The following is a 72089-nucleotide window of genomic DNA, read 5'->3' as shown; positions in this document are numbered from 1 at the left end:
TTAGGATTTTATGGGTATTGGACTTGGATCTATGGGCTAAAGGTAATTGGGCTTGGATTTAAGAAATTGGGTTGGACCACGTCTTTTGGGTTTGAATTTAGGCTAGGAAGACCAAATAGTACAATGTATCTATAAAATGTAAAAATCACTCTAAATTAAAAGAAACTAATATAAGACTAAATACTAAAAGGGAAACTAATTTTTATATTTTCAAATGTTATAGTACAATAAATATAAATATACTAATTAACTTTAACTTAAAGATGAAAATATTATTTTTATTTTTTGTGATAAAAATAAAGTAAAAGAGTAAAAACTATTTAGAATAGCGATACTAAACCTAAATTAAATATTTACGCTAAAATGTGTAAAATCTTGGGGAGGGTCAAAAATTACATGTCTACAACTGTCCCTCTTTGACTGGAAACACGAAGAGTTTTCAGACAAAGAACAACGAGACATGTTTTTTGACCCGACCCTTATTTAGAGAGACCAAAAACTAAGAGAAAGAAGGATGTGACCGAGCCCTGGTATCTGGCTACCTACATATCCTTGGCTATAAAGGAATCAGACCACGTGAAATTCAGAATTAGGAAAAGTGATGGAGTACCGAGATGGAGAGCCGATTGAGGTGTCGTTGAGGTTCCGGTCCACGGTTCCTGTTATTACATCAAAATCAAAATTTAAAAGACTAACTAAGCCTACCAGCTACGAGTTACAAGATTCCTATCTATGAATCTTCTGAAGCTCGATCTTGAGTCTTGGTTGGTTCTTCATGCGGACTCTGATCTGAATCTTGACCCTTGTTAGCTGCAGGTACTGGTTCATTCCTTTTTCAACTTCTCGGATCAAGGCAGGACATGCAAAGATTGTGACTTCAATCACGTCTTGATCATTCCACATTTTTTCTCTGCTTTTGCACTTCGAGTTCACTTCTTTCTCTTTTCTTCTTTTTTTTTTATTCTGGATTGAGACTTCTTTTTTTGATCGTCTCGAACCCTGTGCCTCGAGGTAAAACCTGCTTAGACACCAAAACAAACAAACAAACAAAAATTTTCTGCCCTAGTTTTTCCTAGGGAAATTTCGTGAGTTATTGTACCAAAAATTCTAAACTACTTCTTTATTAAAAACAATAAAAGTCAGGATTTTGTATCCTTGAGAAAAAAAGATTAAGGAGTGGAGATCCTATATCTAAAATAAAATCAACTGGGGATTGGAGACCCTAAGTTGGAAAGATTATCAGGTTATGCTGGCATCAACTAAGAAGTGAGACCCTATATTGGAAAAGATTTCCAGGTTATGCTGGCATCATCTAGGGAGTGAGGCCCTATATTGGAAAAGATACCAGGTTATGCTGGCATCAGCGAGGGAGTGGGACCCTATGTTGGAAAAGTGAGACTACTGAATTATGTACCTATGCTAAAATGAACCAAGAAGGATTTTTTTTTAATTTCCTAGGAGGAAATTCATTAGAATAGGCTTTTATATCTTAGGAGAAAAATTCATCAGACTACGACATTTATCCTAGGAGAAGGTTCATCAGACTAGGTTTTCTATCTTAGGAGAAAGATTCATCAGACTAAGATTTCTTGTCCTAAGAGAAAATTCATCAGAATAGGGCTCTTATCTTAGGAGAAAAATTTATCAGACTAAGATTTCTATCCTATGAGAAAATTTATCAGACTAGGTCTTCTATCTTAGGAGAAAGATTCATCAGACTAAGATTTTGATCCTAGGAGAAAATTCATCAGATTAGGTCTTTTTTTTTAATCTTAGGAGAAAGATTCATCAAACTAAGATTTCTATCATAGGAGAAAATTCATTAGACTAGGTTTCCTATCTTAGAAGAAAAATTCATTAGACTAAGATTTCGATCCTAAGAGAAAATTCATCAGACTAGGTCCTCTTTTTTTGTTATCTTAGGAGCAAGATTCATCAGACTAAGATTTCTATCCTAGGAGAAAATTCATCAGACTAGGTTTCCTATCTTAGGAGAAAAAATCATCAGACTAAGATTTTTATTGGGAGGAAAATCCATCAGACTAGGACTTTTTATCCTAGGAGGAAAAAATGTGAAGATCAATGGCAAGATTTTATACACAATAACAAGACAAATAAAGGCAAAGATTTGAGAAACTTCCCTTTGTCGGCTCTTCTCTTCTTTTCTTTTTCTTCTTTTTTTTTGTTTTTTTGAACCACTTTCCTTGCATTGCTTTGTTCCTGTTTCACACAAAAAAAAATTGTCAGTTTTGAAAATGGTGGTCGGTTTGTGGCATTGAATCTTGGGCAGCTTGGCTTTTGCTTAATCAGCTTGAGTCGGTTTCAAGAGACTTTTGCTCTGAATCAACCCTAATTGTTTCACACCCAGTACCATTTGTATTTGTGGCTCAATCAGCCTTATCCCAACTGGAGATCTTTGCTCAGGTGACCTTTTCTGATATCTTGAATGACTTCCTGTTTTTTAAGCAATTTGTCTGTCAGAGAGAATTACAAGTTATCTTTGCTTGTGCCAAGTAGGTTGACAAGAGCCTTTTGGGGGAGCCTTTGCATGAATCCTCAAGGTATATTGACAGTAACAACTGAGTGTGATGACCAAATTTACTTTATGAAACCGAAAAACTGGTAGCAGATTTTGAAATCTTTTCTTGCTTGTTTTGACAAGGACTGACTCAGAATGAAGGGCAAAATGATGCAAAGAAACAATATTAACAAGAAATTCCTCTGTCGAGAAGGACAGGGGAAGAGTTTTTTTTTCGTTTTTTTTCAATAACTAGCCTTAATGATCATGACATGCATTTTGGACTTAACAGCCGATCTACCAAACTAATCCAATCTTCCTTTTTACCATTCTTATGACCTTTGAAGTCGGGCTTGTTTATGCCAATTCTTCGTATCAGCTTTATGACTCACTTTCCACAAGTAGTGCCTGAGGAGTTTTCACCAACAATTCTCTCTCATTTATTCATTTCTGCTTACCGTTATCTTACAGTGCCAGTGAGAGTTTTCACTAATAAGACTCTCTCATTTTTATTCTTCTTTTTCTTTCCCTCTTTTTTGTGAGCAACTCGACGGTGTTCTACGTCGTGTGACAACTGTTGCTCATTGCATACGTCTCTTGGCATTCTTGAAGGCATATCAGGAGGTCTTTATTTGGAAGGTTTTTGGATAGGGTTGGAAAGAAATGTCTGCATGAAAGCTCAAACTAAACTCAAAATGAGGGGTCGTAGACTTACAACTCTTGGAATCGACTCTTTCAAAAATGAAATAAAATCGTTGCCCCAGTTTTAGCTACTGGGGATTTTTGGATTTTTCTATTTTTTTTCTTTTTCTTTTTCTTCTAAATTCTTATTTGGTTGGACCGAACCGTGAGGCTGCCTACGTATCCTTATTTTTAAGAAATCAGGTCGAACGTAGTTCAAACATCTGACCTAACTATTGTTTTATCTTTCTTTCTGTTTCTTTGTTTTTTTTCTTTTCAAGTTGCCCCAGCTTCTATTTTCAGGGGGCATGGACCTTTGACTGTTTTTTCTTTTTTTTCACTTGAACTTTCTAAGAGTTGCCCTAGTTTGTATTCTTGGGACATGGACTTTTTTTTCATTTTTTTGACTTTTAACTCTAAACTTGATTCCAAAAGAGGGTAGTCAAAGAAAATAACATAGGCTCAAAGGGGTGACAAAGGGTATAAAGTGTTTGGGTAGTAGAAAAAGGGCCTCCCAACCTCGAAAACACCAAACATAGTATCTTTTTGCGATCACAGCATTGACGAAAATGTCTGGTATGTCGTGGTCACAAGACACTTTCCATCTCTTAGTGTAAAACTTTCTAACAAACTTCAATTGATTAAACATCCTCAAGCTCGAATTTCACAATGATTTGAAGGTGAATTTTACTCGACCTTAATTCCAAAGTATTTCAACTCTTTATTCATCCTCAAAAGTATTTTTTTCAGTTATCCACTTCCAGATTAAATCAGTTTCTAAGATCTGGCCAAAATTCCACATGCATGTCATGTCATTAGATCTAGCGAGAAAAGAACTAGGAACAAAATGACACAAAAGGACAAACTGTATTTTATTGAGTAAATGATGAAAGGGTTCGACAACAAGACAAACAACCTAAAATCCGAGTTACAACCCTAAAATAACCCGAATAACGAAAATAGCAACAGAACAGACAGACAAGACTCACACAAACAGAATGGAGGAATAGAAGGGTTTGACTCAATAAAACAAATAAAATCTGGATGACAACCTTGAAATAACCCAGATAGTAGAAAAAAATATCAAAACAAGCTACCAAGATTCCTTCCTAGTAAGGAGGAAATGACTTTTCAATTGCTAGGCTTGACATTTAGCCCCAAATTTGCTTATCAGAATCACCTTGGCTTTCTCCAATTTCAGTCGGCAAGTTCCCGAGAGGATTCTCAAGCTCCATGTCACCATGCATCATCCCCACAAAGTGTGCATCATCATGTGCAGGTAAAGGATTCTGCGTGATATTCTGGGTGTCAGTGTCTTGGATCACAATCAGTTTTTCCTGTATCATCCTTTTTATTTCTCTTTTCAAATCCCGACAACTTTCAATATTGTGCCCCTGGGCATTAGAATGTACTCACACCTTTTAGAAGGGTCAAAGCTTCTTGCACGTGGGTCCACATGATTTGGAGGAATAGGTGCACTCATGTCATGATGCTTTAACTTCTCAAATAAGCTTGCATATAACTCTCCTATTGGCGTAAAATTATCTTTCAACCTTTGTTCCCCTCTATACCCCTGGCTTGGATGTGGGTAATAGGGTACTTGAATATTTTGTGGAGGCTGCTGGAGTTTTTGAGCTGCTGTTGCTCGCCTTCTGGGGTGTTTTAGTAGTTGGACAACATACTGAGGTGGAGCGACAGAGTATTGTGGGTTCTGAGGGGGATAGTAATGCTCAGGGGAGTTATCGGAAAATAGACGAGGCTGGTCATACCTTCGAGACGTTCTCCTAGGACCTCTTCTTGACCTTGATGTCATCATGATGTCTTCATCCATCTCATTCATGTCACCAGATTCAATTTGGATAGCCTGAGTTGCAGCTTTGAGAGCTGCTTGACTTATAATTCTGCTTGTCTTAAGGCAATTATCTACCATTTCTCCTATTTTGATTGCTTCTAAAAAGGATTCGTCAACTGCGAACATCATGTTTTGAAAGTAATTTGGCTCTTGCGCCTGAAAGAAGACATTGATTAGCTAGTGGTCATTCATGGGTGGCTTAACTCTAGCTGTTTGCTCTCTCACTTGGTTTCTTCTTCAGGTTTGAAAGGGAATTGCGGTCTGGGGCAATGTCAATGTTGTATTGGAACTATTTGACAAAGGCCCGAGCCATGTCATCCCAGACATGCCAATGAGAGGTATTTTGATCCATATACCATTCGGAGGTTGCTCCCGTAAGGCTTTCCCCAAAATAAGCTACTAGCAATTCTTCACTTCTTCCTGCACCTATTAGCTGATAGCAATACCTTTTCAGGTAGGCTATTGGGTCTCCATGTCCATTATACTTCTCAAATTTGGGGATCTTGAAACCAAGTGGCAAGTGGACATTGGGGAACATACATAGATCCTTGAAGGCAATACTCTTTTGACCTACTAACCCTTGCATATTTTTCAACTATTGTTCTAAGCTTTTCACTATTTGGGTCATTTCTTCCTATCCCATCTTTTGGGCATGCTTCTCAATCTTTGCAGGAAGATCAAATAGGTACGAGTGGTACTCAGGAGAGTGGTACTGTTCTTGCTGGGTAGCATATTGTGACTCATGAGTTTTCCTCTGCGCCGCCGTCGGTTGTGGGATGGTGAAGACGGGCATAACAGTAGTGGTTGTCTAATTGGTTGTCAATGGCATACCTTGGGAGCGCGCAACAGAATTTACAACTCTAGTCATACAGTTGGGATAAAGACTGAGCCCAGGTGGATAGGATTGATCAGATAATGAGACCGTAATGGTAGTAGTCGAGATGGGTGTGAACTCTGGGAAACCATGAATAGAAAAGGGCGGCCTTTGACCATTGGCCTATGCTTGACACATTTCAGTCATTTGCTGTTTTTGTATTCTATTTTCCTCAACCACAGTAGACTCTTGTTGAACCCTCTGACTTTGAGTCTCTTGAGCACTAGCGATGTCAGTTGTCAATGGCATTTTTCCTTTGGATCTTGTGTTGCCAGCTTACCGCAAACTGACCACCTCAATTTTCTTCACAATTCAAAACAAAAACATGTTAGAATGGACTCAGTCGGTCCTTATTATTATTATTATTATCATTTTTCTTCTCTTTTTTTCTTTCTTTTTTTTCAAAATCATTTGATCGAACCTGATGTGGGTTGCCTTCGTATCATGTGGGAATATGAATCAGATCTTGCGTAGTTCGAGAAAATTAGGAAATAAACTAGATCTCTTTTGATTTTGAATTATTTTTTTTCTTTTTTGAAAGAAAGACTTATAAAGAAGAACTAAAATATTTTTCGATTTCAATTTTTATTTTTTGTTGGGAATTTCGAAAGAAAAACTTCTAAATAAGAAAGAAAATATTTTTGAATTTTTGGGCTTTTATGTGAAAATTATGAAAGAAAAACTTCTAAAGAAAATGTTTCTGAATCTTGAATTTTCTTTTCAATTTTTCGAAAGAAAAACTGCTAAAGAAGAATGAAAATATTTTTGGATTTTTAGAAGAAATTAAAAGAAAATATTTTTGGATTTTTTTTTAAAAAAAAATTAGGGTCTCAAAGAAAGACTTTTCTAAAGAAGTAAAGGAAAATATTTTTGGATTTTTGAAAATTGGGGCCAAAACCGATGAGGTTTGCCTACGTATCTCACATCCGGTGAGAATCAGACCTGCGTAGTTCGGCCAGTTTTGACGCAACAGGAAAATATGACTTATTTTGAAATGACTTTTCCCTCTTTTTTTCAAAATTTCGACAGAGTTTCAGGATAATTCAAATACCTACCTCTCACTCTCTTTTCCTTTTTCTTCTTTCTTGTGTTTTTCTCTTTTTTTTCATTTTCTTTCCCTATTCTAGAAGCCAGTTAACATGCAAGCCGAAATAGACAGATACGCAAGTAGCACGTAAGATGCATCAAGATGGTCTTTTAATTTAGGTACACCTGTCCTATATGGACCCAACCCCTGTGTTGAGTCCCCAAAGTCAAATGCACGTGATGCAAACACAAGCGTTCCTACTAGGGATTCAGCATGAGGCTATGTTATTGTAGGTTTAAAACCTGGGTGTATTGTTCTAGACCTGACTTACCCGAGCGGACAACTCGAGCCGGGAGGGGGGGGGGAATGTACCGATTATCAAAAGGACATCAGGCTTTGTAACTGATCCGACCCTCATTCTAAATTAGGGTATGACACTAACCGAAAAGAAGTCACGCCAGCGTGCACTTCCCAGAAGATTTGAAGAGAGGGGTTTTGCATCAGTTTATATACAGTTTAAATAATATCAAAGCGGTAAAAAGAGGCATTTAGCACATTAGTCCCAAACACGTAGAAAATTAGATAATGAACAAAAGCCAACTATAACAGTTATTCTAAGCTCGAATTCTGAACCCTGAACCAGAAGTTCTGGGTTCTTTTCCCCAGCAGAGTCACCAGAGCTGTCACATCTCCTTTTTTTTTACCCGAAAAGGGGTATAAAGGAGTTTTTCCAATTAAAGTGACAATAATCGAAACGATATTATTTATTTAATTTCAGAGTCACCACTTGGAATAATTTATGGTGTCCCAAATCACCGGTTTAAAATTCCGAATCAAGGAAAGTTGACTCTTATTTATGGTCCGCAAAACGCAAAAATTCGGGTAAGGAATTTTGTTAATCCAGGAGAAGGTGTTAGGCATTCTCGGATTCTGTGGTTTTAGTACGATCGCTCAACTATTATTAAATGACCTAATTATCTGATTAACTACATATTTAAAACCTAATGTGCATTTTAACCTTTTAACCTCTTTTAATTATATATGGAATTATTCTTGAATAAGTCCCGATTGTCGTATACTTATCGTTTCGGTACACATTGCAAACCACATCGCATGAAATGCACCCGCGATCTACAACATCTTTATTTTATTATTATTACTCAAAGTTGTTATGATCAGGTCACATGAAATGCACACCCGAATTTGGGAATTATGTATTGTGACCATGCCACGGGAACCGTACCCACGGTCACGATGATTTATTATTAATCGCGCCTAAAGCAAGCTACACTATTCAAAAAGTCATTTCCTAAGTTCGAGATTGTTGTAAGGCCAAATTTATGAACAAAATATTATTGGGGGACAAATAGGCTAGCCAACATGATCTATTACCTGGCGAGATTCCTTATGGTCCAAAACCCACCTTATAGCCCATTCTTATTCCTTGCCAAGAAAGAAACAACTCCAATTTTTCCATCTACCCGATTAAAAGCATTTATTCAAGAACCAAGACTACATACATCACAATCGAAATAAAACTAATTAAAACAATTTAAATGAAAACTAAGACATACTACTCAAACAACGTAGAATCACAAATCAACCAACACATGCACCAAGCTATCATAACACAATAAAATGAGAATGAAAATTGAGAAATAGACCTTTTATTAATGAACAAAGTTGAGAATTTCAAATCAATCAGGCTAAACAAAGCAACATTCCTTAGATCGAAACACCGAAATTACAAATCGAAACCTCGAATTGACACCGAAAAGCTCGAAACCCAAGTCGACCTCAGTCAAGTGATAAACTAAAACCTCAAATATCTAACAAATGATTACAGAATGTGGACGAATGAATGAGGTGTCGTAATTATTGACGAAATAAAATGAAATCGCTCAAAAGAGTCACAGCTTTGCATTGGGAACTGCTTTTCTTTGTATTGTTTTCTGAGTCCAAAAAAAGAGGGTCGGCAACAAAGTCGCAGAGACATGGACATGGCCATTTCTAGACTACAGTTTTTCCAGGTTTAATTTGAAATGTGCTCTTCTCAATTCCCTTTATTTAAACCACGTAAGATTATTGAATGTATCGTTTTCCACGTCGCACAATTTTTCACCGCTCAGAACTGAAATTTAAGGAAGATTTGCAATAGCTTCTTTCGCAGGGTGCACCACACGAACGGAGATACAAAATTAGCTTTTGGCTACTCACTAACAGCTTGTTCAATTGTTTGGATGGGTGTTCCTATTTTCCATTTTTGGAATGCTACCGTGCTTTTGTTTTAGTCTATGTCTAGGTCTAGGTTGTGAAGAAGAAGAATGGTCCTTTTAAAGTGTTAAGGTTTTATGGGTATTGGGCTTGGATCTATGGGCTAAGTATAATTGGGCTTGGATTTAGGAAATTGGGTTGGACCATGTCTTTTGGGTTTGAATCTAGGCTAGGAAGACCAAATAGTACAATGTATCTATAAAATGTAAAAATCACTCTAAACTAAAATAAACTAATATAAAACTAAATACTAAAAGTAAAACTAATTTTTGTATTTTCAAATATTATAAAACTATAAATATAAATATACTAATTGACTTTAACCTAAAGATGAAAATATTTTTTTTATAATTTTTATTTTTTGTGATAAAAATAAAGTAAAAGAGTCAAAACTATTTAGAATAGCGATACTAAACCTAAATTAAATATTTACGCTAAAATGTATAAAATCTTGGGGAGGGTCAAAAATTACATGTCTACATAGGTAGTCCTGTCATCAAGTCCTTGGAGACTAGTTTGTTGAGTTGACTTAGACTGGCTGTAAGCACGTGATTTTTGCCCTATATGAGAATTACTCCCAAAAAATTCAAAAATAAAATAATTTTTCTTGGTGTGCAATTTTTGTGATATTTTGTATAACTATTTGTATGTTTGTCTATGCATGTTTATTTGTTAAATTAATAAAAAATACAAAAATAGGCATCTTTTGCATTTTTAGCATTTAATGTCCAAATGAACAATTTTATGCTTAATTATTACTTAATTGTGCGTTAATTGTTATTGGAAGTTAATTTGCGCTTTTATAACTTAATTTAGTTCTTAATAATAATTTAAGTACTTTTATAATTTAGTTTTAGAAAAATAAAAGAAGAAAAGAGAACAAAAATACAAAGAAAAATCGGATTGGGCCACTTCTTCAATTTCAAACCACAGGCCCAAATAATTGCCCAACTTTCCCCATGACCCGGTCCGTTTCAAACCGGGTCGATCCGGTCCGCTCCATTAACCCAACACCCCTTCTTCATTTTTGTCCAACACAAAACAAAACCGAAAAAATAAAAAATAAAAAGTGAATTATCACTATTAATAGTTTTATTTTTTGTTTTTTTATATATAAAAAAAATCCGAAAATATTTTATTTTATTTATTATTTTTATTTTAAAAAATAGATATATATAGTAATTTCGGAAATGATTTTAAAAAAATAAAAAATAAAAAAATAAAAAAGTAAAAGAATGTAGAAAATTTAAAAAAAAAAGTAAAAAGTTTTAAAAAATTTAAAAGTAAAATAATGTTGGAATTAAAAAATAAATATAAAGGTATCTGAAAATTTAAAAAATTTAAAGTAATTGAAGGTAGCATTTTTAAAAGAAAAAGAAAAGATAGTGGTTTGTTTTTTAAAGAAAAGTTAAATAAAGTGAGATTCTCTTTTAAAAAAATAAAAAATGGGATTTTAAATAAGATAAAGTAATTAAAGTTGGAATTTTAAAAATAAAAGTAAATAAAGGTGGTATTTCTTTTTCTAAAAAAATAAAAGCAATTTGTAAGTGGGATTTCTTTTAATTAAAAAATAATAAAATAATAAAATAATAAAAAAACAAATCTGAAAATTTCGAAAATTTTGCTATAAATAGAAGAGAAAATTTAGGAAGAGTGTGGAAAAAAAAGAGGAAAAACTAGATAGAGAGAAGAAAAAAAGAGGGGGCGGAGTGAGAAGTATACACCCAATATACATTCTGGATACACTGAATATACAGGGGCAGAATTCATTTTGGAGAGTTTTGAAGTTGAAAAAGAATAGTTACTGTTTCATTGCCTCGCTTAAGATCTGAAATAGTCAGAACCTTCCTGCCTTTTACTTCTTCTCTATACTTGGAGTCGTTTATAGTCTCCTGGGTTTTCTACTATTCCTACTGTTACTGGTCTATTCCTGTGTTGCTGGACTGTCGTTGTTGTGCTACATTGTTACTACTGTTGCTGCTTCTCAGCTTCATCTTCTCTTGTTTTCCAATACCAGGTACACGAATGTAATACTAGTTATTGCAAGCTAAAAATGTGGAAGCATGAATACATATGAAGAATCGAATTTTGAAGTTTTAATTTCGCTTTTTCTCTGTTCCTTTTATTGATTGTATTTAGGCTATTTTATGTATTATTGAATAATAATTGGAATAAGAGAAAATAACATAAGTTAGTATTTAATGAATCGGCTTGGCAAAACGGGTTAATTCACTAGCTATGAAGGTTCTAAGATTATCAACAGTAGGTTAATTGTGAACAAGTACTTAAATTTAGCTAAGACATGAATTTGAACTAAATTTTGTGAATTAGGTATTAAGGCATGATTTGAGTTCAAACAAAATTAGAAGAACGTTTAAGTCTAATAAACTTTCTATTAAGCTTTAGTAATTATGGTTAAATCCAGTTTCAAATGATTGTGAATAATTAATTCCAATAGTTTTTTTTATATATATAACAATGCGAGCTTCAATCTAACTATATTTGATTCTTTTGAATATTAGTTGTCAAATTTTTATTTAATTTATAATTTCGATTTTTTTTAGTAAAATCCTTGTTCATCAATATTTGTATTAATATAGCAATTAGTATGCCATGCTTTCTTAAATAAAAAAAGCTCGTAATTAATTAGGATTTTCTTTATTTATTTTAGAGACTAATTTTAATAGAAAAGATGTAGTCGCTTTAGGATTTGTCCATTTAAAATAAATGAGATGAGCCTCGCCTAGTAAAATATATAGATTGCGGGGCCCTCACAAATGTATGTGTTAATTACTTAGAACTCGGGATCGGCCGCTTAGCGAACTTCACGGCCTTTTCTCAAAATAACCCTGCGCTAGTCGCTTTAGGCGCGTATTTAATAATGTTATCTCCTTAAACTCGGGTGCACATTTATGTGACCCAAATCCAAATCTCAACGAAATCGAAATGTGTCTCTAATCACGGGTACATTGATTGTGACGTGGTCTGAGATGTATTTCCATGACATTGCAAATTCTTTTTAATAATGAATGAGACGAGCCTCGACAAACAAAAAATGCACAAGCTGCGGGGCCCTCTAAATGTATATATTAAAATACTTAGAATTCGAGGACAGGCCGTTTAGCGAATTTTACGGCCTTCCCCAAAATAACAAGACGCTAGTTGCTTTAGGCGCGCCTTTACTAATTTATTTTACTTAACTCGGGTGCACATTTATGTGACCCAAATCCAAATCTCAACCGAGTCGAGATATGCCAAACAACTACGGGTGCATTGATGTAACGTGGTTCGAGATATGTTTCCACGATGTTGTAATTCTCGTAAAATAATAACAATAAGTAAGAAAGCGGTAAAAAGATAAAATTTTGCACATAAGTTCATATTTGTACAAAATCAGATAATCAAGCCGAATATAACAGTTGAGCGACCGTGCTAGAACCACGGAACTCGGGAATGCCTAACACCTTCTCCCGGGTTAACAGAATTCCTTATCCGGATTTCTGGTGCGCAGACTGTAATATGGAGTCATTCTTTTCCTCGATTCGGGATTAAAATGGGTGACTTGGGACACCCTAAATCTCCCAAGTGGCGACTCTGAAATAAATAAACGAATCCCGTTTCGATTGTCCTTTAATTGGAAAAAACTCTCTTGTACCCTCGCGGGTATGTAAAAAGGAGGTGTGACAGCTCTGGCGACTCTGCTGGGGATTGGTTGACCCAGAACCTCTGGTTCAGGGTTAGAAATTTGAGCTTAGATAAATTGTTATATTTGGCTTTATCTGATTTTTACATGTTTTGAGCCTAATGTGCTAAATGTTGCCTTTACCGCTTTGATATTATCTGAACTGTATATAAACTGTGCCGAAACCTACTCTTCTTACCTCCGGGGATGTGCTTACTGGTTAAGACTCCCTATTATGTTAGTGTCATACCCTAAATAAAAGAGGCTCGGAAAGTTTCTAAGCCGGTTGGCCTTTTGGTTCCCGGACAGGAGCTCCTTCCTCAACTCGAGTGGTCCGCTCGGGTACACTGTCTAGAACACCGACCCAGGTTTTGAACATAGAATAACGTGACTTCCTGCCGGATCCCTAGTAGGAACGCTTATTTGCATCACGTTGCATTTGACTTAGGGGACTCAACACAGGGGTTGGGTCCGTCTAGGACTAGCAACCTGATATGAAAAGGTCATCCTGATGCATCCTATTTGTTTTCCGTGCATTTATTTGTCTCGTGCCCGCATGCTGACCGGTGTTTGAATATTATGAATATTGTGAAATTAAAAAAAAGGAAATAGCGGTTAGGGAATTGATTGTTTATTTTTGAAAAAACCCAATACCCAAAAACTGTCAAAACTCTGCCGAAATTTTGGAAAGAAAAAAAAACGTCTTATTAGTTTGTTTTATTAAAAGCAAAGGAAAAATAGAAAAAAAATCGTTATTCTGTTTTGTTTTTCAAAAAAAATATATATAGAAATATATAGTTTGTCTTGTCATAAAAATAAAAATTAAAAAGAGTCTTACTTTTTTAAAATGGGTTTTTTATGAAAATTCAAAAAATAATAATAATAATAATAATAAAAAAGAGTCTTTCATTATTTGTCACAAATATATACATGTATATATATATATATATATATATATATATATATATATATATCCAAAAGTTTTTATTTCCAAAAAATATATATATGTCTTTATTTGTTGCAAAAATATTTGTCTTGCCAAAAAGTCTAGAAAGGTTTTTAGACCCCCAATTTTCAAAAACAAAAAAAAATCCAAAAATATTTTCCATTATTAACTTCTTTAGAAAGTCTTTTAACTATTTTTTTTTAAAAAAAATGTATAATAAGATAGAAAAAAATCCGAAAATATTTTTCTTCTTTCAAAATTGAAAAGAAAATTCAAAATTCAAAAAAAAAATATTTTTTAGAAGCATTTCTTTTATTAAAGGTAAAATTCCGAAAAATATTTTCTTCTTCCTTTAGAATAAGAAAAAAAACAAATGGAAATTAAAAAATATATATATATATCTTAGAAGTATTTCTTTTAAAAAGAAAATCAATCAAAAATATTTCCTTTCTCCTTTTAAAGTAGTTCTTTCACAAATTCAAAAAAGGAAATTAGTTCATCTACTTATTCTTGATTGCCCGAACTACGCGGGTTTGATTCTCACTGGATGTGAGATACGTAGGCAACCCCCGCCGGGTCCAACCTCCCATTTTTTTTGAAAATTAATAAAGTAGCAAAAACGCTAAAAGTGTATTTTTCTTTCATAGGGTCGGGTGATGCCATTTATATCAAAACAGCCAAATGTTCCCAAAAGGAACCCGGAAGGCTGCCTTTGTACAAACAGCCACCTCTTGTTTTTTCACACAACCTTAAAAATCTTCATCCCTGAAGTGCTGAGAGGTCGTGTTCAGAAATCCTCTTGAGGAAAGTGAGCATATGTTTTTTTGTTTTGATCAAAATAAGTTTTGTTTGTTAAAATCTTATTAATAAATGTGCAGAATGAGCACGACTCCAAATGAACCCTTTGCAATCATGAATAAAATTCCCCTCCAATTGCGGCTTTGGTGGAATGATTTAGGCAAAGAAGGGCATGACGAAATCAAGAAATATCTGAAAGGCCTCACGAGTTTGTTGGATATCAGGCCACGGGGAGATATCATAAGGGCACTAGTCCCTCACTGGGATCCTGCGCACAATGTCTTCCACTTCTCGGACTTTGAACTTACCCCAACTTTAGAAGAAATAGCAGGGTATATCGGCAGTGCTGAGGCTCCATTGAGGCATAAATACCTGGTTGCTCCAAGAGCTGTGGCAGTACACCGGTTTCTGGACTCATTAAAGATAGTCAGAACAATTCGTAACCCTGACTTGGCAAAAGGTTTTTGCACTGTGAGTTTCATATAACAAAGATATGGTCACATAGGAGGATTCGACAAACCAGAAAACCAGTTGTGCAGCAAAAGTAACCGTCGAAAGTGGGATGAACATAGACGGGTTGCTTTTATGATAACTTTCTTAGGGCTCTTAGTGTTCCCAAGAAAAGACGGGAATATCGACATAAAGATAGCGGGGGTCGTCAGTACTTTGCTCACACAGAAAGATAGCACGCTGGCGCCCATGATTGTATCCGATATATTCCGGGCTCTCACGTCCTGCAAGGCCGGAGGAAACTTTTTCGAAGGTTGCAACTTGTTGTTGCAAATGTGGATGACTGAACACCTATGTCACCGAGCTCAGTTTCTGAGCCATGGATCCGCTGACAGGACCTGCATAGAGGAGTTCTATACCAGAGTTAATGAGGCCTACCTACCTAAAGGAGTTTTGGCATGGACCTCATATTTCCGTGCCCTCAACGCCAGTCAAATATAGTGGACGCTGGGTTGGTTACCGATCGATGAAGTTATATACATGCCAGCAGCCAGGCCCCATTTTCTCTTAATGGGACTTAAGAGCATTCAACCTTATGCGCCGCATCGGGTTTTAAGGCAACTTGGGAGATGTCAAATAGTGCCAAAAGACGAGGATTTAAGCACCCAGGTGATTGAGATCAGTCCCGATGGCCAGTTTCCTGAAGCAAGGGTTCGCCAAATGTGGGGCCAATGCCAATACTTAGAGGCAAATACTTGTGTATTGAATCGGACAAAAGGGGAAGTTTCGCCCGGATATCAGGCTTGGTACAAAGGGGAAACGTCATCCGCAAGGCCGGCTAAAAGACCGCACCTGCAAGAGTTTTCCAGATCCTCACAAGAGCAGTGGGACTGGTTGGCCAAAGAGCGGGAATATCTTGCCGAGACAGGCAAACTGAAGCAACAAGTTCAGGATATGAAGTTTGAAAGCCAATTATAGTCTGCTACCCACAAGGGAGAAAAGAACAGATTAATCAGAGAAGGCGAGATCCTCAAAGCTCAGATCCGAAAGATGAAAAGGGAGGCCGACAACCAACTGAGAAGCCGGGCGGATAAAAGATTGATAGCAGGGTTAAAAAATCAGGTTGCGGAAAGCCAGGAAGACATGGAAAGAGCCAAGGCTAGCACAGCAAGATTACGAACCAAGTGGGCAAAAAGTACCATGGTCCGGAGGCAGCACCTGCAACAAGTCATAAGGGATTATGAAATGAGCATCGGGATATTAAGGAAAACGAACTCCACTCTGCATGATCGGATCAGCAAACAAGCACGAGATGCCCAGGCTGACAGAAGACGTTGTTACGATGCAATGGCCTACATGGAAAGACAAATGGAGATGTTCCAGGATCAGCTTGCCGACAATGCGCAAGCACTAGGATTAAAAAACCGACAAATAAGGCAATTGTTCGTTGAAAGGGACAACATTCGAGGAAGGATCGACGAGATTGGGCACTACATCTACATGAGATGCCTAGCATGTGAGCAAATGCCTCGAAAAACCCTCCTTGTTTCCATCATGGGCTGCGTCCATCGGATCATGAATGAATTGAAAAGCTTGCAGAGAGACCTCACACCTAGAGCCGCGAAAAGGCCGAATGATGCCTCGTGGGCCCCTAAGTTGGGAAATTAATCTTCGGTCGAGTCCTGTTCAGGCTTTGTGCTTTCCCATGTGTTGTTTTCTTTTCTTTTAGCCAAATCAAGTTAAAAACTGTGGAGTCTGTACTGTTGCTATTCTTTATTGGAAGTAATTTGTAATAGCAAATTTTGATGATGAACTTAATGATTCCAAAAAGAATTTTGTGTGTCTTTACCTTATGGCAGAACTACGCCTGGTCTGATTCGCGCGGGGACGTGATACGTAGGCAATCCCCATAAGATTTGACCGCTTTTAAGAAAGAAAAAAAGGAGAAATAAAATAAAATACAGGGTTTCCCAAAGTACTTTAAAAAAAGGGACAAATGAGTAAGCCGGGATGACGCATGTTATTTGAAGCAAAGCATGTAGAAACGGTTAACTGCCTAGGAACATTGCATCCTCTATGTGTTGTGATCATATCTGTTAAAATCTAACGCTAACAAAGTTTGTTGTTGTCTGTTTCCAGACAAGTTAGTTGTTAAAGAATTCTGGCAACACACTCTTACCAAACCAGATCCAAAGGACCAGTAGCAACAAGCATGACTACTTCAGAGAATAGTAACGAGGAAGAAAGGCCGATGAGCCAGTTGTTAAAAGAAGCAATGGAAAATATTGAAAGGATGGGACTAGAGATGAATGCAATGCAGCTAGCTCTAGCCAAAGCACAAAAGAACCCTGAGCCACTGGGGCACATGCCGGAATACCCTCACTCCGGCCCTTCAACAAGCCTCCCGAATCCCCGTTATCATCAGGAAAGAAGCCCACATGATTCCCAAGCTCCACCACCCCATCAACCTCTCCCAACACCAAATGTTCCCACTTTTATGGGACCCACATCAGCCACCCTGCAAAGATCAACCAGCGAGCCATTGTTTCAGGCTCCCGATACGCAATACTATCCCCCTGAGCCTACATTCCATGCCCCCGAACCACAGGCCTACAACCCGCACTTGGAGGTACCGGCAGAGATTGAAAAGCCGGTTAAAGCCCCTGAACAGGATGAGGTATTGAGGAAGTTCAAAAGCCTGGAGCAGTCCTTCAGGAACCTACACGGATTGGGCAACCAAGTCAGCGTGGCTTACAAAGATCTATGCCCTTTCCCGGACGTCCAACTCCCGGCTGGGTTCAAGATGCCTAAGTTTGATTTATATGAAGGGCACGGTGATCCCATGGCGCATTTGCGGGGATTCTGTAGCAAAATGAGAGGGGCAGGCGGCAAAGATGAGCTGCTGATAGCTTATTTCGGCCAAAGTCTGAGCGGATCTGCGCTAGAATGGTATACCAGGCAGGATTCCAGCAGATGGTACACTTGGGATGACCTGGCGCAGGCTTTCGCAGGTCATTTCCAATATAATCTCGAGATAGTCCCTGACCGTCTCACATTATTGAGGACCGGGAAGAAGCCCGGGGAAAGTTTTCGCGAGTACGGTTTCCGCTGGAGAGAGCAAGCAGCTAGAGTGGTCCTCCCATGAGAGAGGGAGAAATGGTGGACTACTTCTTGCAAACACTTGATCCAACCTACTTTGGTCACTTGGTGACAACAGTCGGAAAATCCTTCAACGAGGTAGTGAAGATAGGGGTCATGATAGAAGAGGGTCTGAGGTCTGACAAAATCCTGAATTACTCGGCACTCAAGGCTACGACCCAGGCTATTCAGAGCGGCACGGGAGGTGCGTTGGGAAGAAGAAAGAAAGAAGAAATTGCCACGATTGAGGCAAGCAGTTGGGCCAGGTCTGGCAAACCCCACTACAATCAACCTAGGCCCCACGGGCCAAACTACCCATACAGCCTACCACAGCACTACTATCCACACCGAGAACCACATTTCTCCATACACCAAGCCCAGACATACACTCAGCCTCCAGTTCGCCCGCAATGGCACACGCCGCCTCCCCAGAACACATATGCACCACCCCAAAACACCTATCCTCCACCAAGGGCATATAGAAACCCTCCAGGGGCAGGCTTTCGGGAAAATCTAGATGCTAGGAATGACAGGTTGCGGAAGCACAGAACTTTCACAGAGTTGGGAGAAACCTACACCGTTTTGTTCCACAAATTGAGGCAGTTGGGTTTGGTTAGTCCTGTCCAGACTCGAGAACCAAATCCCCCACCCCAGAATTTGGACCGATCAATAAGTTGTGAGTACTGCTCAGGGATGCTGGGGCATGATACCGAAAAGTGTTGGAAATTGAGGCATGCCATACAGGATCTTATTGATACCAATAAGATCGAGGTCCAGACACCGGAAGCTCCTAACATTAACCAGAACCCATTTCCAGCGCACCACGAGACTCACATGATTGAGTTGGTGTATGAGGGAGGAGAATTGAGAAAACCCTCACAAACAGTGATGATGATCCAGGCCGCTCCGAAAGAAGGACCGACTAGTGGAGGAACAGGGGTACAGTCCCAGGGAGAAGGCGTCAAGCCGATAGTGATATTGGGGAAGAGACCGTCCGCCATAACAAGCAAACCCGAGCCAAACAAGTTGGTAATATCAGGGACTCCGCCCACACCTGCAGTTGTGTTAAAAGGGGTATACAGGGAACTGGTCATAATAAAGCCCGCAGTTCAGTTGCCTATGGTTGATAGTAAGGCTATGACTTGGAAATACGAGAGAGCAGTGGTGATGTACAAAGGAAAACAAGTGGAGGAAGTTAGTTGTGAAGCGCAAGGACTGACTCGATCAGGTCGGTGTTTTGCTCCGGTGGAGCTAAGAAGAACCAACCCCGCTACAACCAAGAAACCTGTGTCCGAAGAAGAGGTTGAGGAGTTCTTGAGGAAGATGAAAGTGCAGGACTACTCCGTGGTCGAGCAGTTGAGGAAAACACCAGCACAGATCTCGCTGCTATCATTACTGATCCATTCTGAGGAACATTGCCGGGCACTGATGAAAATACTGAACGAAGCTCATGTACCCAACGAGATTTCTGTAAACCACCTGGAAACCATTGCCAACAAGATTTTCGAAGTGAACAGGGTAACATTCTCAGATGATGATCTGCCAGTGGAAGGTACGGAGCATAATAAAGCTCTCTATCTGACTGTCAAATGTGAAAACGCGGTAGTTACTCGGGTATTAGTGGATAACGGGTCAAGTGCCAATATTTGTCCATTATCCACCCTGAACCAGTTAAAGATCGACCACGGAAGAATCCACAAGAATAGCATTTGTGTCCGAGGATTTGACGGAAATGGAACAGCTACTGTAGGGGATGTTGTACTTGAATTGACCATCGGTCCTGTCCTGTTCACCATGGAGTTCCAGGTATTAGATGCCACAGTATCTTATAACCTTCTGTTAGGACGACCATGGATTCATGCAGCCAAAGCAGTGCCCTCCACCCTACATCAGATGGTGAAGTTCGAGTGGGATAGGCAGGAGGTCGTACTACACGGCGAGGACACGGCATGCACCATGGGTGGCGCCATTGTGCCCTTCATAGAGACCTATGATGACAAAGGTCCTTGGGTCTACCAGATTTTCGATACAATGTCGGCAAACAAAATTTCTGAAGGAGAAATCATCCCGCACCCTAGGGTAGCCGCCGCGACAGTCATGATGGTCTCGGAAATGCTGGGTAATGGATTTGTGCCGGGAAAGGGCCTGGGAGTCGAGCTTCAGGGGATTGTCCAACCTGTCTCCCTACCTAAAAATCTAGAAACTTTCGGATTGGGGTTCAAACCAACCGCAGCAGATGTAAAGCAAGCGCGAAAAATGAAGAAGAAAGTCTGGTATCTTCCCAAACCCGTGCCACGTCTCTCAAGATCTTTTGTCAGAGCAAGCGCCAAAAGGCCACCAGTCCCAAAGATTCTAGGACCATTGATTGGTATGGATGGGGACCTGAATCAGAGTTTCGAGCGGCTATTCGCTGATGTCAGTATGGTAGAAGCTGGAGAAGGTTCCAGCAGAGCAGAGATACAGTTTGTGGGGCCTGAGGCCAAAACCAACAATTGGACAGTTACTCCTCTTCCTGCCCGAGGGGAGTCTTGGTAATAGGCTTTGATTTATGTTTTGTTTGTTTTGTTTTGTTCGGATTATTCCAGGGTGTAATCCAAATTTTACTTTTGTTTTGTAAAAGTGTGAACTCTTTTATCCCGCAAGTTTAATAAAGTTCTTTTCTTTTGTCCCATTTTAATTTTGTTTTGTTCTTTTTCTTTCTGAACATTTCTCTTTTTACTGGTTCTAATGACATGGCATGCACAGCGGATCTTCGACCTAGTCTAATAAATCAATCTGAATCCGACTCAATGATGCAAGAGGTCGTTTGTGACGATGAATCTGAATATGACGAAGATAAAGCGTTCGAAGAGATAAACCGAGAACTGTGCCAATTTGAAGAAAAACCCAAACCTAACCTAAATGACACTGAGGCTGTGAATCTAGGTGACGCTGATAATGTCCGAGAAACCAAAATCAGCATCCATATTGAGCCGAATGTCAGGGAAGAATTGATCAAAACCCTCGTGGAATTCAAAGATGTTTTTGCATGGTCATACGACGATATGCCGGGATTAAGCACCAATCTAGTGGTTCACAAATTGCCCACTGACCCGGCATACCCTCCGGTCAAGCAAAAGCTAAGGAAATTTAAAATAGAAATGCGTGTAAAGATCAAAGAAGAGGTGATTAAACAGTTGCAGGCGAAGGTCATTCGGGTCACTCGATATCCCGAGTGGTTAGCCAATGTGGTACCAGTTCCAAAGAAGGATGGAAAAATCAGGGTGTGCGTCGACTACCGCAACCTCAACAAAGCAAGTCCCAAGGACAATTTTCCGTTGCCTAACATTCATATCCTGATCGATAATTGCGCTGGGCGCGAGATCGAATCCTTTGTGGATTTCTATGCGGGATATCATCAGATCCTAATGGACGAGGAAGATGCGGAAAAGACAACATTTATCATGCCATGGGGAACTTACTGCTATCGGGTAATGCCGTTCAGACTGAAGAATGTCGGGGCAACGTACATGCGAGCAATGACTGTTGTGTTTCACGACATGATACACAAAGAAATTGAGGTGTACGTAGATGATGTGATCATAAAGTCTTGGCGTCAGGAAGACCATATAGCAGACCTAAGGAGATTCTTCCAAAGACTCCGAAGGTATGATATCAAGCTTAACCCGGCCAAATGCGCATTCGGGGTTCCGTCAGGAAAGCTGTTAGGATTCATCGTCAGTCGACGGGGGATTGAGTTAGACCCATCCAAAATCGAATCCATCCGAGATTTGCCACCGCCAAAGAACAAAACAGAGGTAATGAGTTTGCTGGGTAGACTCAATTACATCAGCAGGTTCATCGCTCAACTCACAGCAACTTGTGAGCCCATATTTCGGCTGCTGAGAAAGGATGCTGCGGTAAGTTGGACGGCAGAGTGTCAAGAGGCTTTCGACCAAATCAAAGGGTATCTGTCTAATCCACCCGTATTGGTCCCGCCTAAGCCAGGGAAGCCCTTGATTCTTTATCTGACGGTCCTGGAAAATTCATTTGGTTGTGTACTAGGGCAACATGATGACACAGGAAGGAAGGAGCAGGCCATCTACTATCTTAGCAAGAAATTCACAGTATATGAAGTCAAGTACACTCAACTCGAGAAAACATGCTGCGCCCTAACTTGGGTAGCTCAGAAGTTGAAACACTACCTGTCGTCATATACTACTTATCTCATATCCCGTTTGGACCCATTGAAGTATATCTTTCAGAAACCTATGCCCACAGGAAGGTTGGCCAAATGGCAAATTCTGCTCACAGAGTTTGATATTGTCTATGTGACCAGGACAGCCATGAAAGCCCAGGCGCTGGCCGACCATTTGGCAGAGAATCCAGTTGATGAAAAATACGAGCCTTTAAGAACATATTTTCCCGACGAAGAGGTAATGCATACAAATGAGCTGGAGTTACCCGAGGAACCAGGTTGGAAGCTTTTCTTCGATGGAGCTGCAAACGCGAAAGGGGTTGGAATAGGAGCAGTACTCATTTCTGAAACAGGACGCCATTACCCTGTTACGGCTCAACTACGCTTCTATTGCACCAACAATATGGCTGAGTATGAAGCTTGCATTTTAGGTCTGTGATTGGCTGCGGACATGGATGTCCAAGACGTTTTGGTCTTGGGAGACTCGGACCTCTTGGTACATCAGATTCAGGGTGAATGGGAAATACGGGATCTGAAACTCATACCCTATCGACAATGCTTGCACGATTTGAGCAAGCGATTTCGATCGGTGAAATTCAAACATATCCCGAGAATTCATAACGAGGTAGCGGATGCATTGGGCACCTTAGCATCAATGTTACACCACCCTGACAAAATGTATGTTGATCCTTTGCACATCCAGGTTCGTGATCAGCACGCTTATTGTAACGCCATAGAAAAGGAGGTAGATGGCGAGCCCTGGTTTCATGATATCAAGGAATACCTCAGAATGGGGATATATCCGGAACAGGCCACTGGAGACCAAAAAAGAGCCCTTCGGCGTTTGTCGAATGGTTTCTTCCTCAACGGAGGAGTTTTGTACAAAAGAACCTCGGATTTGGGATTGTTGAGATGTATAGATGCCGGTCAAGCCACGACGGTTATGGCAGAGGTACATGCTGGAGTTTGCGGGCTACATATGAGCGGATATGTATTGGCAAGGAAGATCCTCAGGGCAGGGTATCATTGGCTCACCATGGAACACGACTGTATCACTTTCGTAAGGAAATGCCATCAGTGTCAGATACATGGAGATCTGATTCATTCTCCGCCAACAGAGTTACATACGATGTCAGCACCCTGGCCGTTTGTGGCATGGGGCATGGATGTCATTGGACCTATCGAGCCAGCAGCGTCCAACGGTCATAGGTTCATTTTAGTAACCATTGACTACTTCACCAAATGGGTTGAGGCTAAAACCTTCAAGTCGGTAACTAAAAAGGCGGTGGTGGATTTTGTGCACTCCCATATCATCTGCAGATTTGGGATCCCAAAAGTAATCATCACGGATAACGGTGCAAATCTTAACAGCAGCCTGATGAGAGAGGTATGCCAACAATTCAAGATTACACACCGCAATTCCACCCCATATCGTCCCAAGGCGAATGGAGCGGTCGAAGCAGCCAATAAAAACATCAAGAAGATACTGCGAAAGATGGTGGAAGGATCTAGACAATGGCACGAGAGATTACCCTTTGCTCTGTTGGGTTATCGCACTACCGTCCGGACCTCCATAGGTGCAACTCCTTATTTGTTGGTGTACGGAACTGAGGCCGTAATACCGGCGGAAGTCGAAATTCCGTCCCTCCGGATTGTCGCTGAAGCCGAGATTGATGATGATGAATGGGTCAGAGCTTGATTGGAACAGTTGAGCTTGATAGATGAGAAAAGATTGGCAGCAGTGTGCCACGGTCAGCTGTATCAGAAGAGAATGGAGAGAACATACAATAAGAAGGTACGCCCCAGGAAGTTTAAAGTAGGGAAGCAGGTGTTAAAGAAGATCCTCCCGCATCAGGTCGAGGCAAAAGGCAAGTTCGCCCCAAATTGGCAAGGGCCTTATATTGTGACCAGAGTGTTGTCCAACGGTGCTGTGTGTTTGACAGATATCGAGGGGAGATGTGTCGACATGGCTATCAATTCTGATGCAGTCAAGAGATATTATGCGTAATTTCTTTAATTATGGCAATTATCGGTTCGTTTGTTTGTACTTGGTGCTTATTGGATAATGAAATGACAGAGGCAGTTCTTTCTTCTATCCAAACACTTTTAACCCTTGTTTCCCCCTTTTGAGCCTTAAGTTATTCTTTCATACCCCTCTTTTGGAATCACTAATGGAAAAGATATGAAAGAAAAAGAAAAAAAAGAGAAAAAAAAATCATTAAAGGAAAATGAAAAAAAAAAAGAGAAAGAAAAGAAAAAGAAGATAAAAATTATAAGAAATACAAAACCGTGGGAACTACGTTTGACCTGATTCCTCGAAGAGGATACGTAGGCGCCTCACGGCTCGGTCATAGTGTGCATAATGTCCATAAGTATGCATAATAGGCACAGTGTGCATAACGCACGTAGCTCAACCGAGAGTAAAAATAAAATCCCCCAAGCAAGAAAACTGGGGCAGAGGTTATGTTTTAAAAATTCCAACAAAGGTTAGATTCCAAAAGTTGTAGCAGATCACCCATCAAATTATTTCATTTTGATAGCCTTGCTTTAGCCCCACACCAAAACCAACATCGACGTCCAAAAGGCCTCCCGATCAATATCCAAGAGGTGCCAAGTCATGCAAATAAAGCCGAGAATAATACGCCGATCCCCAGCAAAGAAGAGGATCATGAAATTGGAAATGAATTGATAGTCCAAAGGGATCTCCAGAAGAGAGAGTCACATCGACAACACCCCGATTCCTCGATGAAGAAATAAAATGAGAGAGTCTTATCGGTGAAAACCTTCATAGGCACCGAAAGGCGACATAAGATGAGAGATATAAAATGAGAGAGTCTTATCGGTGAAAACCTTCACAGGCACCATAAGGCGCCGGGAGTTGAGAGAAAAGAGAGAGTCTCATTAGTGAAAACCCCTCGAAGGGCACTATGAGGCGACAAGACAGATCAACAAAAGGGTCCACATTCGCAAAGAAATGGACACTCATTTATCCCCAGCAAGTAAGACCATCGGGCAAGTTGATTAATACAAATAGACTGGGTCGGGAATCTATGGTGCACGTTATGATCACGGGGACCAGTCATGTCATCCAGATAAGTTCTTCTGAATTTCTTTTCCCGCCAAGTATTGGTTCAGAAAGATTTTCTCCTTTTCTATCTTTTTATTTCTCTTTCTAAAAATTTGTCTTGAAAAGGATTTTTTAAAGCTTACTACCAAAGACCGAAGAGGGATTCATCCGATGCAGGGTAACCCCAACAGTCCTAAAGGCTAGCCCCAGGCAATGCAATGTTGTGCCCTGCAGTTTTGGAGGAAGTAAACTCCTAAAGGGAGTGTTTCCGGGAGTAAAAGCAGACTCCCACGGCATGTACTGTAAAGAGAAAGCAGAAAAAGGGATAAATTGAAAACCAATCCCCAGCAGGCCGGAAACCCCCAGCAAGCAACTTTGTCCACCAACCAGTTATGGGGGCACAGAGCAAGAAAAGGGAAAGAGAGGAAAAATCATCCACCGGAAAGGCACCTCCTCCCACCATGATTAAAACTAACTAAATCCTTTTGTCTGCTGCAGGAAAGCGAAGGATGGATGATGGCAGCAAGACGCGATGCCAGGGAAATCAACAAAACCGGGGCAGAAAATTTTATGCCGATTGTCAAAAATTTCCTCGGAAGAACGAGGAAACAATTTTAATACTTTTCAGTTCTAGGTCGCCAACCAGTAAAATGCGGGAATACTTTCAGTTCTAGGTCGCCCACCAGTAAAATGCGGGAATACTTTTCAGCTCTAGGTCGCCCACCAGTAAAATGCGGGAATACTTTTCAGCTCTAGGTCGCCCACCAGTAAAATGCGGGAATACTTTTCAGCTCTAGGTCGCCCACCAGTAAAATGCGGGAATACTTTCAGTTCTAGGTCGCCCACCAGTAAAATGCGGGAATACTTTTCAGTTCTAGGTCGCCCACCAGTAAAATGCGGGAATACTTTCAGTTCTAGGTCGCCCACCAGTAAAATGCGGGAATACTTTTCAGCTCTAGGTCGCCCACCAGTAAAATGCGGGAATACTTTCAGTTCTAGGTCGCCCACCAGTAAAATGCGGGAATACTTTTCAGCTCTAGGTCGCCCACCAGTAAAATGCGGGAATACTTTCAGTTCTAGGTCGCCCACCAGTATAATGCGGGAATACATTTTCTGTCTCTTCATTTCTATTCTAGGTCGCCCACCAGTATAATGCGGGAATACATTTCTGTCTTTTCATTTCTGTTCTAGGTCGCCCACCAGTATAATGCGGGCATACATTTCATATTTTTGCATTCAGGCACCCACCTGTATAACAAGAGGAATACTTTTGAGTCTTATACTGCAAATCTTGAAATCAGTAACCCACCGGAAGGTAGAAGGTTACAACAGGAATCCCCAGCAGGAAACAATAAAAATCCCCAGCACCGGAAAGCAGAAAGTTGCAACAAGAGGTCCCAAAACAAGTTCAAGCGCATGAGTCAAAAGGAAGAAAAGACGCGTCTTGAAAAAAGCGGCCTGTGAACATTAAATTATGCCCAGCATAACAGATCTGATGAAGAGAGCCGTATCCCCAGAGGAACCGCCAAAAAGCTTAATGAAGGAAGTCATGTCCCCAGCGGACCGAACAAAATGATGAAAACTGGTATTCAGAAAAGCAAAGGGCCAGTGTCATCCCCAAATTCACGGAAGAAAAGCACCGGAGGAAACACAAGCCGACAAGAAAGGAAGGCAACAAGAACAAGTTACAGTCTAGCCTAGCTTCTTGTTTTCTTTTAAGCACGGTGTAACAAAGAGATCAGTAAGCAGTGGTAATAGCATGCAACAACAGTAACATTGCAGTCCCACGGTAGTCCCAGCTACCAAAACTTCCCGAACTACATTGACCTGATTCCTGTTTAGCCCAGGATATGTAGGAAACCTTTGAAGCAAAGGTTCGGTCAAATCTTTTTCAAAATAAAAAAATAAAAAAAAATGCTTCACACGGAGTACTCGGATGGGCAAAAATCGCTCACTTTATCTTTGCACGAAAATCATTCGTGTCTTCGGGCAAAGAGGGGCAGCTGTAAGCACGTGATTTTTGCCCTATATGAGAATTACTCCCAAAAAATTCAAAAATAAAATAATTTTTCTTGGTGTGCAATTTTTGTGATATTTTGTATAACTATTTGTATGTTTGTCTATGCATGTTTATTTGTTAAATTAATAAAAAATACAAAAATAGGCATCTTTTGCATTTTTAGCATTTAATGTCCAAATGAACAATTTTATGCTTAATTATTACTTAATTGTGCGTTAATTGTTATTGGAAGTTAATTTGCGCTTTTATAACTTAATTTAGTTCTTAATAATAATTTAAGTACTTTTATAATTTAGTTTTAGAAAAATAAAAGAAGAAAAGAGAACAAAAATACAAAGAAAAATCGGATTGGGCCACTTCTTCAATTTCAAACCACAGGCCCAAATAATTGCCCAACTTTCCCCATGACCCGGTCCGTTTCAAACCGGGTCGATCCGGTCCGCTCCATTAACCCAACACCCCTTCTTCATTTTTGTCCAACACAAAACAAAACCGAAAAAATAAAAAATAAAAAGTGAATTATCACTATTAATAGTTTTATTTTTTGTTTTTTTTATATATAAAAAAAATCCGAAAATATTTTATTTTATTTATTATTTTTATTTTAAAAAATATATATATATAGTAATTTCGGAAATGATTTTAAAAAAATAAAAAAAAAAAAAAGTAAAAGAATGTAGAAAATTTAAAAAAAAAAGTAAAAAGTTTTAAAAAATTTAAAAGTAAAATAAGGTTGGAATTAAAAAATAAATATAAAGGTATCTGAAAATTTAAAAAATTTAAAGTAATTGAAAGTAGCATTTTTAAAAGAAAAAGAAAAGATAGTGGTTTGTTTTTTAAAGAAAAGTTAAATAAAGTGAGATTCTCTTTTAAAAAAATAGAAAGTGGGATTTTAAATAAGATAAAGTAATTAAAGTTGGAATTTTAAAAATAAAAGTAAATAAAGGTGAGATTTCTTTTTCTAAAAAAATAAAAGCAATTTGTAAGTGGGATTTCTTTTAATTAAAAAAATAATAAAATAATAAAAAAACAAATCTGAAAATTTCGAAAATTTTGCTATAAATAGAAGAGAAAATTTAGGAAGAAGGGGTGGAAAAAAGAGAGGAAAAACTAGATAGAGAGAAGAAAAAAAGAGGGGGCGGAGTGAGAAGTATACACCCAATATACATTCTGGATACACTGAATATACAGGGGCATAATTCATTTTGGAGAGTTTTGAAGTTAAAAAAGAATAGTTACTGTTTCATTGCCTCGCTTAAGATCTGAAATAGTCAGAACCTTCCTGCCTTTTACTTCTTCTCTATACTTGGAGTCGTTTATAGTCTCCTGGGTTTTCTACTATTCCTACTGTTACTGGTCTATTCCTGTGTTGCTGGACTGTCGTTGTTGTGCTACATTGTTACTACTGTTGCTGCTTCTCAGCTTCATCTTCTCTTGTTTTCCAATACCAGGTACACGAATGTAATACTAGTTATTGCAAGCTAAAAATGTGGAAGCATGAATACATATGAAGAATCGAATTTTGAAGTTTTAATTTCGCTTTTTCTCTGTTCCTTTTATTGATTGTATTTAGGCTATTTTATGTATTATTGAATAATAATTGGAATAAGAGAAAATAACATAAGTTAGTCTTTAATGAATCGGCTTGGCAAAACGGGTTAATTCACTAGCTATGAAGGTTCTAAGATTATCAACAGTAGGTTAATTGTGAACAAGTACTTAAATTTAGCTAAGGCATGAATTTGAACTAAATTTCGTGAATTAGGTATTAAGGCATGATTTGAGTTCAAACAAAATTAGAAGAACGTTTAAGTCTAATAAACTTTCTATTAAGCTTTAGTAATTATGGTTAAATCCAGTTTCAAATGGTTGTGAATAATTAATTCCAATAGTTTTTTTTTATATATAACAATGCGAGCTTCAATCTAACTATATTTGATTCTTTTGAATATTAGTTGTCAAATTTTTATTTTATTTATAATTTCGAATTTTTTTAGTAAAATTCTTGTTCATCAATATTTGTATTAATATAGCAATTAGTATGCCATGCTTTCTTAAATAAAAAAAGCTCGTAATTAATTAAGATTTTCTTTATTTATTTTAGAGACTAATTTTAATAGAAAAGATGTAGTCGCTTTAGGATTTGTCCATTTAAAATAAATGAGATGAGCCTCGCCTAGTAAAATATATAGATTGTGGGGCCCTCACAAATGTATGTGTTAATTACTTAGAACTCGGGATCGGCCGCTTAGCGAAATTCACGGCCTTTTCTCAAAATAACCCTGCGCTAATCGCTTTAGGCGCGTATTTAATAATGTTATCTCCTTAAACTCGGGTGCACATTTATGTGACCCAAATCCAAATCTCAACGAAATCGAAATGTGTCTCTAATCACGGGTACATTGATTGTGACGTGGTCTGAGATGTATTTCCATGACATTGCAAATTCTTTTTAATAATGAATGAGACGAGCCTCGACAAACAGAAAATGCACAAGCTGCGGGGCCCTCTAAATATATATATTAAAATACTTAGAATTCGAGGACAGACCGTTTAGCGAATTTTACGGCCTTCCCCAAAATAACAAGACACTAGTTGTTTTAGGCGCGCCTTTACTAATTTATTTTCCTTAACTCGGGTGCACATTTATGTGACCCAAATCCAAATCTCAACCGAGTCGAGATATGCCAAACAACTACGGGTGCATTGATGTAACGTGGTTCGAGATATGTTTCCACGATGTTGCAATTCTCGTAAAATAATAACAATAAGTAAGAAAGCGGTAAAAAGATAAAATTTTGCACATAAGTTCATATTTGTATAAAATCAGATAATCAAGTCGAATGTAACAGTTGAGCGACCGTGCTAGAACCACGGAACTCGGGAATGCCTAACACCTTCTCCCGGGTTAACAGAATTCTTTATCCGGATTTCTGGTGCGCAGACTGTAATATGGAGTCATTCTTTTCCTCGATTCGGGATTAAAATGGGTGACTTGGGACACCCTAAATCTCCCAAGTGGCGACTCTGAAATAAATAAACGAATCCCGTTTCGATTGTTCTTTAATTGGAAAAAACTCCCTTGTACCCTCGCGGGTATGTAAAAAGGAGGTGTGACACTGGCATGTCCAAGTATTTTGTGCCAAAGGAGAGGATCATTATCCAACACACTTAAGCAAGTGAGTTCATTTTCTGAAAGTGTGGACAGATCTACAATTTAAATACTCTTTTTTTCTGCAAAATAATCTTGTCAGTGATAAGATTTATCACAAAATATTTGGTGGAGGTGAATGCTACCAAGTTACCTCTATCACACAATTGTGATACACTGATTAAGCTATATTTAGGCCATCTATCAAGTAGACATTCTTAGTAGAGTGAGAATTAGTCTTACCTACCTTTCAACCCCAATGATCTCACCTTTTTTCCCATTTCCAAAGGAGACATTACATCCTTTGAGGTCATCAAGTGAAAGTAACTGGTTCTTGCTACCTATCATATGCTTTGAGAAGCCACTATCCATGTACCATATTTGGTTGCTCCCTTTCACTTGGACTTGCAAAAGGAAATCAGGAGTTAGTCTTAGGAACCCAAACTAGTTTGGGTCTCTTTCTATAGGCAAAAGGGTGAATCAAATTCTTTTTGGCCCATCCAGGTAGCCTACTTTTCCCTTGAACAAATATTTTATTCTTTTGACTAGTCTTTTTTTTTTTGCATTACATTCACTTTTATAGTGACCAGTCTTACCACAGTGTGTGCAGATTCTGTTCTCAGGAAGTGTGAGGTACTTACTTTTGGGATCCCATTTAGGTGCAGGGGTCCCGTAGCCAAGTCCTCTCTTATTGCTACTGCGTTCATGTAGCCATGAAAGCGCATCGGAGGACCTATTCCATTTACAGGTTCTGTCTTGCTCGTGCTTAACATTACTTAGATCCTTCTTAAGGACTCTTATATGCTCATCTCTTTTGTACAACTTGTCTTTCATTTTTCCTAGGTTTTCTTCTAATGTGAGTTGTGTGTGATCAGCTTTCCTTTTACCTGTTCCTAATTTCAGTTTTAGATTTTCAGATCTTAGCTCTAGGACAATGGTGTCAAGTTTATGAACCTGGTTCTTTAACTCGCATTTTTACTATCACTTTCACAAGCCCTAAGTTTCAGATTTTTGCACTTAACTTTCAAAATCACACACTGCTTAGACAGCTATTTCTTTTCATTGTTTAGATCCTCAGATTCATCAATGAAATCCAGGAGTAACTGAGATAGTCTTTCTTTAGACAAAAATTTAATCTTCGTCTTTGAGATAAATTATACTTACCTCAGATTCCTCATCCGATTCTCCAATTGCCATAAATGTTTGTTCATCTCTATCTTCATCCTCTGAGTCTTCATTTGAGTTTTTTTCCCAGGCAGCAACCATAACCTTTGTTGATCCTTTGTTCTTTTTGGGTTGAACATGTTCCTTCTTCCTGTTCCTTCGTTAAATCTTTCCTTCTTCCATTCAATTTCCCATTGAGGGTAGTTTTTGATGTGGTAATCAATTTTCCCACACTTGTAACACCCCTCATTGGCTTGTTTTTCAGGAACCCTTGGTTTGTTGTAGCTTCCACTTCTTGAAGGACCTTTTTCTCTCATTAGGTACTTCTTGAAGTCCTTTGTGATCATGATCATTTCATCCTCCTCTAAATCAGCACCTTTAGTGATTCTGAGTGCCAGGCTCCTTTCCTTCTTGGGTGCATCCATCTTCATGGTTTACCTTCTAAGTTCATAGGCAGTGAGATTTTCAATTAGTTCATCCAACCTAAGAGTGGCAATGTTCTTTCATTCCTGAATAGCAGTGATTTTGCTTTCCCAAGAGACTGATAGAACCCTTGTCAAAATTTTCTCAACTTTGTCTTCTTCAAGAATAAACCTTTCAAGAGACTTAAGTTCATTTGTTAGTATGGTGAACCTTGTATACATTTCTTGGATGGTTTCTCAGGTGAAATTCTCATATTGAGAATACAACAGTGTTCCTCTGGACATCTTCACTTGAGGTGTTCCTTCATGAGCCACTTGCAAAGTTTCTCAGATTTCCTGAATAGTGGTACAACTTTGAATTCTACTGTACTCGTCTGGACCAAGTCCATACACAAGCCATTTCTTGGCCTTAGCATTCTTTTCCCATTTCCTCAAGTCCTCAGCATTGCAGTCAGATCTTATTTTTGGCACATCTACTCCTTCAGCATTCTTTTTCGTGGTAGCTAGGGGACCATTAGTGACAATGTCCCACAACTGATAGTCTTCTCCGATGATGTGATCTCTCATCCTGTTTTTTCACCAAGAGTTGTACTGGCCATTAAAGAGTGGAGGCCTATCATTGGATTGCCCTTCCCAATTTCCAGGTGGTGCGCTCATCTTGATCTGTTCCTAAGGTGTTAGCCTCTTCAAGGATAACCTGCTCTGATACCAATTGATGTTTTATATGTCAATACCACACAAGTGGGGATGGGGGTGATTTGTGTGGTGTCCAATTTTTCGCGTGCACAAATTACAAAAGGACCTGGTTCTTCTATGTGTTCCTTATACTACTGTTGCGGAATAATAAATGCAGAAATTAAAGAACACAAGTATTTTACGTGAAAAAACACCTGGCTCAAAAGGTGAAAAACCCACGACCTACTTTCCAGTAGGATTTTTTCAAACTCTCTACTAAAATCACTGAGTCAAAAATTGCATCTACAAAAACTCTTTTGTAAACCTAGGACTAACTCTAATCCCGTTGTAGCACACAACTTCTAACTGTTACGACAACTTCAAGTTAACTCTAACTTGAAAACTCTGAGTATCTATTACAATTGCCTCTAGATAAAGCTGCAAGGTACAATATGAAAACACCTACTACAATTGAACTAGAATAAAATACAGACACTTGGAACTGGTTCTTCTATCTGGTTCATGTAGCTTCAGGTTTGCACACTTGAATCACGCATGAACTGCTTGCAAAATTGCCTTGCTATTTTGCTCTCAATTCACGTTTAACTTCTGCGTTTGTGCAACGCCTATAAAGTGAGAACATCCTGCAATTTATAGAGTTAGTAGATGAAGAGAACAACTAGAGTTCTAATGCTACTCTTCCTTGGTGGAAGAGTTCTAGTTGATCTCAACTTCTAATTCCTTCCCTATCTTGGATAGTATTCTCTTTGAGTAAGGAGTCCTTCTCCTTATTAATTATGCAACTTTTTTAATTAGGAGATACTAAATACACCAATTTAAACTTATCTCCTTCACATGCATCCCACATGCTCGAATCTACCGGTTCTTATGAACTTGAGGGATGGACCTGGTTCATGTGTGAGCTTCCTTTGTCAATCTTCAAAACAAACCTTTACTTGGGCCAACACAAACCAAAATCAAATCAATACTAATGCTAACAAAAGACATTCAATTCAATACTACGAACGACAATGTATTGAATATCTATTTTTTATTTTGCAATAATTTAGATAAAATGTTAACATATTTTTATTTTTTCTTTTGCGTCATGTAATTAATACTCCCTTATTAGTCTACTTATTTTAGCATGACTTATTGCTTTTAGATTATGTTTATTTTTGTTATGGCTTTTTAATTACCAATATTTATATTACATAATTTTATTGTCTTTATTGTTGAATATTTTAGGATAATGCCATGACACATCTCATATTTTGTATTATTTTCTTGAAAAATACTTTATATAGTTGTATCTTACCAAGATTAAAGAAATACTTTGAGCACAGGTCAGATGTTTTGTTCTACGAAGATTTTACTGGAAAAAAATCCAAAAAAACTCGAATAACCCGAAAATCCGAGAAAAACCGAGATTGAAAAACCCGTGTTTTATTGGTTTGGTTTGGTCTTTAGCTTTAATAATCTGATACAATTGGTTTGGTTTGGTAATTATAAAATTCGAATCAACCCGGCCTATGTACACCCATAATGCTGTCCCGAAAATAGAAAAATCTTGTATGAAATATTATTATATTTTAATGAACCTTACACGACAAGAATCCGAATTAGTCGAGGTGCGAAATAAAAAAGAAAACCTTACAATGTTAGGCGCGCGGCAGCATACTAGCTAGTACGTACTTCTATACTCAATCGGTGCCCAAACGTTGCTTCAACGAAAGTTCCACGTTCCACCGATATTGTTTTCTCTGTTTTTAACTTTAGAAGACTAATTAAAACTCTGTAACGTAACTTGAATTCTTCTCAAATAATATAATCATTAAATAATATTATGCCGACGTATGAGAAAATTATATACTGCTAAGATTAAAAGCCAAAGATGAAAATTGCCGGTTTGCCGTCTGGGTTAGATTGTGGATGTAGAAGGGTTATATGATTTCTTTGCATTCTGCATTGTTAGTGGAAGGAGATGAGTTGAATTGTAATAATTTTATAAAAAGTTTTACTTAAAAAAAATAAAACTTTTCTCGTCACCTTTGACTACTGATTGGTAAACATATGAGAAATTTTTTGAAAATAATAAAAAGGTAAAGAAGCTATAAATGAAAAAATAGTTAATTTTAAAATTTAATATAACAGTGAAGAGGAGGACAAGGCTAAATAGGGCAATGCAGGGGAAGCCAAATACATGAAAGACTTAAAAGGGCAGTATTCCTTGTTCCGCCCCACACTATTGCGCGGGGTTTAAGAAGTTTATTGGATATGTACAAATTCAATGAATTTGTATTAAGTTATTAATTATTAACTTAATAGAATATCGAACCCATAGATTTCAAAGTCGAGAAGATACCAAGGAGGAAAAGTATTGTATAGTCATTGGAACATAAGCTATCATATTAAAGGATATCCAAGACACAAACGAGCATGGTTTCTTGCTGGAAATTGAAAGTACTGCTAATAGTTTCCTTTAGATTTACAGGTACTCTAAATTCACAGGTCTTGCAGTCTTTAGTTTAACCCAAGTTCTCGATACAACAATAGCTAAAGTTAGTCACTAATTATGGAAGCCGATATTATTGCCTGTACCAAATTGTTGATTCACCGTCCTTGTCTGAATGCACAAATAATGAACTGTTTTCGTCACGGATTCAAGGAAGAAAAATAAGAGAGTACTTTAAGCTGAGATATTCATAACACCGTTACTTAGAATGAGATAATCAGTAAGTAGTAGCATAATACCTTATTAACAATGTCTTTGACAGAGTGTATCTGTCACGACCCAATTTAGGATTGTGACCGGTACTTAGGAGCAAGTGCTCCCAACTAAGCCTTATCGGAAATTTTACAAAAAATCGGACAAAGTTTCCCCTGTTTTTGGACCATCAGAAAAAATTTCCAGTCTCAAATCAACAACCAAACATCCTAATATCATACCAAACAATTGACAACTTGTCAATTAACCAATACAAGTCTCCACCATAACTAAACCACCAACTAACCACCAGAAATACCAATTTATCTCCAACTTTGATAAATGAGAACGATACTCAACATAAGACTATAATAACAAAAGAATACTCATGACACTAAAATAATGACTATGGAGCGACTCTAAGAGTTCAATGAAAAGACCATAACAATAAATAAAATCTCTGCCCACGCGAACAAGTGCGAGGCTCACCGAGAAATATCAACATGTGCGCTCTAATTAACAAAATCCTCACCAGCGTGAACTGCTGTCTCTGTAAAAAAAAAATTAGCGGGGAATGAGTCGCTAGCTTAGTGAGTAATAACACTTAACCACAACCGTTTTTATTGGGGACAAGTCAGAAAATATGTTAGTATCTCAAACAGAAGATAACATAAAAATACCCTTCAGAAACAATAATAAATTTTCAGTTTCATCATGTTCTTCTTACAGTATAATACAAATAATAATTTAGTAATAAGCTCGGTAACCACTGTACAATATCAATATTCACATTTGGGAGGTTTCAATGTACGGATCATGTAATCGGTATAACTGTGGACTTCTTCGCAAGAAGTCAAATATAACGGTAGTCCCTACTCGAGGGAAATCGGTAATGGTATGCTAGTTTTACCTTCCCACTAGCGAGGGCTATAACGGTAATCTGTAATTACAAGGTGCACCAGGTCTAACGAACCCGCCGTTAGCTACGGGATCCTTCAATGTCTACTCCCATTTATACTTGTCTCTGTAATCCGTATATACTCATAGAAAATATTTTAAACCAATATAGGGCATTTCGGTTCTTATCAAATCATATAATTTCTTTTCGATAACAGTAAATTCAAGTAACAGTAAAACAGATCTAGTGACAACGAAAATATTTAAAACACGGTAATCTTCTCAAATAACTATTTCGGTATCATATCGAGTAAAAGACTTGTCCCACATGCAACTCAAAATAATCGGTAACATATTCATATTAAAATTCATGTGTAAATCATGCAAGTTATGAAAACACAAATTGCAGTAAGATTACTACTCACAGTACTCGTGCCAAAATACCAAATGCTTCACCTCGAGCAATTCGTACAAATTCCTCCAATCAATCTATCATTACATAATATCGATCTCATGTTAATTTTCTTATTTAGGCTAATCCATAGCTATTTTAGAAAACCCAATCATCGAGATTCATGTTTGAATCTTAATTTGTGGATTTATACTTACCCATGCTATGAGTAATTTAAATTAGTCCAAAAATCTTGTAAATAAAAAGGTATTTATATTAATCATAGAACTAGTCCATAATTCTATCAATTTCAAACTATTTAATATAATTTATTCCTCTAGAAGTAGACCGATCATTGCTTAAACCAAACCCTTATAGCCTTGTTATTTCCATAGTAATTATATATTTCTTTTTATATACAAGAAGGTTGATATTGAATTCCTTTATACCACATGAAATTGCATAAATATAGTGAAATAATTCAACAGATGAGGAGAAGAAGTTAACCTCTTGAGTCGAAGGAAAGGTTTAATATATTCAATTTCAACCCTCAATTCTTCTTAAGGCCTTTACTCAAAGCTTTCTTCTTCTTCTTTTCTCTTTTCCCATTTCTCTTTCTCTGTTTTTTTTTTTTTTTTTTTTTTTTTGCTTGCATTTTGCTTTATGCGGCTCTTGCTTCAGAAAGCTTTTGAGCTTTGTTTAACACCTTTTTTTTTTATTCTTTTCTAATGGGCTTCGGCCCTTGTTTTAAATTCCCCCCCTTTTTCTTGTTTATTTGTTTAGTTTTTTTATAGATAATTTCTTATATTATTTTTATTATTATTATTATTATTATTATTTTACTAATGACCAATACATTCTTATTAAAATATAAAGTATTACACTATCACACCTCTTATTGAGAGAGTGAAAAGACTCAATTTATCATTTATAATTTTTTCTATTTTTTTCCTTTCTTATCTGTCGCCACCATTCTACGCCCGGGTACTTTCCCTCTTTACTTTCTGGTGAGATCTTAGGGTTTTGCTTTAGAAAGTAATTAAGCCTAGTGTTATGGCCACGAGAAATGAAAATCAAGCCACTTGAACGAGCTGAATATCATAGATTAGAGATGGAACAGAAATTTTTTAACATAGCTCGAGAGAAATAAGTCAAATCGAAGGGAGCAATTAGGATACTTTAGGGTAGTTTGTAACTGATCAAGTAAAGAACAAGTTAGAATCAAATCAGTAGCATCACTATTAGTTGGATATTTAAGAATCTAAAGTTAACATTGGCAGGTACAAGAAAAATCTGCAGAAGATGCATTTTGTAAATTCCAGAATTTGCAGAGGTGGTTGAAGAATTGAAAATGGATTGGCGGGCGGTAGCAATTTATTCCCACTAACTTTCTTCTTCATGACCCAACAGATTTGATTTTTCATGTCAAGAGGAAGAAGAAAGACAACAAAATGAGAAATAATAAATTGGAGAAGATGAACATTCGCCACAAGTCTTCTTTTCCAGTCAATGTTTCTTTCTTTCTCTGTTTTCTTGAGACTTTTCTATTTTTAGTTGACGTGTCTTTTTTTGATTGGTATTTTTTGATATGTTAATAGCAAGCAGCATGCACGCGCTTTGATTTGTGTGGAATTGTCAAATAAGTATTCAATAGGCACACTTGTGGAATTGTCAAACTCAGTACATGTATGTGTCTACACAGGCAAGTTTAAGAGGCCGCATATGTATTCAGCCCTTTACTAGGCTTAGGTCCTTGTGAATCCACATAAATAATTATGTTTGACCAAAACATGTTAAACCCTCAATTTTATGGTTAGAAGAAGGGTGAATCTCAGTTCAGAATAATAAAATCTAGATCGAGTGATAAAGAAAATAAATAAGATGAATGATGTTAGCTAATATGTTGGAATCAATTAAATGCTCATAAATGCAACAACTCAAATGCGCAATCAATCTAAGTGAATGCAGCCGGCCAGAAAGGAGATAAGTATGAGATGATCGTGGAATCTTTGAATCTTATCAATACCGTATAATGATATATGTTTAGATTGTGTAATCAATGAACAAGGCTGCTCTTGTATTTACTCTCAGATGAATCTTTTACAAAGTGTTTTTTTATTTTTTGCTCCTCCTTTTCTTTACTAGCTCTTCCTATTTATAAGGGACAATCCCCCATGAACCCCTAAAAAGTACAATCTTAAAGAATATTCGAAAAGCATCTTCTTACTGTCTCCTACTAAGTTTACACTATCGTTGACATCTTATTTTGACTGGCTGCTCTTGGTCGTCGTCAGACGTTGCGTCGTGATAACCTCGTTCCTCGTCCTATTCAGTGACCGTCGTAATTGCCAAATTTGGACCCAAACAGATTATATCTTAACATGGATGAATGGACCGATATTTCTTGCGCATTCACATCATAAGTGCTGTTCCAGAGATGAAAGTGTATGTCTCGTGTTTCCCCTTTCCCTTTCTTTTTCTTCTAAATAAAGGCCAATGATAAGCTAACTCCAAAACAATCCTCAACAATAAAAGCCTCTTAAGTAATTGCAACTAATAGTTTGGGGTGACAACTGATTCTGAATCCTAGTTCGAGAGCATATTTGTAGTACTCCAAAAGAAATCACCAATTTTCAGAAAGGAAAAAAGGGAAAATAACTGACAAGAAGTCACTACACCTTGGTCCATTTTGCTTTACAACTGATAGAACACAACAGAAAATCCAATTATCTCTTCAATACCAAGATCTTATCGCGGGGAGACCATGTGAGAAATATACAACATGTTCAGAAAACAGTACAAAAAATGTTCAGACACAGAATTTAATTTAACTCGCACCTTAGACAAAATCGGAAGCAGAACCAATGAAAGCTGGAACTGCAAATATCGTCGATCAATTACTTCGTAGATGTCACGGAGACAACTATCACTACTAGAAATTCGCTAATTTGCAACCAGGAAAAGCGACCAAACTTGATCGCCTATTGGCCAAAAAGCGACCAAACAGGCCTTGTCGATATTAAGCTGGTCCCTTTACCTTAGGGACCAAAGTTGGTCGCCAATTAACGACCAACTTTGGTCTCTAAGGTAAAATGACCAAATATTCCGGTAAAGAAAAAAGCGACCAACTTTGGTCGCCTTATTATTTTAATAATATAAATTTGGCGACCAAAGTTGGTTTCCACAGGTACATTACGTTTTTTTTATTTATTATTAATCAAAAAAAAGCAACCAACTTTGGTCTAAAAAGAAAATATTACTTTTTAAAATCTGGATATTAGAGACCAAAGTTGGTCGCAAAATGCAAGAATTAATTATTTTTTAATTGTAGGCGACCAACATTGGTCGCTATAATTACAGAAATAATTTTTTTTTAAATGGAATAGCGACCAAAGTGAGAAATCTAGGTTCAATGGCGACCAAAGTTGGTCGCCATTTACCAGAAATTTGTTTTTTTTCCAGGGAAAAGCGACCAACTTGCGACCAAAGTTGGTCGCTTTTCTTGGTATATTTTTGGCAGAAAATACCTGTATTGGCAGCTACACCACCTGTCAGCTTATCAAAAATCCTAAATATGTATTTTATGCCAAGAACAACAACAACATTAAAACTAACAAACTATAAAGTTCAATAGAAGTAACACATTAAGCTAACCAAACTAAGTTAATTGTTATTACAAGTCCATTCGAAAACCGATTGTATTTGTCTAGTTGAAAGTGTATAAAAGTCAAGGATTGTTTTGTACATCATTATCATCACCGTTTGATGAACTTTCACCAAGACGGTATCCAGAAGGGTGTACTTGTCTAGGATGGGAAGAACAATCACGGGGAGGACGGGAGGAATGAGCACGGGGAAGGCGAGCCTCTGGCGATGAGTCACGAGACCGGGGAATCGGAAAACTGCCAGAAGCTAGGAGAGATTTGATCTGCTCTAGCATGCCAATGTACTGAGCATCTCTAATCTTTTCTCTCTCATTGGCGGCTTCTAGCTCCGATGTGAGCTTTGTCACAGTCTCCCGCATAGAGGAGAGGCTCTCCCCATCAAGTTGCTCGGCTTACGAGGAAGTCCCTATTCCTTGTATTCCACACTTATAGCGATGGAATTTCTTAGTAGGAAGCCCGTATACCTTCCCCCATTTTGGACCTCCAGTAGCCTGCATCCAGATTCTTTCAGCATCCTCGTCCGAAGGTTGGATTGGGTCGCCCGACTCACTAGGTGGCTGACTGCGCATGAATTCCTCCACTTCAGCTGTGAAGCGACCTTATAAGAAAAATTACATTGAATTAGTATTTCAAAATTCATATAAAAGTAAATCAAAATACTAAATGAAAAGTGAAAACTTACATATACAGTCGAGGCTCGGCCCTCGAGAAACAATGCGACAACCGCTTGCGAGCTTTGAGATGAAAATTTGCAGCCACATCCGCGCTATATAGCGGTGTTCCCATACACACTTGCTCTGTATTTCAAAAGTTAAGTATTATATGGAAATATCATAAATTCTATATTCGATATATTATACTTAGCTTTTGTTAGCTAATAATTATTCAAAAGTTAAGTGCATTAACTGCTTATAATATAGTATATAGTATATTAGTGCATTAGCTAATATATATATATATATATATATATAAGCTATATTCTATAATACATATTTAGATGGAAATATCATAAATATAAATAATTGTACTGCTTAAAAGAACATTTATACCTTAAAGTCATTGAAAATTTGCTCCTTCAGCGCGAATGGGAAATCACTCCAAGACGCATAAGGGCCATCATAAAACTTTCTGGTGGCTTTGGTGATAATCCTTGTAGTAATATTACTAGGGATGAGCCTACAATTTAATAAAAAAAATACATTAATATCTTAGTAAAACTGTACAAAACAATAAACGTAAAAATAACAAATAACTCTTACCCATCACCCTCAGGGACTATGATGATCCTGCCATACTGATCATAATACACCTCCTCGTTATCATCAGCATCACCGTCCAAAGCATGTATATCAGAGGCATGTGTGGAAGGTGTAGGGGGTCAGAGCTAGTATCTCGCAGGCAAAGGCCTGAAATAGGTGGAGTTTCAGATGAAGATGGCTGCGAGCCCTGTGATTGCGACATAGCTGTATGGCCCGCAAGTGGACGTGACACTGATAGCTATGACCCGAGTGGCTGTGACCTGAGTGGCTGTGACACTGATGCATGTGATCCATGTGGATGTGAAATGGATCGATGCGATCCATGCGATGCAGATAGCTGCGATCTACGTGGTCGTGCGACAACTGGACTGTATGTCGGACGTACAGTCCTATGGCCTTGTGACGAAAGACCTGGTGTCTGCATGAAGGTGTAGGGCTAGTGATGCTGTGGCAGCTCAGAATAGCCCTGGGGTGGAGGCAAAGTCATAGGCATAGGCATATGCATCTCTGAAGAGTCAGGAAAAGATGGAGGATTATCTTCTACCCTCCTCTTTGGTTTCTTAGCCTTTTCTCGACCCTTGCATGTCATCTGCATAATATAATACATATTTAGATTGAAACATATAAAGAAATTAGCTATAAACGAGAGTTATTAAAGAAACCAACTTTTTAAAGCTCATCGACGTATAGTTCCTCGTCCGAGAATTCTTCTTCCTCACTAGTTTGAGCTTCATCAGTTGATTTTTCTTCCTCGTTTTCTATAATTCTTACTTCATTTATATCAACTTCTTCCAATATGTGTTCAGGATGTTCCAAATCATTTTCTAAAATTTCGTCCACTATTTGGTCAACACTGGAGATATCATTTTGATATGCAACATCTAACACATTCTCGACTTCCACCCTACCCATAAGCTTAGTTTTTATTACAACCCACCAATCGGACTTATTCCGCCGCAATGGATAAGGAAAATAATACACTTGCCTATTATTATGTGCAATTATGAAAGGATCATAGCGATCATACTCCCTCGTATGATTAACCTCTATTATGTTGTATTGATTATGTACTCTTGTACCTCTTGTTGGATGTGGGTCAAACCACTTGCATCTAAAGAGTATCAATTTCTTATATGGCCAACCCGTATATTCTAGTTCTATTATTTCTTTGAGCACACCATAATAATCAATATCTCTATCTTGGTTGCCATCACCACCTTGAACCCACACCCTACTGTTGTTGCTATTTTTATTTTTAGAGCAATCCTCTGTATGAAACTTATAACCATTCACAACGTACTAAGACATTGTTGTGACCTCAACCCCAAGTCCCCAAGATATATCTTTTAAAAACTGATTTACACCATTATTTGGATCATTTACCTACATATTGTTAAAAAAAAATTCATAAGTTAGCATAACTTCCAAACATTGTTTACCTACATAGTGTTAGAATATTTTAAGGAGAAACTTACAAATTATTTGAACCACGTATCAAATCTCGTATATACAACATCATGGCCAAATTGACCCACGAAGTGACTGTGACACATCAAATATTTTTAGTAGTTGCATTGAGATGTAATCACAGTAATTTTTATATTTTGATAACCACTAAATCAATACTTACTTGAGAAATGGTACAACTTCGGGTCAATTTAGCAACACGTGAAGTGTAGCTGACTTGAACTATATATCACTCAAACTTCTCTTTCTAACATCCTTAGAACATCTGCCTGGTTGATTGAATATGGACATAGGCGGATATAATGGATCATTCCTAAGGTCGACTGTGTGCCTGTTGGGCCTATTCCTAGCACATGGCACATTACTCTCAAAATAATAAGAACAAAAATGAGCAGTTTCCTTTGCAAGATAAGCTTCTCATATAGATCCTTCAATCCTATTCCTCTGCTTAATAAATTGTTTGCATTTGCCAATTGTCCTACATAATTTCAGGTTAGCCAAGAACATTCAAATAAAACAGAAAATTACGTCAAATACATAATATTACCTCTCAAAGGGATACATCCATCTGCATTGAACAGGCCCTCCAAGTCGTGCCTTGTGTACAATGTGGATTGGAAGGTGTTCCATCACATCAAAAAACCCACATGGAAATATCTTTTCTATCTTAGAAGAAGTTACACGAATGTTCTGATCCATCAGGTGTAGGTTTTCTTCCCTTAATGTGGAAGAACACAAGTCTTTGAAAAACAAACTAATCTCTGTGATGAGTTTCCAGATTCTTTCAGGCAAACCACAAAATGCAATAGGCACTAAAGTCTCCATGAAAACATGACAATCATGACTTTTTAAATGGCTCAACTTCCCTACCTCCATATCAACTTTTTCCTCAAAATTCGATGCATAACCCCCAGGCATCTTCAATTTCGTTACCCAATCACAAATCTGCCATCTTTCCTCCAAAGTGAATGTGTAACTTGCTTTGGGCTTGAATATCTTACCATTGTTTGCTGTCTGCAGGTGTAATTCAGGCCGTCTGCAATATTCTTGTAAGTACATTCTAGCCTTCGGGTTATCCTTTGTCTTACCTTTAACATCCATCACTGTGTTGAACAAATTGTCAAAATAATTCTTCTCAATATGCATGACATCAAGGTTGTGACGGAGAAGATTATCCATCCAATAAGGCAACTCCTAAAATATACTCTGTTTGGTCCAATTATGAGTAACACCGTATCCGGGGAATCTATAAGGTGGAGCTTCAGTAACTTTACTGAAGTTCTGGATCCTCTCCCAAATTTCCTCACCTGAAAGTATCGGAGGTGGATAATCATATTCCATTTTATTCTTTTTGAATGCATTTTTCATCCTTCTAAACTCATGACCCTCAGACAAGAATTGACGATGACAATCAAACCACGATTGCTTTCGGCCATGTTTCAAAGTGAACGCTTTACTATTTTCCATGCAGTAAGGACAAGCTAGCTTCCCAGCAGTCATCAACCCAGACTACATTCCATACGCATGAAAATCGTTAATTGTCCACATTAAATTAGCACGCAAATTGAAATTCTGCTTGGTTGATATGTCATATGTTTCAACACCATCGTACCACAATTGTTTTAGCTCATTAATCAAAGGTTGAAAATATACATCTATCAAACTTTTCGGATTACGTGGACCGGGGATAATACAATTTAAGAATATATATGGACTAGTCATGCACAACTCGGGTGGTAGATTATAAGGTGTAAGAAAGACAGGCCAACATGAATACGGTGTCGCAGATACAGAAAAAGGCATGATCCATCCGCACACAAACCTAACCGAATGTTCCTTGGTTCACTAGCAAAATCTGGATATGTCCTATCAAAGTGCTTCCAAGCTTCTCCATCTGAAGGATGATACATAACACCAGGTGATCTTCTATTTTCAAAGTGCCATCTCATATGAGGAGCAGAACTCATCGACGCATATAACCTCTTTAGCCTAGGTATAAGAGGTAAATAATGCATCGCCTTGATAGAGACCATCTTCCCGCTGGAAAGCCTCTTAAAACGAGGTTTTTCGCAAAATTTACAACTGCTTAAATTTGCATCATCTTTATAATATAACATGCAACCATCTTCACAACAATCAATTCTCATTGACGAAAGTCCTAACTTAGAAACTAATCTCTTTGCCTTATAGAAATCACCAGGTAATTCGATATCGGAGTCAACTAGTTCACGCATAAGGTCAATGACAGAGTCCATGGCTCCTTGAGAAATATTCCAATCAGATTTGATACTTAGTAATCTAAGTGCAACAGACAACTCAGAGTGCAGACTTCCTTTACGTAGTTGACGACTAGTTTCCTCTAACTGTTCATAAAAATGTTTTGCTTCATCATTAGGAGTTTGTTCAACATTTTCATTGGGCTCACCCCCTAAGTGCATTCCAAAAGCATCCGCAACCATATCATGAATTCTGGAATCACGATTTGTATTCTTCACCGACCTACTACTTTCACCAACAATCATGTTATGAAATATCCCATGGCTACCATTGATCTCTCCATGATTAGTCCACACAAAGTAATTCGCTATAAACCCCTTACTATAAAGATGAACCTTAACTTCCTTCGATTTTCCAAACTTTATACAGCCGCACCTAACACAAGGACACCTAATTACTCCTTCATTTATGTATGCAAAAGTGACATTGCATGTCTAATAAAGTCATCAACCCCTTCTACAAAATCCTCCTGCAATCCCCGCCGATTAAGATAATTCCTATTGTACATCCAATTACGATGTTCCATGTATATAAATAAAGCAAGAATAAATTAAATTAGTTAATTCATATACTAATCTTTTTTTAGTTAACTAAAAGTCCAATTCATATCCTAAAAGTCCAATATGACCTTAAGTTCATAATTAATACATTAATAAACTCCTCCCTTTAATTCTTTTTTCTTATCTTATAAATGTATAATGCATAGTTTAAAGCATGAATTTAGGTACTCTTATTTAGGTATTGCTCCTCTTCTAAGACAATGAATTGTTTCTTTTCACAATTGAACTCAATATAAATTAATACAAGAACTAAAAGATTATAATTTCTACCTTAAGTTCATAAATCTAATGTAGTTCAAACCAAAAACCCTAATACTAAATAGACAAAAACTCTAAAAAATTACATAAAATTATATAGCAAAAATTAAAAATTAAAAAGCTTATATGGTAGATTACTAACCTTGGTATATTAAAAGGAGGAATAAAAGCAGTGGTGGCAAGGGGTGGGGGATAGCAGCTCCGGCGACAGTGGTGGTGGCGGACAACGGCTCCGGCGACAGGTTTAGCAGCGGCTCCGGCATGGTGGCGCGCGGTCACAGTAGTGGCAAGGGGTGGGGGGATTGATTTGTGTAAGGGAAATAGAGAAGGGGGAGAATATGCTGAGAGAGAGAGTTTGAGAAAATTTTGGGGAGAAAATAAGAGATTGGGAGGGGAAACCCGATTTTTACTCCTGGATTTAAAAATAGCGACCAACTTTGGTCGCTATTTTGGTAGCTATATAAGTATTGACTGTTTGACCAAAATAGCGACCAAAGTTGGTCATTATATTTGACCGTTTGACCAAAATAGCGACCAAAGTTGGTCGCTATTTTACAAAAAAAAAATGAATTTACTTTTTTTTTCTATTGATATTAAATATATATACATATATATATATATATATATAAGCTATATTCGATATAATATTAACTAATATTATATCGAATATAGCTTATATATATAATATATATACTTACACTATACTATGCACTAAGTATCAGTGCATTAGCTAATATTATATCGAATATAGCTTATATATATAATATATATATACTTACACTATACTTTTGTAATACAAGGGATGAATAGTACTACGAAGCGTGCGTGTGTGTCTATATATATATACTTACACTATACTATGCACTAAGTATCAGTGCATTAGCTAATGCACTTATACTTAGTGCATAGTATAGTGTAAGTATATATATATATTATATATATATAAGCTATATTCGATATAATATTAGCTAATGCACTGATACTTAGTGCATAGTATAGTGTAAGTGTGTATATATATATATATATATATATATATATATATATATATATATATATATATATATATATATATATATATATATATATATATATAAGAGCTATATTCGATATAATATTAGCTAATGCACTCATACTTAGTGCATAGTATAGTGTAAGTATATATATTATATATATAAGCTATATTCGATTAAATATTAGCTAATGCACTTATACTTAGTATAGTGTAAGTATATATATTATATATATAAAAGCTATATTCGATATAATATTAGCGAATGCACTTATACTTAGTCTAGTGTAAGTATATATATATATATAAGCTATATTCGATATAATATTAGCTAATGCACTCATACTTAGTGCATAGTATAGTGTAAGTATATATATTATATATATATATATATATAAGCTATATTCAATATAATATTAGCTAATGCACTGATACTTAGTGTATAGTATAGTGTAAGTATATATATATATATATATATATATATATATTGTATATATATAAGCTATATTCAATATAATATTAGCTAATGCACTCATACTTAGTATAGTGTAAGTATATATATTATATATATATATATACTTAGTATAGTACTATTCATCCCTTGTATTACAAAAGTATTACCGGCTTACATTTATATTATTTAGATAGTAAATACAAAAGTGATTTTTAATTTTGACCATTGTTGACCTGAATAGAGACCAACTTTGGTCGCTAATTATACATGAATTTAATTTAGCGACCAAAGTTGGTCGCTAAATTTAAATCAGATTTATTTATATTTTATATAATATTTAAATTAATAATATAATTGTTAAACGTTAGAACTGGGCCCCAGATTAGCGACCAAAGTTGGTCTCTATTCCATTAAGCGACCAACTTTGGTCGCTAAGTTTGAATTATATTTATTTATATTTTATAATTTTTTTTAAATAAAAATATATTTATTAAAATTTTATAACTGGGTCCCATTTTAGCGACCAAAGTTGGTCGCTATCTGCTGACCGTTTAATTAGCGACCAACGTTGGTCGCTATTTTAAATTATATATATTTATATTTTATAATTTTTTTAAAATAATAATATAATTATTAAAATTTTGTAGGTGAGTCCCACTTTAGCGACCAACATTGGTCACTAATCTCAGTAAATGTTTGACCAAGAAAGTCTGACCAGTCCAGTCAACATTTTGACTAATATAGCAACCAAGTAGGTCGCTTTTTTTCGGAATTCTAGTAGTGTATTTGGTTTTTTTTTTTTTAAGTTCTTGGACACTTGATATCTTTCTTTTCACCTTAGTAACTCCACAAAAGATTGTACTCGAGCACAGGGCAAAGGCTCAATTCTTTGAATCAAGGGACAAAAAGGGTGCATGGTCCACGGTTTATTCCAGAAAGACTTTACTTTATCAAACAGCCTAAACAGGCTTCTCATAGGTATTTGGCTCTCTAAATTCTGCAATAGCACTATGCCTTTCTTTCTTCAGGGCTTCAAGAAGAGAAGTGACGGCACGTTTCTGTTCTTCTGCCTAACAAATCATTTTAGGACGTCAACCAATCAGTCGAGGAAAAAAAGATGATATGCACAACTTGTGAAAAATGATGCATTAGCTCTTCATTTACAAAAGAGTTGTAAGAAAATAACTGAGATAACCTTCTCTAACATAGGCATCAAGTAACTGATCTCGTCCTTTTTGGCTTCAGATAGGTAGTGCCTCATGACTTCTTCAGTATTACTCCTGCAAAATGACTAGCTATTACTAGAAGTTCTCTATATTTTCACTGGCATATAATACTCCACGAAGCATTAGGACCGAAAGTAAATATACTAGTAACACTTAAAAAGATAGAAGTCTTGTTCAATAGTATCCAAAGCATCAACAACCATTTAAAGAACCATGAAGAAGTTTGCATAATAGACAGATATAAACTGAATTGTATGTTTTAGTTTTACTAATTAAGAATTCAGTATCCAGATTAAGGATATGTATCCAGATTAATTAACGATACCTTTACATAGAATTACATATTAGGAGTACTATTTATACCTATTGGTAGTGAAACAAGAATGCTTTTTCCTGTTCTTTTCTCGAGAAATTTTACTGTGTCTCATATGCCATGTAATACTTATGTGAGGCTATTATTTAATGACATCTGTAATTTGTGGTCCCAGCTGTTCAACTTTTTCTCCTTCAATGTCGTTTCTTCAGTTCTTTTCTTTTTTCTTTAACACTTCAACTTCCTCCTAATAGACCTATTCGATGGGTGTGTGACTCTGAGCTTTAGATTCAATGGACTACTTGTGTTCTTTTTAAAATTGGGACACTGTGAGTCTCTCTCACTCACTCCTTGAAGTTTTGAGAAAGCTTAACCCAGATAAATTTCCATGACATTCAAGAGTGAGAAAGAGAGTACTAAAGAAGAAGATATTTGCTGAGAAAAAAATCTGAGTTTTTACTTTAGCTTTTCGTAAAATTGAAATCAACAAAATATTGCTCCGTAGATACTTTGCCAATCTTAATTGAAAATTTTACAGAAGTATTCTTTTATGTCTTTTTATCATTTTCATAGAGAAAAAGAGGACAGAGGAATTCGGACAAAAACGAGAGGGAGAAAGGAAAAAAACTAAAGATTATAGAAGCTGCGCTAGTGGATTGTACTGCACTTGGCAAAGTATAAAAGCTAACAAGACAGTTAAGAGGTAGCACAGGAAGAATAAGATGAGAAAAGTAATCAAAACCAGAGAAGCACAAGTATAAAATATCTAGTCAATTTTGATGCAAATTATAGTGTACAAGTGCCTGTTCTTCAGATACACCTACAGCACAAATCCTTTGGTAGAAGGTCATTTTTCTTGTTACACCACAGGATATATGCTGCATAGGGTTTGAGGAGGACTCAAAAACTTAGTACTCTACGTCGCTTGTAACAAGAAAGACTAGTATAGTAATGTTCGTCACAGTTTTTTAGCACATATGCATGCACAGGTCCAGGTCCAGTTATCATCTCCTTCACGTGATGTGACCAAAACAGAAAAATAGAAGGTTCCAGAAAGCTTTTTCTAAAACAATAGTGGGTGCTTTATCTAAAATTCTCAACATTACAATGAGAGAGACTTCTAGGAAAGCACATTTGATAATCTAGACGTAAATTGGTAGATATTTTCCAAGAACTTCTCTTCTACAATATACAATCCTCAGTAATGCTCTATTATCTTCAGAATTTGTCCAGAAGAGGAGCAAGTGCAAGAAGAACTTATATCTAGGTCGAAAAGTACACATCCTGAAAAGTTACTAGTGCAGCGTGGTCAACTAAAGACCAGTTGGCACTTGGCAGTCCTCATAGACTGGGGGTGTAACTTTTGCAAATCTTTATTCGTTCATTCACCTTACAATATGGACGCCAGGAGAATCTAATTTAGCAGTCACGTAAACAGATAAGTACGCTCTTGAAGGACAGAAAACGAAATTTCACGTTTAAATTAACTTAATCATGATTTTTGGAATTTTACTTTCAATTATATTTTATTAGAAGTTAAGAGATGTTTTAGTAGAAGTAGAAGGTAGAGTAGATCTTGCAGAATGCTTAGTTTTGAAGCAGCAAAGGGAGTATTTATTATGTAAGGTTTATTCAATTTTTACTTCTCCAGAAATAGGATGCACCAGAATAACTTTAATAAAATAAGAAGCATATGATATGTACCTGTGTCTCCTTGCATAAAGACTCAAATTCACCCTGCAACATTTGAAACAGACAATTCAACATTGCCCTTCCAATTAAAGGAGAGAATAACAAAATCTAACAACTAATATATTTGATATAGTCAACTCATATATGTTCAATAATGACAAGCTCCTCAAAGTTCTATAAGTTCACTAGTAAACATGGAATAATACTTTGAAATAGCACTATAACGAGAAAGCACGGGAGAAAATATTATTAATTATCTAAAGTGTTGTGCAACGCCCTATGTATATACAATGATTATATAATAATAGGTATCTACTTTCCGATGCGGGACACTATATATGACTAACTACTTAACACTCCCCCTCAAGCCGGTGCATATAAATCATATGTACCGAGCTTGTTATAGATGTAACTAATACGAGAACCAGCAAGAGACTTAGTGAAAATATCTGCTAGCTGATCGTTCGACTTCACAAACTTTGTAATAATATCTCTTGAGAGTATCTTTTCTCTGACAAAGTGACAGTCGATTTCAATGTGTTTAGTCCTCTCATGAAACATCAAATTTGACGCAATATGAAGAGCAGCTTGATTATCACACACCAGTTCCATCTTGCTGATTTCTCCGAACTTCAACTCCTTGAGCAACTGCTTGACCCAAACTAGCTCACACGTTGCCATAGCCATGACCCGATATTCGGCTTCGGTGCTAGATCGAGCAACTACATTCTGTTTCTTGCTCTTCTAAGAGACCAAATTACCTCCTACTAGAACACAATATCCAGACTAGAATGTCTATCAGAAGGTGATCCTGCCCAATCAGCATCTGTGTACCCAACAATCTGTTCATGGCCTCGATCCTCGAATAGTAATCCTTTGCCTAGAGCTGACTTTATATACCGAAGAATGCGAACAACTGCATCCTAGTGACTATCATAGGGAGAATATATAAACTGACTTACAACACTCACCGGAAAAGAAATGGCAGGTCGAGTCACTGTGAGGTAATTCAATTTGCCAACCAACCTCCTATATCTGTAGGATCTCTAAGAGACTCCCCCTGTCCAAGCAGAAGCTTAACGTTCGGATCCATAGGAGTGTCAACAGATCTGCAGCCCATCATTCCAGTCTCCTAAAAAATGTTTAAGATATACTTTCGCTGTGAAATAATAATACCTGAGCTAGACTGAGCAACCTCAATACCTAGAAAATACTTCAATCTGCCATATCCTTAGTCTGGAAGTGCTGAAAGAGATGCTGCTTCAGATTAGTAATATCATCCTGATCATTGCCAGCTGTAATAATAATATCATCAACATAAACCACTAGATAAATACACAGATTAGGAGCATAATGTCGATAAAACAGAGAGTGATCAGCTTCACTACGAGTCATGCCGATCTCCTGAATAACTGTCCTGAACTTGACAAACCAAGCTCGAGGGGACTGTTTCAAACCATATAGGGACATGCGCAATCGACATACAAGACCACTAGACTCCCCCTGAGCAACAAAACCAGATGGTTGCTCCATATAAACTTCTTCCTCAATATCACCGTGGAGAAAAACATTTTTAATGTCTAACTGATAAAGAGGCCAATGACGTATAACAACCATGGACAAAAAGAGACGAACAAATGCTACTTTAGCCATTGGAGAGAAAATGTCACTATAATCAAGCCCAAAAATCTGAGTGTATCCTTTTGCAACAAGACAAGCCTTAAGCCGATCAACCTATCCATCCGGGCCGACTTTGACTGCATAAATCCAATGACAACCAACAGTAGATTTACCCGAAGGAAGAGGAACAAGCTCCCAAGTGTCACTCGCATGTAAAAGAGACATCTCGTCAATCATAGCCATCCTGGATGAGATAATGCCTCACCTGTAGACTTAGGGATAGAAACGGTGGACAAAGATGATATAAAATCATAATGAGAGTGATGACAAATGATGATAACTTAAACTGATATAATGAGGATTAGGATTAAGTGTGGATCGTACACCTTTTCGGAGTGCAATTAGTTGACTAAGATGAGACAAGTCCACAGTAGGTGTAGAATCTGATGCAGGATGTTAATCACCTGGGCCTGATGCTGGACATGGATGGCGATGATCAGTCAAGAGTGGTGGAGCTGCAAAAGGTTGAACTGGACTAGGTGGTGGAACTAGAGCCATAGATGGTAGAACTGGAACTAGAGGTGGTGGAGCTGCAACTGGAGTTGTAGGTGGTGGAGCTGAAGTTGTAGAGGAAGATGAATGGGAGATAGTGATGGAGTCTCCAAAAGATAAAGCCGGTAGTACCTCAGAAATATCTAAGTGATTACTGGATCTGTGAAGTATGATTGGATTTCAAAGAAGGTAACATCAGCGAACATAAGGTACCGCTGGAGGTCAGGAGAATAGTATCGATACACCTTTTGCCTTCTCGAGTAACCCAGAAATATGCACTTAAGATCACGAGGAACTAACTTATCTTTTCCTGGAGTAGGGTTTACAAAACACGTGCTTCCAAAGACACGGGATGGAAGAAAGAACAAAAGTAAGTGGTTAAACAGGATAGAGAATGGAACTTGATTCTGGATAGTTGAAGATGGTATACGATTAATAAGATAGCAAGATGTAAGAACTGCATACCCCCAAAAATGCAATGGAACATGAGATTGTATGAGTATGGTACGAGAAGTTTCAATAAGATATTTATTATTTCTTTCAGCTATCCCATTTTGTTGAGATGTGTATAGACAAGATATTTGATGAATAATCCTATGAGAGTTCATAAACTGCTGAAATGGGGAAGACAAATATTCTAGGGCATTATCACTACGAAATGTGCGGATAAAAACCCTAAACTAATTTTGAATTTCAGCATGGAAGGTCCGGAGAATAAAGATAAAGAGTAAACTTCAAGAAAGAAGACCAACTGCCAGACTAGATTAGTAACACACCACCAACATGTTAAATAGAAAACAACACTCCATATGCCTATATTGCCATAAAGCTACCAATATTCTTTTCTTTCTCCATCACTTTTATGTTCTTCTTCAGCTAGCAGGGAACCAAAGAAGAAACTTAGAGCTTCACTTTATTCTCCTTCACGTTCCTAACGATGATAAAAGAAAGAATAGTTGCACCGTTCTACCGTCAAGATAAAAGGTTAAAAAATATTGAATATTGTGAGCACGTGATTTTTGCCCTATATATCAATTACTCCCATAACTTTAAAATAAAATAATTTCTTTCAGTTTGCAATTTTGTGGATTTTTGTGGCATTTTTTGTCGACTGTTTGCATTTGTCTGTGCACGTTTATTTTATTTAATTCATGAAAAATACACAAAAAAATACCATGCGTTAGTATTTAGGATTTATTTTCACATTTTAAGGTTAATTATTAAATTAGATGCTTCATTAAAATGAAAATCACAAAATTGGCTTACTTTTGTATTTCTAGCCTTTTAATTCTAAATCAATAATTTCTCATTTAATTTAGAAGTAATTAGTTCTTGTAAATATTATATTAGGTATTTAGCTTAATTTAGTAAATTAATTATTTTTAGGAGTTTTTAATTTAAGTTTTAATTAATTAAGAAGGGAAAGAAAAAAAAAGGAAAAAGAGAATTAAGAAAAATAGGGCTGTTGAGTAATGGATTAAAATGCCAGGCCCAAATTCCATTCAATCCAAACAATTTCGACCCAGTCCGCCCAGGCCCCAACCCAATTCCAGCCTTACCCGCCCGTCTGCCTTAAACCAACTTGGTATGTCCCATACCCCAACCAAACGATGCCGTTTAAGCTGAAATGAATCTCAGTCGTCTATGATCTTTAATCTAACGGCCAGGAACTGGGGTGCTTCACGTATATAATTGTCCGAACTCTAACCCCCCTTTTTCACTCGTCTCACCTCTCTCATCCAACCTTCAGAAACTCACCCAAAACCCTAAAGCTCCGCCTCCATTCCCCCACCTCGAGCCCGACGGCGGCGGTCCCAAATGACCCCAGATTAACACCACATAGCCACCACGACCCCCTCATGCCGAATCCTTACTCCGTTTCCCTCGAATCTTGCCAGAGCTTCTCGAATCCTAAATCTGAGTTCGAGCCCTGAAAGTTCAAAAGCCATTTTTCTATCGGACCTGGTGCATGCATGGTCATAAGGGCTGTTCTTCAAGTTTTGAAGTTTGGATTCAAATGATCGGCGTTAGTTTTGTTAGGCCCTGTGTCTCCGATAGATTTCGAGTCTGAATCGGTAAGCTCCTTTCTCCTCTTGTCTTCTTTTTTATTTACTGTTTTATTCTCTTTCTTCTTCCCCTTTTCTTTTGCTTAGTTCTCTCATACTAATCTGGCTGAAATTCGATTAATCTTTCGAGTTTAAATTGGTCTTCTATTTACTATTTTTCTCTTCTTTCGTGAAAGCCTGTTTTCTGATTCCTTTAGTCCATTGTGTTAATAGCGTGGCCAATTCTCCGATCTTGCCTTTCTGTTTAGTCACCCAAGTTAGTTTAAATTAGGTTATTTCAACTTAGTTAATTCCCTGCCTAGTCGTGTTAATTGATCAGTAATTTAAGTCGGTTTGCTTTGAAATCATTTCATGTTTTCATGGCTTGCAGATTTTCTCTTCAAATAGATAAGTGTTCGTTTGGGCTTTGGGTTGTCTCTGGTCCATTTGGCAAAGACCAGCCCGTCCAAATTGGTTTGGGTTATTAACCCATTTTTTGGGTCTGGTTTTCAGAGGTAATAAACAAGGGTTTTAAAAGGGTAATTTTGGCAATCAGGGAAGGGAATCTTGGGTAACAGAATTCAGAAACTTCTAGGAAAGTGGGGTGGGGACTTATATGAAATCTGATGTTTTAAACTAAGGGCTTTTGAGCAAAAACTAAAATATGAAACGGGTCAAAATGAAAAATCTGATTTCTTTAGGCTGCCCTAGTGCCTTGCCTATAAAGACAACTTTTCTTGCCTTTCAAGGCAGAGTTTGAGAGCTGGAAATCTAAATTGCTTACTGCTAGTACCCGGGCTCGAAATGAGACCATTCGAGCTTCGACTTGAGCATGCCTCATGAGATCTGGGCTCTCCTCTTGGGCTCAAACAAAATTTGTTGCAGGGCCCAGCACTTTGTGCCATGGTGATTCCACTACGTCATTGGACCTCACTTAGTCATAATTTTAAACTCCCGATTAATTTCAACTTTGGTTTCATTGGTTTTTTTTAGCAAAGTCTTTGTAGTCATTTGGGTTGTGCCGTGTTAATTAGTAAAACCAATCATGGCCCTCCCGAGCTTAATTAGATTTTATTTTTAAATAAATTGAGGTGAGCCATTTAAATAACATAAATAGTTGTGGCCCTCCAAAGGTAATTTGAATTCCTTCTTTTGTTTAAAAATTAGAATTGGGGTGCGCCGTGCCAAATAGTTTGACAATTTCATGGCCCTCGCTTAATCAATTTTGTTTTAATCCTTAGAATTCGTGGCGTGCCATCTAATTGAATTTCCATGGCCCTCGCAAAGTTGTAAAATCGTAATTGCTTAGGCGCGTTAGTTTAATAATATTACATTCCTAAATTCGGGTGCGCATTTATGTGACCCAAATCCAATTCTCAACGATGTTAAAATATGTCAAAATTACGGGTGCATTTATGTGACGTGGTTCGAGGCATATTCTAATAACGTTGCAATTTTCTTTAAAAATGAATAAAAACGGTGAAGTTAAAATTGCACATAGGTTCAAAATGTGTTAAAATCAGATAAATAGGCCGAATACAACAGTTGAGCGACCGTGCTAGAACCACGGAACTCAGGAGTGCCTAACACCTTCTCCCGAGTTAACATAATTCCTTACCCGAATTTTTGGTTCGCGGACTGTTAAATAGAGTCAATCTTTTCCTCGATTCAAGATTTCAACTGGTGACTTGGGACACCATAAATCTCCCAAGTGGCGACTTTGAATCTTTTAATAATAATTCCGTTTCGATTATCCTTTAATTGGAAAAACTCCTTTACGCCCTTCCGGGGGTAGGTAAAAAGGTGTGACAGCTCTGACGACTTTGCTGGGGATCGAACCCAGAATCTTTGGTTCAGGTTTCAGAATTCGAGCTTAGATAAATTGTTATATTTGACTTTATTTGATTTTGCTACATGTTTGGGCCTAATGTGCTAAGTGATGCTTTTACCGCTTTGATATTATCTGAACTGTATATAAATTGCTACGAAACCTTCCTCTTCTCCCTCCTGAGGAGTGAACGTTGGTCGTGACTTCTTTCTGTTAGTGTCAAATCCCAAATAGAACAAGGTTCAGACAAGTTGCAAAGCCGGATGATCTTTTGGTTACCGGTACGCGGGCACCCTCGGCTCAAGGTCTCCGCTCGGGTAAGCCAGGTCTAGAACAATAAACCCAGGTTTTAAACCTAGTATAACAATACTTCATACCAGATCCCTAGTAGGAACGTTTGTTTGCATCATGTGTATTTTGACATTAGAGACTCAACACAGGGGTTGGGTCTGTCTAGGACAGGTGCACCCGAAATAAAAAGACCATCCTGATGCATCTTACTTGCTACTTGCCCATTTATTTGCTTCGGATTTGCATGTTGACCGGCTTTGGAATGAAAGGAGAGAATTTGGGAAATAAATAACAGTGTAGAGGGTTAAGGGAGTGAATTACCTATTTAAAGAAAAACCAGTGTCCAAATAGCGCTGAAACTCTACCGAATTTTTAAAAAAAAAGAAGAAGAGAAAACGAATTGAAAAATGAGAAAGGAGTTTTGTTTTCGAAAATAGTTCGTTTATTTGTCTGAACTATGCCTGTTTGATTCACACCGGATGTGGAATACGTAGGCAACCACCATCGGGTCCAACTTCCTTTTTTGCAAAAATAGCCCAAAAGAACAAAAAATTTACTTTTATTTTAAAAAATAATTAGGGTGGTGCCATTCTTGTCAGAAATAGCCGAATGTCTCTAAAAGGGCGCCAAAAGGCTGTTTTTGCAAGAACAGCCGCCTGTGGTCATTTTTTCAAGGTTTTCACCGGTTAGCCAACACAACCTTAAAATCTTCGTCTTCGAGGTGCTGAAAGGCCGTACTTGCAAAACCAGATTTTATTTTTAAATAAAAAAAGAGGAAGAAAAGTGTCAATTTTGTATTTGAGTCAAATGAGTCTTTATTTTTGCTTAATCACCCTAATAAATGTGCAGAATGAGTACGAGTCCAAGTTTGCCGATAACAGTCATGAACAAGATCCCTTTGGAGTTGCATATGTAGTGGGAGGATCTGGGAAAATCGGAGCAAAATAAAGTCAATCTACATTTGGGAGGTCTCACCGGGTTGTTAAAGATCAAACCCAGAAGAGATGTCATAAAGACTTTGGTTACGTTTTGGGACCCGACCCATAATGTATTTCACATTTCGGATTTTGAACTCACCCCAACCTTGGAAGAGATAGCAGGCTGTATGGGAAGTATTGAAGGGCTGAGACATAAGTATCTGATCGCTACAAGAGCCATTAACTCTCACAAGTTCATGGATTTGCTAAAGATAAGCAAGGGAGTCCCGTATTCCGAGTTGGAGGATGGTTTTGCTACTCTACGTTTTATATATCGAAGGTACAGGCATGTAGGAGGGTTCAACGATCCGGCAAGAGGGGTTTGTAGTAAAGAAAACCGAAAAAAATGGGATGAGCATAGGCGTTTCGCCTTCATGGTAGCTTTCCTAGTCCTTGTGGTGTTCCCCCGAAAAGACGGGAATATCGATTTGCGGGTGGCCGAAGTCGTCAAGGTCCTGATTACCAATGCCAAAAGCATTCTTGCCCCTATGATAGTGTCTGAGATATACCGAGCTCTCACAGCATGTAAAGCTGGGGCAGATTTCTTTGAGGGATGCAATTTGCTGTTACAAATGTGAATGATCGAGCACCTGTGTCATCGCCCTCAGTATATGAGTTATGGATCTACAAAGAAAAGTTGCGTTGAAGAGTTTGACACAAGGATTTCAGGGTTCAAGCTGCCAGAGGGGTTTGGAGATTGGGTATCCCGCCTTCGTTCCATTACTGCGGGACAAATAGAATGGACATTGGGTTGGCTTCCTGTTGAAGAAATTGTGTATATGCCTGCCACTGGTCCTTACTTCCTCCTAATGGGTCTGCGAGGTATTCAGCCCTACGCTCTTTACCGGGTGATGAGACAGTTGGGAAGATGTCAGGTGATGCACCCAGATGAAGATCTTAGCGTTTATGCGGTCGAGGTTAGTTCTGACGGCCAATTTCATCAAGAAACAGTTCGTTCTATTTGGAATGACTGCCAGTATTTGACGGTGAACACTCGAGTGCGTGACCTATCTAGAGGCGAAGTCTCACCCGCCTATCTTGCCTGGTATAGAAAGAAGAACACTGCAAGGGCCGAACCAGAAAGACCAGCCAAAAAGCCTCACATTCAGGAATTTGTTGAGGCGTCGCAAGAACAGTGGGCTTGGTTGGCTAAGGAGAATGAGTACAGGGCCACAATAGGAAAATTGGAAAAGCAAGTTAGAGAGATTCAATTCAAGAGTGGATTGCAAGTCGCGGCGGACGAAGGAGAAAAGAAAAGGTTAGCCAAAGAAAATGAGGTCCTTCGAGCCCAAATTCAGAAAATGAAAATAGTAGTAGAAAACCCCGCCCGAAGTGCCAAAGATGAAAAGCTCATAAATAACCTGAGGCAGAAAGTGAATGACTACAGTTTCGATTTAAACAAAACAGAAAGTGAACTAGCCAGGGCTCGAAAGAAATTGGCTAAAAATGCAGATGAACAAGCGCACCTGGTTAAGCAGTTAAAAGAAAAGTACGACAATGAGGTCGCAGAACTAAAGAAAAGGGTCATCACCACGGAGAATAAAACAATCAGACAGGCGAAAGACTTCAAGGCGGAAAGGGAACAGTGTTATACGGCAATGGCACGGCTAGAAAGAGACTTGCAACAACTCCAAGAGCAGAACCAGGTAGCCGAACAAACTTTGGAAGCCAGAACCGAACAGATTGGGCGTTTGTTGCAAGAGAAGGGTGTCATAAGATAGCGAGTCAAAAGGGTCGCAAACTACATCGCGATGAAGTGCAGTAGTTGTGAGGATATGACTAGATCTATGTTCTTCGCTACTGTGATAATTTTTGTTCATCGGGTAATGGAAGATCTCTACCACCTCCAAGGGGATTTAGAGAGTCGGCCCGCGGCGAGGCCGAATGATGCCCCGCGGGTCCTGAGGGCAATTGAGGCACTGATGTATTCGTGATTTCTTGAGTCTGTATTTTCTTTCCGTTAAGGTCTGCCAGTTTGTCTTGGAGTCTGTATTTATTTTATTAGAGTATGTGGGTTGTTTGTTTGTCAAGTCTGTATTTCATCTTTCATTAGAGTATGTTAGTTTTTTGTTATGAAAAAATTTGAAAATTCCAAAAATGTTTTATTAATTTTTTTTATCTCCAAGAACTATGCTTGGTCTGATTCATGTGGGGTCATGATACATAGGCAATCTCCATAGGATTCGACCATAACCAAATGAAAAAGAGAGAAAGAAAATAAGAGGAAAAACAAGAGAGTAAAGAAAAGAAAAAGAGCGGAAAAACAAGAAAGAAAAAAGAGAAAATAAGAAATCAAGAGAGAATAAAAACAAAGAGAGAATAGAGGCAAGAGTGAAAGGAAGGAAAAGAAAAGAAAAGAAAAGGGGGAAGTTTTCAATTGAAAGTAAGAAAAGGCCAGGATGACGCATGCAACCGATCAAATAAATAATAGAGACGGTTAACTGATTAGGTGCATTCATGCCCAATGTGCGGTTACCAATCTGTTAAAGCCTAATTGCTAACAAGGTTGTTGTTTGATGTGTCGAGTCCAGGCAGGTGGTTAGTTGATTGGCATTCTGGCAACTCACTCATACAACACCCGATCAAAAGACAGGCTGAATATGGCCAACCAAGAATCGTAGACAAGTATTGTGGACCCGTCAAAAGAGGTGGAAGAACTGGATGTTAATGCAATGAGGGAAGAGATGTATAAGTTAAAGAAACAAATGGATGAAATGTACCAAGCCTGGGCAAAGGGTCATCCACCACCGGTTTATCTCGCCAACCCTTCTTATATCCCACCATCGTCCCAACCTCAGGAGTCTCCCACTGTGAACTCATCTCCAGCCTTCCCCCTCTACCAACAGTGCTATGGCACCGCTTCCCATACTTCTCAAGCTCTACCACCCAAACAAGTCCCATACCTTCCCCCACCAATTACACCCGTTTTTGTAGCACCTCCACTTGCTACATTACACCGATCTTCCAGTGAACCTTTGTTCCAAACTCACGACAACCAGTACTATCCCCCCGAACCCACCTTCAAAGTTCTAGAACCATATTCTTACACCCCTCATCTTGATCTCCTGGCAGAGACCGAGAAGCCACCCAAAATTCCCGAGCATGAAGAGATGATCAAAAAGGTCAAAAGCTTATAACAATTGTTCCAAGATATGAGGAGGTTGGGTGGTCAAGTAAGTGTGGCCTATAAAGATTTATGTATGTTCCCAGATGTTCAGTTACCAGCAGGGTTCAAAATGCCCAAGTTTGATTTGTACGACAGGCATGGTGACCCAGTAACACACTTAAGAGGATTTTGTAGCAAGATAAGAGGAGCAGGTGGAAGAGATGAATTGCTGATGGCATATTTCAGCCAAAGTCTGAGTGGATTGGCATTAGAATGGTATACCAGACAAGATCACAGCAGGTGGTACACATGGGACGATTTGGCCCAAGCCTTTGCCTGGATTTTCAGTACAACCTCGAAATTATCCCAGTCCGGCAGTCATTGACAAAGATTGAGAAGAAGCCCGGTGAGAGCTTCAGGGAATATGGATTCTGTTGGAGAGAGCAAGAAGGGAGGGTTGACCCTCTGATGAAAGAAAGTGAGATGGTTGATTATTTCTTGCAGGCTTTGGAACCCACTTATTTTGGTCACTTGGTGTCAGCAGTAGGCAAGTCCTTTAATGAAGTTGTAAAAATGGGAGGCATGGTTGAGGAGGGACTCAAGTCCAACAAGATCATGAGTTATTCAGCAATCAAAGCAACTACCCAGGCCATTCAAAACGGTACTGGAGGTGTACTCAGGAAGAAGAAGAAAGAGGATGTTGCTACAATTGAGTCGGGAGCTTGGGTTGGATCCAGGAACCTTCCACGTTACTACAACCCGCCTCTACCATACCACCAAACTTACCCCCACACTTCATATAGTCCACCACAACACTACTACCCACCACCCAATCCCCATGTTTCCGTCCATCACGCACAAACCTATACCCAACCTCCCGCTCACGCACAATGGCATACGCCGGCTCCACCAAGTCCATACCTAGCTCCACAAAATGCCCATCCACCCCCAAAAACCTACAGAAATCCCCCTTGAATAGGTTTTCGGCCAAATCAAGCCTTTAAGAATGAGAGGTTGTAGAAGCAGAAGACTTTCACTCTATTGGGAGAATCATATGCTAGTCTATTCCACCGACTAAGACAATTGGGTATGTTGAATACGATCGAGGCTAAACTGCCGAATCCCCCTCCCAGAAATCTTGACCGCTCGGTGAGTTGTGAGTATTGTTCAGGGACCCCGGGTCACAATACAGAGAAATGCTGGAAGTTGAAAATAGCTATTCAAGAGCTCATTGATACTAATCGAATTGAGGTCCAAGCCCCGGAGGCACCCAACATCAACCAGAACCCGTTGCCGGCCCATTATGAGACTAATATTATTGAGATAGTGCATAAGGGAGGGGAGCCTAAGAAGCCTTCGCAAACCGTCATGATGATTCGGGCTAGTGAAGCCAAGTCGTTCGAAAAGTCAACAAATGAGAAGTTTGTGGTCAAGTTGAACGGGGCAAATAACAAACCATACGTGGAGGTCAAGAAGGGGTCCTTAAGTGACGTTGCAGGAAAACATGAAAGAGCAAAAGTGGTTGTGCCAGGAGTGACGAACACGTTTGTGGTAATTGCGAAGGGCGCCTGCACAGATCCTGTCGTTATCAAATCGGTAACTCAATTACCGATAGTCAACAGCAAGGCAGTCCCATGGAATTATGAGCGAGTGACAGTGACTTACAAGGGGAAAGAGATTAAAGAAGAAGTGTGTGAGACTCATGGTTTGACTCGATCGGGGAGATGCTTTGCCCCCGAAGAGTTGAGAAAAGCTAAGACCTCAAAAGATAATCCAGTGTTCGTGAAGAAAGCGGCGACCAAGGAAGAAGTAGAAGAATTTTTGAGAAAGATGAAAGTACAGGACTATTCCATTGTGGAGTAGTTAAGGAAGACACCAGCTCAGATCTCGCTCTTGTAATTATTGATCCATTCAGATGAACACCGTCGGGCTTTGATGAAGATCTTGAACAAAGCCCACGTTCCTGACAAAATCTTAGTAAACCACTTGTAAAAGATAGCTAACAAGATATGAGAGGTAAACAGAGTCACTTTTTCTGATGATGAGTTGCCCGTGGAGGGTACTGAGCACAATAGAGCCCTCTATCTGACGGTGAAATGTGAAGATTCTGTGGTTACTCGGGTACTAGTTGACAACAGTTCTAGTGCAAATATTTGCCCTCTTTCCACTCTGAACAAGTTGAAGGTGGATGGTGAAAGAATTCACAAGAACAATATCTGCGTTCGGGGATTCGACGGGGGAGGGAAAGATTCGGTCGAGGACATAGTGCTCGAGCTTACAATAGGGCCGGTTGAATTTACTATGGAATTCCAGGTACTCGATGTAGCTGTTTCTTACAATCTGCTGTTAGGACGACCCTGGATTCATGCTGCCACAACGGTCCCGTCTACTCTACATCAAATAGTCAAGTTTGAATGGGATTGACAGGAAATTGTTGTGCATGGCGAAGATAATTTATGTGTTCCCAATGATGCCATCGTTCCGCTCATAGAGGTTGAAGGCGATAAGGGACCATGGGTTTATCAGTTTTTTGACATGGTATCGGTAGAGAAAATTCCTGAAGGGAAGTGCGTGCCGACTCCAAGGGTAGCTGCTGCATCAGTCATGGTAGCTGTTGAAATGTTGAAAAATTGTTTCGTACCGGGCAAAGGTTTGGGTGCATCTCTGCAAGGTATCGTACAGCCGATTTCTCTTCCTAAGAACTTGGATACATTTGGTTTGGGGTTCAAGCCCACAACCGCAGACGTGATAAGAGCCAGAAAAATGAAACAGAGGGCATGGGCCCTTCCAAAGCCAGTCCCGTATCTCTCCCGATCATTTGTCAAGCCTGGTACCCAAAAGCGCTCAGTGATGACGGTCCTCAGTTCGGTGGTTGATGTGGATGGAGATTTAATGGAAAGGTTCGAGAGGATATTCGCCGATGTGAACGTGTTGGAAGTTTGAGAGGGTTCTAGCAAGGCAGATGTGCAATTTGTTGGGCCCAGTGCAAAGATTAACAATTGGGAAACTACTCCTCTCCCCACCAGGAGGGAATTTTGGAAGTTTGCTTTGATTTTCTTTCAATTTATCTGGATTATTCCAGGGTTGTAATTCGGATTCTATGTTTCGTCCGTTTGGATATATAAACCCTGTTGTCTTTAATTTCAATGAAATTCAATTTCTCTTTTTCTTTCTTCCTGATAGTTTTATTTTTGTTTTCCTTTTTTCCTTGTACAGTTCTTTTATGATGACCTCAATGATATGACATGCATGCGAAATCTCCGGCCCAGTCTTAAAAGCCAATCTAGTTCTAAAATAGTAATTCAAGAAATAGAATGTGATGTTGAATCGGAATATGACGAGGATGAAGCTTTTGAAGAGATTAGTAAAGAATTAAGTCATTTTAAAGAAATACTCAAGCCTAACCTGAGTGATACAGAAGCAATCAATTTAGGGGACCAAGATAATGTTCGGAAAACTAAAATAATTGTCCATCTTGAACCACAACTCAGAGAGGAGATAATTAAAACACTATTCGAGTATAAATATGTTTTTGCATGATCCTATGATGACATGCCAGGTATAAGCACTGGTTTGGTGGTTCACAAATTGCCCACTGATCAGGCATTCCCCCTATCAAGTAGAAGTTGAGGAAATTTAAAACTGATATGAGTGTGAAAATCAAGGAAGAGGTCACCAAACAGTTTGAGGCCAAGGTCATTCGGGTCACTCGATATCCCACTTGGTTAGCCAATGTAGTGCCTGTACCGAAGAAGGATAGCAAGACCAGAGTGTGTGTTGATTATCGAGACCTCAACAAGGCGAGTCCCAAAGATAATTTTCCATTGCCGAACATCCATATATTGATCGATAATTGTACCAAATATGAGATTGGTTCTTTTGTGGATTGTTATGCGGGCTATCACCAGATCTTAATGGATGAAGAAGACGCAAAAAAGACAGCATTCATCACGCCCTGGGGAACGTACTGTTATCGAGTCATGCCATTTGGTTTGAAAAATGCGGGGGCAACCTACATGAGGGCAATGACGACCATATTCCACGACATGATACACAGGGAGATCGAGGTTTATATGGATGATGTGATTGTAAAGTCTAGAAAGCAGTCTGACCATGTCAGAGATCTGAGGAAGTTCTTCCAAAGGCTTCGCAGGTACAATCTCAAGCTCAATCCTGCGAAATGCGCTTTCGGTGTTCTGTCTGGAAAGTTGTTGGGATTCATAGTCAGCCGACGAGGTATTGAATTAGACCCGTCGAAAATCAAAGCCATCCAGGAATTGCCACCTCCAAAGAACAAGACTGAAGTGATGAGTCTGTTGGGAAGATTAAATAATATTAGCCGGTTTATTACTCAGCTCACGATAATTTGTGAGCCCATTTTCAAACTGTTAAAGAAAGATGTTGCAGTCAAATGGACAGATGAATGTCAGGAAGCATTTGATAAGATAAAGGGGTACTTGTCAAACCCACCGGTGTTGGTCCCACCAGAACTAGGGAGACCTTTGATTCTGTATTTGACAGTCTTGGACAATTCCTTTGGATGTGTGTTGGGGCAGCATGACATCACCGGTAGGACGTGTTGCGCCTTAACTTGGGTAGCCCAGAAGTTGAAACATTATTTGTCATATTATACTACTTACCTCATCTCTCGTTTGGATCCGTTGAAGTATATCTTCCAGAAACCTATGCCAACGGGAAGGCTCGCAAAGTGGTAGATCTTGCTCACAGAATTTGACATTGTCTACGTGACTCGGACCGCGATGAAAGCACAAGCATTGGCCGACCACTTGGCTGAGAATCCTATGGATGAAGAATACAAACCTTTGAAGACTTACTTCCCTAATGAAGAGGTAATGCACATTGATGACTTGGAATAGATTGAAAGGCCAAGATGGAAACTTTTCTTTGATGGGGCTGCTAACATGAAAGGCGTTGGGATAAGAGCAGTACTTGTTTCTGAAACAGGGCATCATTACCATGTTACGGCTCAGCTTCGGTTCTACTGTACTAACAACATGGCGGAATACGAGGCATGAATTTTGGGTTTAAGGATGGTTGTGGATATGGGTGTCTAGGAAGTCCTGGTCTTGGGTGACTCGGACCTTCTAGTACACCAGATTCAGGGAGAATGGGAAACACGGGATTTAAAACTCATACCGTACCGGCAGTGCTTGCATGATCTCTGCTAACGGTTTCAATCAATAGAGTTCAGGCATATTCTGAGGATCCACAATGAGGTCGCTGATGCTTTGGCTACTTTGGCGTCAATGTTACATCATCCAAATAAGGCTTATGTAGACCCGTTGCATATTCAGGTCTGCGATCGGCATGCTTATTGTAACATGGTGGAGGAAGAGATCGATGGGGAGCCTTAGTTTCACGACATCAAGGAATACATCCGAAGGGGAGTATATCCGGTACAAGCCACAGGTGGTCAAAATAGAACAATTCATCACTTGGCAAGTGGATTTTCTTCAGTGGAGGAGTTTTGTACAAAAGAACTCCAGATCTTGGGTTATTGAGATGTGTAGATGCCAGACAGGCCGTGGCTATCATGACTGAAGTACATTCTGGAGTCTGTGGACCGCACATAAGTGGGTATGTGCTGGCAAAGAAGATTCTCCGGGCAGGTTATTATTGGCTCACTATGGAGCGAGATTGTATCAGTTTCGTGCGTAAATGTCATCAGTGCCAAGTGCATGGAGATTTGATTCATTCTCCACCATCTGAATTGCATACAATGTCTGCACCATGGCCTTTTGTTGCTTGGGGAATGGATGTCATTGGACCAATCGAGCCAGCAGCGTCCAACGGGCACATGTTTATTCTAGTGGCCATCGATTATTTCACCAAGTGGGTAGAGGCTAAAACATTCAAGTCTGTAACCAAGAAGGCGGTGATTGATTTTGTGCATTCAAATATCATTTGCCGGTTTGGGATACAGAAGGTGATCATTACAGACAATGGGGCTAATCTCAATAGTCATCTGATGAAAGAGGTATGTCAGCAGTTCAAGATAACACATCGCAATTCTACCCCATACCGCCTAAGACAAACGGAGTAGTTGAGGCGACCAACAAGAATATAAAGAAGATACCTCGAAAAATGGTGGAAGGTTCTAGGCAGTGGCATGAGAAGTTGCCGTTTGCATTGCTAGGTTATCGCACTACTGTCCGTACTTCAATAGGGGCGACTCCTTATTCGTTGGTGTATGGCACTGAAGTAGTGATACCCGCAAAAGTGGAAATTCCATCCCTTCAAATTGTCACGGAGGCTGAGATCGATGATGAGGAATGGGTCAAAACCCGCTTGGAACAATTGAGTTTGATCGATGAGAAGAGACTGGTAGCAGTGTGTCATGGCCAGTTATATCAACAGAGAATGGCAAGAGCATACAACAAGAAGGTGCGCCCATGGAAGTTTGAAGTGGGGCTGTTAGTATTGAAACGCATTCTTCCTCATCAGGTTGAAGCAAAAGGAAAATTCGCCCCAAATTGGCAGGGGTCGTTCGTTGTGACTAGATTATTGTCCAATGGTGCATTGTATTTGACAGATGTAGAAGGCAAATGTGTAGAAATGACTATCAATTCTGACGCAGTCAAGAGATACTATGTATGATTTCTTTCTTTGATTGTACTTGTTTGTATTTGGCATGTCTCGAATATTGAAATGACGAAGACATTTTGTTCTGCAATCTAAATACTTTATCCCTCGTTACCCCTTTGAGCCTCATTTATTTTCATTCATACCCCTCCTTCGGAATCAATGGCAAATATCGGAAACACAAGTGTAAAGGTAAGTAAAGAAAAGAGAGAAAAAGAGAAAGGAAAAAGAAAAGAGAAAGAAAAGAATGGAAAGAGAAAGAAAAGAAAAAAAGAAAAAAAAAACAACAAAAGGAAAAATAAAAGAGGAAAAGAAGAGAAAGAAAAAGAGAAGAAAAATCACAACAAATAAAGTAATTCCTATGTCATGAACTACGTTCGACCTGATTCCTTTGAAGGATATTAAGGTAGCCTCACGGTTCGATTCCAACAAAGTAAAAATCCAAAAGTCGCCAAACAAGAAATTGGGGCAGAAGTTGTGGTTGTTATCAGAAATCTGATTTCGAAGGTTGTAAATTTGAACACAATCAAATTGTTTTGAGCTTTTTATACCCTTCCTTTCTAAATCCATCCGAAAGCCACATTACGGTCCAAAGAAAGAGCTTCCGATCAGTCTTCGGGAAATGCCAAGTCAAGCAGGTAGCGGTGATTCACATCAGGGGCAACACTCTGGTCCAAAGAAAAAAAAAGTCAAAACGAGAGAGTATTATTGGTGAAAACCCTAACGGGCATCGTAAGGTGACGGGAGCTGAGAGAAATCAAAATGAGAGAGTCTTATGGGTGAAAACCCTCACGGGTATCGTAACGCGAAAGTGAGTTGAGAGACGAACGGATGAGAGAGGTTTGCTGGTAGAAACCCTCCAAGACGCCGCAGGGTGAACAAGGTCGGGATTTGAGGTGAAGAAATCAGGTTATGGAAATTCTGGGGCAACAAAGTACGGCAAATGAAAGTTTATTGGTTGGACAGATTGGGCCGATTAATCCAAATTGCATGTCATGATCATTGGTGCGAGCTGTTCCACTCAGATAAGTCTCTTTTCTTTTCTCTTCAGATAGTCTTCCAGTTTTGGACTTCCTTATCCTTAACTCTGAAAGTTATTGCATTTCATTTCTTTGGGTTTATTTCTCTAATATGTTCCCAATGTCAGTTCTGTTTAAGCAAATAAAAAGGAATTTCAAAGTTCACTACCAGCTTCAAGATTGCAAAGCACAGTGCGGCCAGAGCATACCAAAGATAGCATGATGTAAAAGGGGATAAAATATCAGCAAGAGTTCCATCGACAAAATGATTTGGTAATTTCATGGGAGATGCAGAGGTTTAGTTAAAGGGGGTCAGAGATGTGAAACAACGGTTCGGGGATAGAACACTCGGGTCATTCAAGTTATGGGTTTTTGAAAGTCAGTCAGAAAGTCAAGCGGTTCAGGGCCAGTTCAGAGAAGCCAGTCAAAACAAAACAATGCAGAAGAGAGACCTTCCGTAAAGAATGCCATCAACTAACCACCACATTTTAAACTAACAAAATTTTTCTTTGATTAAAACAGGGGCAGGAAATTTCGGTTGTTTCGGAGAAACCCTTCGCGGAGAAAGGCGGTCACCAAACAAGTTTGATTTTTGATTTTCAGGACCCTCCTGGAAAATGGGACCTAGTTTAAAGTTTAGAAATAGCATAATCTAGCATAAATGTACCCCAAAAGGAATATAAGTTAGCTTATGAGTTTGCATGTTTGAGATAAGATTCAATTAGGAGTTTCCAGGACCCTCATGAATAATGGGACTTAGTTTTAAGATTTTCATTAGATCACAAGATGTATCGTAAGCTCTGCCGTAGGGTAATATAATTCAGTCGTAAAAGTGTATTTTTTAGGACAAGATTTGATTTTGAGTTTCAGGACCCTCCTGGATAATGGGATGTAGCTTTAAGACCTTCTTAGATAACAAGATTTAGGGGAAGTCACACCTTTAGAAGATATAACTTAGATTTAAAATTGTCGTTTAGATAAGAATTGTCAGGACCCTCCTAGATAATGGGACCTAGCTTTCGAATTCTTAGTAATATTTAGTAATATGATTCAGTTTAACACTCACATCTATGCCCAACCTCCAAACTGGGGTAGAAAATTTTCTTTGTTTTATCTATTTCATTGAAGTCAGGAGCCCGCCTGGAGAGCAGGGAATACGTTTCAAGTTGAAGTCAGGAGCCCGCCTCAAGAGCAAGGAATACATTCAAGTTTAGCAATCAGGAGCCCGCCTGGAGAGCAGGGAATACGTTTCAAGTTGAAGTCAGGAGCTCGCCTGGAGAGCAGGGAATACATTCAAGTTAGCAATCAGGAGCCCACCTGGAGAGCAGGGAATATATTCAAGTTTAGCAATCAGGAGCCCTCCTGGAGAGCAGGGAATACGTTTCAAGTTGAAGTCAGGAGCCCGCCTTCAAATCCTCTGTTTTGTCTATTTTGAAATCAGGAGCCCGCTTGGAGAGCAGGGAATACATTCAAGTTAGCAATCAGGAGCCCGCCTGGAGAGCAGGGAATACATTCAAGTTTAGCAATCAGGAGCTCTCTTGGAGAGCAGGAAATATATTTCAAGTTGAAGTCAGGAGCCCGCCTGGAGAGCATGGGAATACATTTAAGTTTAGCAATCAGGAGCCCGCCTGGAGAGTATGGAATACGTTTCAGTTTAGAAGTCAGGAGCCCGCCTGGAGAGCGGGGAATACATTTCAAGTTTAGCAATCAGGATCCCGCCTGGAGAGCAGGGAATACGTTTCAGTTTAGAAATCAGGAGCCCGCCTGGAGAGCAGGGAATACGTTTCAGTTTAGAAGTCAGGAGCCCGCCTGGAGAGCGGGGAATACATTTCAAGTTAGAAGTCAGGAGCCCGCCTGGAGAGCAGGAAATACATTTCAAGTTAGAAGTCAGGAGCCCGCCTGGAGAGCAGGGAATACATTTCAAGTTAGCAGTCAGGACCCCGCCTGGAAAGCAGGGAATACATTCAAGTTCAGCAGTCAAGTGTCCAATCATAGAAAGGAAAAACATCATCAAAGTGTAGTTGGCAGTCAGGCATCCACCTGGAGAAGTGGAAAACATCTCAGATTACAATTCAAAGCGGCAACAAGGGGATTCCACCAGGAGAGTACAAGTCAACAAGGCAACAAGAACCACAGGAGCAAGCCTGAAGTTACAGATAGGATTTTGTAGTGTATAGATCATAGCATAGTCTAGTTACTTTTTATTTTATCATGGTGTAATAAGGGGATGCAGTAAGCAGTAGCAGCAGCAACAACAACAGTGAAATCACAGCTTCATGGTAGTCACAGCTACCAAAATGTCCCAAACTACACTGACCTGATTCCTTTTAGCCAAGGATATGTAGGCAACCTCAGAAGCAGGGTGCGGTCAGATCTTTCAAAAATGCTTCATACGGAGTATTCAAACGGGCAAAAATCGCTCGTATCCGCTCACTTATCTTTGCACGAAAACTCTTCGTGTTTCCGGGCAAAGAGGTCAAGCTGTGAGCACGTGATTTTTGCACTATATATCAATTACTCCCATAACTTCAAAATAAAATAATTTCTTTCAGTTTGCAATTTTGTGGATTTTTGTGGCATTTTTTGTTGATTGTTTGCATTTGTCTGTGCATATTTATTTTATTTAATTCATGAAAAATAAAAAAACAAATACCATGCGTTAGCATTTAGGATTTATTTTCACATTTTAAGGTTAATTATTAAATTAGGTGCTTCATTAAAATGAAAATCACAAAATTGGCTTACTTTTGCATTTCTAGCCTTTTAATTCTAAATCAATAATTTCTCCTTTAATTTAGAAGTAATTAGTTCTTGTAAATATTATATTAGGTATTTAGCTTAACTTAGTAAATTAATTGTTTTTAGGAGTTTTTAATTTAAGTTTTAATTAATTAAGAAGGGAAAGAAAAAAAAAGGAAATAGAGAATTAAGAAAAATAGGGCTGTTGAGTAATGGAT

General features: G+C 38.4%; 1 long non-coding RNA gene across 1 annotated transcript; it reads right to left on the bottom strand.

The window, feature by feature from the left end:
- Positions 1–35640: 35640 nt before the first annotated feature.
- LOC142174956 (uncharacterized) lies at positions 35641–37529 on the bottom strand. Its single transcript, XR_012704117.1, has 2 exons — positions 37419–37529; positions 35641–36173 (listed from the first exon to the last, which is right to left on the bottom strand). It is a non-coding gene; the product is annotated as an uncharacterized LOC142174956 (long non-coding RNA).
- Between the last annotated feature and the right edge of the window lie 34560 nt (positions 37530–72089).

This window comes from Nicotiana tabacum, chromosome 20, assembly GCF_000715075.1.
Source record: "Nicotiana tabacum cultivar K326 chromosome 20, ASM71507v2, whole genome shotgun sequence".
Taxonomy (NCBI): Eukaryota; Viridiplantae; Streptophyta; class Magnoliopsida; order Solanales; family Solanaceae; genus Nicotiana; species Nicotiana tabacum.
Note: the sequence above shows the minus strand (reverse complement) of the source record. Positions and strands in the feature narration are given on the sequence as shown.